This window comes from Arachis hypogaea, chromosome 8 (assembly GCF_003086295.3).
Source record: "Arachis hypogaea cultivar Tifrunner chromosome 8, arahy.Tifrunner.gnm2.J5K5, whole genome shotgun sequence".
Classification (NCBI taxonomy): Eukaryota; Viridiplantae; Streptophyta; class Magnoliopsida; order Fabales; family Fabaceae; genus Arachis; species Arachis hypogaea.
The window spans coordinates 7722885-7794973 of NC_092043.1; the positions used below are offsets into that span (position 1 = coordinate 7722885).

The following is a 72089-nucleotide window of genomic DNA, read 5'->3' on the forward strand; positions in this document are numbered from 1 at the left end:
ATATGAATAAAATTTATCTTAACTATATTCGACCACTAAATTTAATTTCTATAAATTCATGAGTTAACTAGTAGCACATATGACAATTAATATGACACGTTGCTGAAACACCAAGTTTGATATTTGACGGTGGGAGCACAGAATTCGACTTCAAGAAACAAAACATCAAATACACAGGACATGACAATGCACACACCAGTTCTTGAGGGAATAAACCATTAGCCTTATGATGCTTCCCGTTCGAAGCACGCGTTGCTGACTAAAAGGCTTCCAGCCCCTACCAAAATAGCACTCTCGGGGTCGACTGAGCTTAGAGCGAACATCGACCTTGTAACACACACCAGCATCATCGACAACGTCGACTTGATCAGGTTTTATCCCGAAAGCCCTTTGAACAAAACTGATTGGGAGGTTCTACAAAACAAATGAGAGAAAATGGTCTAAGAATGAATAGGATATTGTGACTACCTAGATGTAGACATGGAGGACGAAAATTGACGTAAACCAAACACAGAAACACAGAACAATTGATTAAATTCTTACCAGAATATACTCATCAGCTTGGTATTTTGTAATTTTTTTGTCGACAACAACAGCCTCACGGTTTGGTAGCAAGCTGTGCAGTGCTCTGGGGTACGCAAGTGAATAATGACCGAGCATTAAAGCAAAAGCGCGATAGTCAAGAGATTTGGCAACAAAAGAAGTAACAAAAGTCAAGTACATTTCTAGAAGCAACGACAGCATAGGCAAATTTTGTATGGTTGATGCGAACTGGATGGTGTATGTATCACCCTTGGGATATATTGCTGAAGCCAAATTAGAATGGATTGAATCTGGTAGCAACAAATCCTCATCATCACGCAAAGCGGGCACAAAATAAGCGGCGAAATTGCTATAAATATTCCCTAATAGTTCAGCTACAGCAAAAGGGTCGTCCGAGGATACTCTGGCATCTGTGAAACGTGCATTCACATCTAGCACATGGAAAATAACGAACTCAGCATTACCGACATAGGCCATAAAGAACCAGCATCTTCCCTTGATGGCAAAGCCATTAATTAATTGAGGCAACCCTCCCACTATTACGAGAAGGAGTCCTGTAGAGCAGCATGGTGAACTGACGGCCCGAGAAATCGACAAATCTAACCTCATCTGGCAGTTCAGACCAAAATTCACCATAAAAAATTCGGGGAAGAGCAACCGGCCTAAAAGTAAAATTCGTGGTTACTACAATAAATTGTCCATCAATCACATATCATAATCTCTGCATCATATGCTTATGTGACGGAAGAAAGAGACGCACTAAGCACGAGTCCACACAAAAAAAAATGCATATGCGTGCAACTCCTAAGAGACATAAGGTACACATGTTCCCTGAAAGATAAACGGACTGCAGCGGAAAGAGCAATGACTCCATTAGCTAGCAAAATAGTGCCAGTCACAAACAACAAAGAAAATGAACGAATGAATTGTGCCAAAGCAAAAATAGAAGTAACCAACATACCAGTATCAAGCAAGAAAGAACGAGCAACCCAGCAAGACTGAATCGATGTTTGTGGGAGGCTGGGTAACAAACTATACTGAAAGGACCACCAATCTCGTTGGAAAAAATTTGGAAAGGACCGAGAACAAAGTAAAATGAACTTGCTTGGCCGGAGATAACCACGAAAAGAGCTATAACATGCAAAAAAATGGTTAGCTAACTCACATTTTGTTAAATGATATCCAGCATGCGAGCAAATGAGTTAGAATAGCTAACAGATGAAGAAGCAATTTTGAACGGAGAAGGAATTGGACAATTTTCTTTTTTGGGTTAAAGGGAATGGGAGAGGAGAACGGCAAAGTCAGAGTAATAGATGCAATAATTGAATGGAAGCAGCTGTTAAGGTGGTGTAAGTAATAAAATTAATTTAAGTGTTGAATAGATCAAAATAGTGTATAGTGTATAGTGTTAAATTATATATATATATATATATATATATATATATATATATATATATATATATATATATATACTAAAAGTAATATAATAAAGTAATAGTAATAGTTATTTAGGAGTAAAGTATATAGTATGGTATATATATATGTATACGTATATGTATATGTATATGTATATGTAGTACATAGAAAATACAAAATAGTATATATAGAATAGTATATTATAAAAAAGTATACAATAATAATAGTAATAATAATAATAATAATAATAATAATAATAATAATAATAATAGTATAGAATATAGATATGTTGATTTTTTTATTTATTAGCCTGGTTGTAATCTAAGTTATAAACGATCAATTATCAAATATCAATCAATGTATCTTCAACCGACTTAAGCTGAATTAATAATGAAACCAGAAGCGTACATTATTTGCATGATAAAATATATTTCTACAATTATGTATATGAATATTATTATTTACGCATATAAATTTATGATAATCATCATCGCGATGGTCGAGGCAAAATTGGTGCATATGAAACTAATATAATACTAATTTATATAGTATATTGTATGATATAATATATAATATAATATATATTAGATACATAAGATATATATAAGAAATTATATAATACACGAGTGTCAAGATTAAATTTATGATTATTAAGTTGATATAGTTCATAATTCATATAATGAGTAATAATTAATATATTAAATTTAATTCATATAAGTTAGATTATATTACGTGTAATATGTAATTATATAATTATATAATATAATTAATATAATTATATCATACATTATATATTATATGATATAAAATATTATATTATATATTATATTATTATATTATTATTATTACTACTCGTAAGAATACACACTTTTAAGTGGAGGTCATACATAGAAAAGTTGACATGTAAAAATAATAATGCAATTAGATACAGGAATGGATATGATTGCTATGAAGAACACACAACATAGTTATCCATAAGCTTGACTGGAACTACAAAGTTTTAGAATGCACTGACCCACAAATCCGAGGATAAATTAACAAACTAAAAGAAACAAAACACGATTCATGACATGACAAAGCACAAATATAGAAACAGCAAAGAGTTGAACTGAAACATGATACTTTGATTAGGCAGGGGTAGGACCATAGGAGCATCCTTGGTCGCAAGGTAAGATTGAAAAAAACTCTAATGACGAATCCACTCGGAGAAGCTGTCAGCATCTGCAGCTATAAACATCATCAGAAACTTCTAATGCTTAGCTACCCATTGTACCGATTATTAAAAAAAACCAACATTTGTGGGACAGACAAAACCACAACACCATTCGTTAATATAAATAACTTTGGCCGTTACCTCATGCAACAGGCGGACTAAGCGATCGCCTCCGCGAACCGAGGTCAACTTGGCCCACCAAACTCGCTTGTGATGTAGTCAAGGCAAAATACACAGGACAACCCAGGCTGTTGGTTGAGTATTGTGGACTGTCGAAGGCGTTGCTACGAACAAGAGAGGTGGGAGGAGTGTATTCTATGGAAAATAGAGGTATAATGTCGCCCGTGTGGATCACATCACGAGAAAAAAGCCTATACGGTGAGGATTAATGCTACTGAGTGTTGGAGCAGTGAATTTGCTTCGAGAATGTAGCCTTGGATAAACAATGTAGGATCTATCAAGGTTCCTAATAGAGATGCATAGAGTGTCATCATCTTCGTAGTAGGCGCGTAACCAAGCCCCATGCCTGATGTTGTACGCAGCAACCATGGAACGAAATCCCTCGAAAAAAAAAGCATTGTTACCAACCTTGATTAACATGACGCGAAACTCATTCCCATGGTTGTCCTTAAACATCATGAAATCACCGAATTCATGACGAAAAGCGCGATAAAATGGACCAGGGACTGGAATTTGTCTCTGAAAAACATATATAGAGAGCAGAGAGAAACTTAAAAAAATGAACAAATATACGTACGTACATGAAGGCCACTTTGCTTTGTGGCAGTATCTCCATATATAAATATATAAATAAATATATGTTTCTATTATCCAAAACTTTTCAATTTATGTATATATACACAATATATATCATCTATATAATGTGTTATATACATAGATAAATTTGAATATAAATGTATGACATAGATTAAAAGAACCCGGGAAAATAACGCTTGTGGCCATTAAGCCAAAGGAAAAAAGGATGGAGTTGTGCATGCCATAAAAGATGAGGCTTTAGATGAGAATATATGAAATAGATAGAATATATGAATAAGTGATGGTTTTGAGGCAGAAAGAAACGTACGGCCACAAGATCCAATGCAAGGAAGAGAAGCCTATAAAAATCAGGGTTGGGATCACCATTCTTGCTTGAGTCAGCAGATGGCCAAAGGCACATACTTCACAAAAAGATCAACAATATAAGATGCTATGTATGGGTAAGAACCTCTCATATTAGGTTATTGTGTCAACAGAAAACGCTACAGGAACATATAGGCATATGTGTCTGAACATAAATAGAAAGCAAGATACATATTGGTCACTCACCCATGGTCCACCAAGGCGTAAATAAACTTTTGAAACATTCCAGCGACCGCATGACTAATAAAAAACCAAAGTCCGGGGAAATAACGGAATGGTGGGAAATAGTGGGGGAAAATGTGGAATGTGGTGCGTTGAGTTACTGATGTAGGGTAGACCGAGAATAAATTAGTATATGTGTGTGTGTGTGTGGTTATGAATGACCTATTCACATATTTATAATAAAGAGTAAGCGGTGCCTATAAAGATATTAATGTTATATTAATAATAATTGTTGTTGTAATTGTGCAAAGAGTGAGAGATAAAATAAAAAATTTAAAAACAATAATTGAATAATACAATAGTAATGACAATTATATTATCTAACCACTGAAGAAACCAATTGAGCAAATGGTCTCATAGTTATTGTTATTGTTATAACATACAGGGAACCGAGGCCGTGGTCAGGTATATTGTTTGGGCCACCCTGGCCCGGATACTAAAGAAGACACTGGATTAGATGGCCTAAAGGATTTACATGAATAAATATTGAATATGTAATAACAAAAATACTTCCTAAGTGACGCGGCTAATAAATATGTGAACACTCTGATTATTTTTATTATTAGTAATCCAGTAACTTAAATTAAAAACTTAAGTAATTGATAATATGACCTATTAACCGACTAAAATTACAAACCAAAGTTATTTAGAATTTGACCTAGTGACCGAACAAAAAAATTAAGCAGATGCTGTTCAACAAGGATCCAAGGAACCAAGCGGTTGTCATTAATAAAATTTGGGCCTCCTCAAGCAAAATACACAGAATATCAGTTGATGTGATGATCAGACGGCTTAATAGATAACCCAGTTCCAATAGTTAGCATGTAGTACAATAATTAATAATTATGATAATGACGATAATATATATATAAAATATAATATAATGATATAACATAATAAAAGAAATCAAATTTATAAGAAAAGTAAAACTAGAATTCATCTCGGTGGTTCAGAATTGATTACGGAGACTTTACGAAGCACTTTATACGAAGCTCTCGACTAAAGGGAAAAAATTGAACGAAAAAATGTTCTCGCCTCTTGAAGAAAGACCGATGAAAATGAATAATATACAGGTAGTCAATAAATGCAACTCATTGGATGAGATCAGTCAGCAAACAAGTAGGGTGAAGTCTAATAATAGCAGTGATAATTACTTAATTTAATTACTCCAGACAGTGGCAGAACTTGGAATAAAATTTTGGGGGGGCCACATAGAAGATAATTGTCAAAATGCTTTTTATATGGACTCCATTTAAGATAAGCTCGTCTAATCTCATTTCTCTGGTTTTGGTGATATTGCCAAATTTAAAGCTGTTTTTCAGGGTCTCGTTCCAAAAAATTAAGGTCAAACTTATCAGATGTAACTTTTTGAACTTTTAAAAGTTGTATCTCACTTTTTTCGCGATTCATTAAAGTAGAAAAACTATCTACATGTGTTGATATTGTAAAAATTATATGTTCTCCTTCTTAAATATTAGTCTTCCTCTTAAAAAATGCATCAATTCTTTAATTTTTCATTATTATTTTATAATAAAATTTAAATATATATCCTGTAGAATATGTAAAGAAGAAGTTAGAAGAACAAATATTAAAATTTATAATATTTATTGAATTTTTTTTATCAATTTATACAAATACAATAATATTAATACTTATTGAATATTCAATTATTTTTTATCATATAAAAAATTAAATTAAATAAATAGTAAAATATAAAATAATATTAAATTAAATAAATAAAAATATCTAATTTTTTATATTTAAACTTAAAGGTAGAAAGAGTGTTGCTTATTAAATTTTTTGGGTACTTTAAGTCATAGTAAAGTATTTAAACCAATTGAATTATTTTTTATTTTTTGAAAAAGTACTACTAATTTTTTTATAAAAAGTTTGGGGGGGCCGTAGCCCCCCTTGTCTGAACTAAGCTCCACCACTGACTCCAGAGATAAGTATGACTAGAACAAGATAGAGTACCATTAAATGAAATTGACAGTAAATGTTGAAGCAAGGATAGAAATTGAAGTTCAGTTACTCCAGGTAGGAAAATGTCTTGTCACCAAAGACTCAAAGGGGTTGAACACGACGAATGAGAACGAATGGAACACAGGTAAAGAAATTAATTGCATTGATTCACCAACATGAATGAAATGGAGGGTAAAAAAAGCTGAATCGGCAAGTCCAGAGGATGGACGGTACAGGGAGGGATACATGGAAACCAAACAAAAAAGAAACTGACACATTAGAGTAAAACATAAACACGACAAAAGATTTCAAAAGAGTATATGTGCAATATAAATGCTGGTCTAATAGATAGGCATGGCAGTAGATAACACAAGAATGAATTTGGCAGAGAAAAATTAAGGGCGCACGATAAAAGGCATTGGTTGATTGCATCTAATCGGTTGTTTACCAGTGTAAAGATGATTACTAAACTTTAATAGCAAAAGTTAGCTAGCCAAAGTTAGATTAGCGAGGGATAGTAGCAGATTAAAAAGCATGGCTTGATAAAATTTAATGGCTTGTTTACCAATGTAAAGATCATCAGTTATTCTTAATAGCTAAAGTTAGTTACCCAAATTCAGATTAGCAGGGAATAGCAACAGCATAAATTAAAATGTATTATGGATATAAAATACTATTAACAACGAAATAGATACCAAGAGTGACGATGACTTTTATTTGAAGGTATTATTACTATTACTATTATAACCAAAAAGAACAAATGACAAATTACCTGCGCAGGGAGGAGTCCAAAGTCAACCAAAACAGTGCCAACAAATCATATATCCTCGAAATTCCTGAAATGCACATTGCCGCACAAAAGCCGGAGCTGCAGAGGACCACAGGTGGATCAAAAGTCAATGGTGTGAACACTTCAGGTCAAAGAAATTGTTCAAATTCAACGAATGGGATCGACCTGGAAAAGTTGATATAAAACAATTTTACATGCATGAAGTTGGAGGACGCACTTTATGGTAGAACACAAAGCAATCATAGCATGATAACCATGTGGGGAGATTTTATTTGTGAAATCATTGTGATAAAAAACAAAAAGTAAATAACAAAAGAAGAGATGAATAAGGAATTACTGAGGTAATATGAAAAAGAAAGTGAGCTGGACGTGGTGAGGAGCAAGATCCAAAAGAACGGCTAAAAGAAGGACTGGCGGAATGATCACAGACACAACTTGCTGTACCCACCTGAGTGAAGGGAATGTCGGCCGGATCAAGGGTTTGAAGGGGAATGAAGCGTGAAAACACCAGGATAAGGTCACAACATCACAGTGGGCCAATGCTCACCCAATCCACAGTTACAAAGACAACAGATTGGGCCCATGTCAGGAGAAAAGGCCGGCAATGCTTGAAAATAAAATGATGCATCAATTAATATCTTTGTAATGAAATGCCCAGAACAAAACGCCAGCCCAAAGCAACATAACCCTGCTGTGAATAAAATTTGATAAGTTGCGAAGAGAGAAAAATGGTAACCGCAACACAAGATGCCTGACCAATCCAGGCATTTTCATTACCACGAAATCCATATCGGGCCTCACTAATATACACTATATAATACATTACATAGTAACCACAGAATATACAGCGGGATTTATAAAATATAAATAAAACATTAAACATTCATAGATTCATAAAACATGGAGTTGGAGATCCGAATCATAGCGAACGCATCAGCCCTCGGGAACACAATGCAATCAAATCGAGGGCCACAATTAAATATTACAAATGGCAAACCCCTAACTTGTTCAGCAACTTCATACAGAAGTCTTAACAAAGCAAAGTGCAAAACACAACGCGGAAAAAACAACACGTTATTCAGCAATATTCAGACATTTAGAGAAAACCCCATGGACCCCTTGATGGAAATAACTCCAGGCCATCTCACGCATCCAACGAACCTCACAACTCCGTCAGTCAGACCAACAGAGCGGAACTGGGCCTCCGATACGACCGTATCAAGCGACGACTCAAGACCGTCAAAATCACGGATAAAATTGCTGATCCTGAGAAGGTCGCGACCAAACTTAACACACGGTGTATCGGTCAGGTTAGGATCACTAATAAAGAGATGCCGACCCCACGCCATTGCACCTACAGGTCCAAGGTTGATGATCATCACATGTACTCCGAACCTTAAAGTGGACTGCTCATAGGTAACGAAATCCACATAATCATGGTGGCCAATCAACGTAGGATGATGCACACACGCGCTTGAGCCTATTTCTATCTCATCCTACACAAACTCCATTATTGCGTACCAAATCACAAAGACCGATTTCTTCCGAAATCTACCTTCACTATGACCCAAAAAACACAGTTGTTGGCTATGGCATACCCACTGCTCAGTTTATCAATCATTGGTGGGGTCCGCACAGCGGGACTCCACTGACCCGCACTCGAAAGATACATCTGCATGTCGTATCCAGCAGTTGCTAGGTGACGCTTTGTGGGACTGAGAATCTTATAATCATCACAACCTACCATGCAGAGAAAGGCATAAGCAGACCATTCATCACGGTGGTTGAAGTGGTAACCGTTAGACCCCGGATCAGGAATAACAGACTTCCAGGAACCGAAAGGATCCTTAGTAATCAATGAACTCGAACGACCATCTATTGAATATCTTGCACATAGCTTGCCGGTGTTTGTACCCACCATGGAAAACCACGTCCAGTCAAGAGGAGCAGCAATCGGAACATCGACACGAGTTTCAAAGATGAACATAGAATGTCGCCCACAGTCAGCCTCTTTCAGGGGGTTGTCCAAATGAAGAACCGCCCCCTTCTCCCCCTCCGATTTGAATTGAGTTACCATATTATCCACCTGGTTCAATCTATTGTACCATTCATGTGACATACACCTGCCTCTTTCTATGGTTTTTCCATCGAAAAGAAGAAATATCTTCAAAATTAGATCCCTTGGCAGGGATGAGATGCTCGAATTGATTTCATCCCAGCAATGTCCATCGCGGAAGACATGATCAATCTCTTTGACTGTTGGTCGGGACATTCCAAATCGGTGCTGAGGTTCCATGCTAGCCACGAAGGCAGAAAACTCAAAAAAAGTTAACGGCTAATGTAGATGAAAGAACGTTGGGAAATGCTTTGTAAATGGGAGAATGATTTCTTTAGTTGGTGTGATGTTCCTACACGGTGAGTGTGGCTCTTCTTAAATGCACAAACAAATGTATAAATAATAGATAAATAAAAAATCAATAGATACATAAATAAATAAATACATAGCTATACAGTATAGAAAGATAGATTAATACATTAAAAGATAATAGATAAAGATATAAAGATATGTAATAGATATTAATATAATATGTAATAGACATGTAATAATATATTATATATATTATGCAAATAGATAACAGATACACATATACATATACATATCCATATACATATACATATACTTTAATAGATTAATGGATATACATTAGTAGATTAATTTTATTGTGCTTCATAGTTTATTAGTTTGCTTATAAATTGTATAATTTCTTCGGCGCTTACTAATGGCTACCATGAGAGCGAAAACATCGACAAAAAAAGTAAGAAATGGAATAACGTTGGTAATAAAAGGTAGCAGCAAAAATAGTTGAATTGTCAACAGTCAAAAGGATGAATTGGTTGGATGGGTTAATATAAAATCAGACCGGTGAAACACAGGCGTTGAAAAAGAAAATTCACCTAGCTAACATGAGCGAGGGTTGTGACATGTGGACTGTTGAAATTGGAAATTAGGATATTAACTTAGGATAAGATTCTATTGGTATCATTAAATGGTTCAATAATAAAATATATATTTTTTAAATTTTTAAATAATTTTTATTTAATTTTAATTATAATTTAATTTTTTTATATTATTTAATTATAAAATTTATTTTTTATTTTATAATTATTATTTTATTATTCATAATTTATATTTATTAACAATTAAAAACAACAACGACATAGATCCTTCATTAATTATGACTTCCATAAATATTTTAGCAATATGAATCGACGAATTTTTTTTATTAAAAAACCCTTAATGATATTTGTCCCGTTTGAGATGAACTAGTCGATCTATGGGTGGTCTAAGCTTTAACGACGCGGAATTCCGTTGTGCAGCTGCTCAGGTTGAGTTATAGGTCGGCTAAGCTCCAAGCACTGTGGGTGGAACACCTACAAAAGAATCTCCGACACTCAAGTCAAGAAAGGATTCAATAATAACTATAAAATAGAAAGAGTTCACTCTTTAGTCTGTGTGTTCTCTTTCTTATTGGATCTGCCTTTTTGGTATTGTTCGTCTTGTTTAAATAAAAGGAGAGGCTGTTATGATGATAACCTGTTATCTCAGCCTCTTTCATTATTTTGGCTGTGTTGTTTTCGAAGTATTCTTTTAGTGGTGAAGTGATTTGTTACCTAACTTATAGCTCATGTGGTTGACTATATTTTCCTTCTAAGAACTCTGAAATTGAGAACAGAAGGAGTGAACAACATAAATTGAAAAAAGAGGTGAGCGACTTAAAAACGTAAAATGGTCTGCTGGAGGAGCATATATGGGAATTGGAGACTGAGGTATATAAGTCATTTACACAAGGATTTGAATGATTCGTGGCACAAGTCAGGGCTTTATCTCCTGATGTTGATGTAGAAAGTTTGGATGTGACTAAGGTTGTTATTAACGGGAAGTTGGTTGATCACGAAATGTTGGATGAAAAGAAAGTAGAAGACTCTAATATTGGAGAAAAAGATGATTGAATTGTAATGCTTTAGTATTTCAAATATTTGAAGTATTCGCTTTTTGTTCCGATTTGACATTATCAGTTTGTGTATTTTGACGATTGTTTACCGAGTATGAAGCTCGGTTTAATTTGACTGATTGCATAGATTTGTAGTTTTGGACTATAAAAGTATTATAGCAATTTGTATTCATCTGTTGTGGAAAAAACATACAAGTTTTGAATTGAGTGTCCGAGCTTGTTAAAAACTTCTTTGAGCAAAAACCAGTGTGGGAAAAAAGCTCATGAGTAGAAAAAAGAGTACAATCATATGCCTTTTTATGACTAAGTTGTGTACAACCTTAAGGATGAGACGTTCCCGTTCAGGGAACTGGGTCTCCCTTTAGTGTTTGCAGCATATAATCCCATTCTGAGTATCTTAACAATTCGGTAGGGTCCATCCTATGTAGCTGCCAACTTGCTATGTCCATGGTTTCGCTAAGCCTCTTTTATCTTTTGTAAAACGAGGTCCCCCTTCTGAAAGGTCCTAGGGATCACCTTCTTGTTATATCTTCTTTGTATCAATTGCTGTAGTGCCTTTTGTTTCAAAGATGCCTCGTCCCTGTATTCTTCTACCATGTCAAGTTCGGCTGTCCGTGCTTGGTCATTGGAAGTATTCGTATGGAGCTCGACTCTCAGTGTTGGATTGGCAATCTCTACTGGAATCATCTGCGTCGTATACCAATTCGAATGGGGTTTTTCCTGTGGCTGAGTGAATGGTGGTGTTGTAACCCCACAATACCTCTGGTACCAGGTCCACCCATTGTTCTTTTGCATCACCGAGCTTTTTTTTAAAGCTTGTAAGACAACTCGGTTGGCTACCTCCACCTTGCCGTTTGTTTAGGGATGCTCTACTGAACTAAAATGATATTTGATATGGAAGTTCTATAAAAAAGAAGCAAATTTGACATCAATGAATTGCCTTCCGTTATTAATAACGACCTCACCAGGAATGCCATATATGCAGATGATGTTTTTCCAAAAGAAAGATTGTACCTTATATGCTGTTATTTGTGCTAGTGGTTGTGCTTCTATCCATTTAGAAAAGTAATCTATTGATACTAAAAGAAATTTTACCTGTCCTGGCACTTTTGGAAATGGTCCTAATGGTCAATTTAGGATAGTCATTTTAGTAGGTATGCGGATGGTTATTTTAAATTTTATGTAGATGATTATTTTGACTGAATTGGATTTAGTTATATATAATTAAAATATATTAGATGTTCAATTCATTAAATAAGCATATGATTATTTTTATTCTTAAGTAGATGATTATTTTTACTAAAGGTGAGTGGCGTGTGGCAAGCCAAGTAGCGAAGGTGAAGTAGGATGACTATTGATGAAGGTGGGGGTGGCCGCCGGTTGAAAAAGAAGAGGATATTAGAGTGAAATGTTTTGGTAAATTAGAATTTTGGATGGTTATTTTTTTAAAATAATTAATTGGATTTTTTAAAATTTGAAATTTAAAATTGGAACATTTAAAATTTAAAATTTAAAATTTGATGTGAAATAATTGAATGAGAATTTTTGAATTTAAGATAATCTGTGGAGGAATTTTTATTATTTATTCTTATTGGGCTAAATAACTAGCCCATTGTACACACGGTCAAGATTTCTCATTGACTCCCTAACGGAATTTTTTTTAATTAGCTGAAAAATACAAATTCCGTATTGTACTATTGTATTCTTGTATTCTACAACAAGCATCTCATTTTTCTCTTTTCTAATTATAAATCAAACAAAAAAATATCGAGTTTTCACCGATAATTTTAAGTTTTGAATTAATTTACAGATAAGTATGATAAAGGGATTAAAACGTATTTATTCACTACAAAATTATTTTATTATTTTGTCTTATTAATTCTTATCTTAATAAGGGTTGAAAAATAAAACAAAAGTTTTTTTTTAGTTTGTATTATGCTACGTATACATCAAAATTAGTCACTAGTATAAAATATATGCTGCAATACAAATACACGTTAAAAATAAATTAAGTCACACTTGTATTTATACACAAATACATTAGTGACTGATTTTAGTGGCTGATTTTGATATACAAATAACATTTTTGTTTAGTTTTAAGTTGACCTAAATGGGAGAGAATGTAATTAAGGTTATATATTAAATAGTAATATAAGAGTTATAATATGTAATTATGTAAATTTAGTATGTATTTACCTTATTAATTAGGTACTCTTTTAAGTCACTAAAAACAATTAAGTACTCTTTAAGTACTCAAGTATTCTAGTGTATATAGATTGTTAGAGTATGTTTATTAGGACGAAAGTGTCTAGAGTTCTTGTATATATATACAGATGATTTTAATAACAAAAAACTCTAGTATGTTTATTAGGATTAAAATGTCTCATATGGTGCTTGCTCCATTGTTTCATCACTCAATTCTACATATTTAAATAGAATTTTTTCAGACAATACAGATTGTGAAGTGCAAAGAGAAAAGAAAGGCATGAGACTTTTTCATATTCTCTGAATTTTCGTTTGCTAGGCTCGCCTCAATCCCTCTCTGCTAATATATAGGCCAGCTTTTTAGTTACGGCAAAATAAGAGTAAGTATATGAGAGAGATGGGTAGTGGCGGCGACCAATCTAGCCAAGCTTAGAGCTAGAAGGGAGCCATTTCGAAGATCATGATCATCATTGATAGCTTCTTGTGACCTTCCTCCTCCCCATCTTCGTCTCTTTATTTGTTGTTGTTAACGATGTTGCTTTTGAATATCATCAGCTATGTAGTTCGAGGTGCTTCCTCTCGTCAATAAGTTCCAGCTCACCGAGGATCCTCACTTTCTGTAGGGGTGCCTTGGGTGCGTTATTATGGCTCATACAAAGACCTTGATATAAGCTTGTTTTGGCCTGGAAAAGATCCTGCTTTAGGTATGTACCCCACTTTACTATTCTTCTCAACACTAAGGCCTAATTGTAATGTAATACCCAATCTTAATTAGTTCATGATTCTCTGCTTTGCGGAAGATATGTCATATGTGTAATGTGTGTGGTAACTTGTCAAAAGTTAATCATATCTTCCTATGCTAAGTGCTAATCTGCTCCATACCTTCAACACTCTACTTCAGATCCATTTCTGTCCTAGCCATTTGAAAGGAACCGAATATTGTGGCAAGTTTGATTGCAATTTTTTTATTCATTAGTTATGTTCATTTCTTTTAGTGGTTGGCAGTGTAGGCACAATTTCCTCTGCTTTGGTAACATATGTTGCTATTTAAGCACTAGAGCTAGATTTGATCATAAATGCAGGCACTGCTAGTGTCTTCAAGGTAGGCACTGCCATTCTCCTTTTTACTTGCATCACCTTTATGGTTGCTGGTTTTTTGGTTTTTTACTCTAGAGTAATTTTTATATTATTTTATCTGATAATTGATGGTAGGCCTAATGTAGTAGTTTTCCTTCTTTATCTGATAATTGAATAACTATTTTTTAAGATATGAAAACATAATGCTTTATACAGTGAAACAAATAAGACAAGCAGTTATAAGATGATGAAGCATGTAGCTGAAAACATTTCATATTCTGATGAAGATATATAATCATTTGTATATGCATAATATATTTTTTGAAATCGTTTCATCCTGGTTGCTTTCAGGCAAAGGAGCTAATGTTGGTGATATTTTCATTATATCAGATTGTGCTTTCCATGACAAAAGAATACCCATACCTATAAGTATTATGTTATATCTTGTAGCTCTTGCTTGATTTGTCTTTTGCTCCCTTATCTATTTGAAATGTGATTGAATATATAAATTTTCTATTTCAGGCTATGATTATAGAATAACCTATTGTTGTATTGCATATATCTTGTGGAAGGCTGCTCTAGTTTTGGTTATTGTGTTCTATCTGTATTGAATACTTTATTCACTTTTTTTTATGTATCTCCTCTATCCACCTAAACTTCTAGTTATACTATTTATTTACTTTGGAGGGGAAAAAATGACAAGATACTAGGCGTGACATACCTCACTTAACAAGTTTGCATATAGGCAAGAAAATAACCCATTTCTCCTGTCTTCCACAGGATTTTTATCTGTATGGAGTTGGTTTGCGTAAAGTCTTTGAGACATCGAATCTTGTAAAGGAACTCAACCTCCAGGTATGTGCTAGTGCTGTACTGTACTCATGTAATCAAAGTTACCAAATATGCAAAAACTTATTTCTCTTGTATCTTCAAATATTCTTTCTTCATTATGTTTGCTAAAATGAATCTATTCTTGTTTAAATTGAATTGTGAACTGAAAAGGTCCCTTAGTATCCACATTTGTGGTCATAAAAATAGGTTTCAGTTTTTCAACAGATTAATTGGAGCGTGTGTGGTACACCGTACACAAAATTTATGTACCTCTGACCACATACAAATTCATATTGTCTAAGTTTGACCACGACCACTAGAAAATTCTCTTGGTTTCAAAATTGTTATTGTGACAATTTATGTATGCCGCATTTCATTAAGAACTAAGAAGTACTTCTATTACATTTCATTATAGCTGCTATTACTTCTACCTGCTCTTCTTTCACTCTTTCTTAAACCAAATCTTATTCTATTATATTTGTATTCTCAATATTAATCAAGTACTCAACAAAACTCATAATCCAAAAGCTTCACAGCATCCAAAGCAAGAGAATTAAGAAACAAAAAAATTAAACTAAATTTAGAATCACATCAGTAACAATTCCAACTCAAAATACAAAATTATTTCAGAAAATCAGCAACTCAGAATAAGAATCATCAATTCAGAATTTTAACAAATTAAGAAAAAAATAAACAAAAACAGAAAAAGCAGCACCTTAATCAGATTTTAGCAAGGGAAGGATTTATATATTTATTTTATTTTTTTAAATTGAAAACCGGAAAAAATTGTCCAGTTCAAGCAATTCATCGGTTAACTGATTTTTTGTGTGTTTTTTCCAAACGGTTTCTTACTTTAACCAAACTGGATCATCCGGTTCGGTTTTCAGAACACTAGTTTATAGCATGGTTCTAAAATTTGGACCGGACCAATCGATCGGACTGGTCAGACTCTGAGCCGACAGTAGAGCTGGCAATTCATACCCTACCCGCGGGTACCCAACCTGGTCCAACCCATTCGGGTAGGGTAGGTTACCCGACCCGCTGCGAGTAGGATAGGGTACGATCCGGGTATGTCTGTGGGTAGGGTAAGGTAAGGTAGGGTCCCGCACCTCATATATAACACATATTTTATAAAAATTAGATATATAATGAAGGAAGTGAGAGTTGAACCCACAACTTTTCTTATGTAATAATTTACAATAAGGGAACAACCACTAAACTAGTTAGTTAATTTAGTAATTTAGAGTATTAGTTTTTTTATGTTATTAATATGTATAAAATTCGAAATGATTGAATTTTATATTTACTTTGAAAAAATTTGATATTTCTGCGGATATGATAAGGTTTAGAATTTTAGAGTGCGGGTAGGGTTAGGGTTGAGAGATTCTTAACCTGCAGATAGGATATGATAAAATTTTAATGAAATTTTTAACTTGCAGATAGGGTTAGAGTAGGGTCCAAACCCTACCCATTGTCAGCCCTAACCAACAGGTGTCAGTAACACGACGCCGTTTCGTTAAAAAACAAGAGGGATGCCAACCCCAGCCTTGTGCCCCCCAAGCCCCTTCCTTCAGAATTCAGATTCCAGAGAGCAACAACAAGGAACAGCTGCCCGCAACCCTAGCCTCCACCGCCTTGTGCCTCTATAGCCGCCGCGCCGTCCGTCTCACCGACCCCTGTTCGCTCTCAGACTCACCAGTCGCAGGCACGCTGTTTCTTCCTCGAGCGTCCGTCGTCTTCGTCTTCTTACCGTCATGCTACCCGTCGTCTTCGTCTGCTGACTCTGCTCGCCGTCTGAGACCGAAGGTCAGTCCTCACGCTCACCTGTTCTTCATTTTTTTTAATGCTCTGTTCGGAAATCAAATCACAGGATGATTGATTATTGAACGTTTTGTGATTTTCTAACAAAAAAACCCTTCTCCATTCCAATCCCTTTGCCGTCTATCGGAGTGAGAGACTGCTGTTGCCGCCTCCGTTGCACTCAAGAACTTCCGTCTTCGTGCTATCGGCGTTCGCTACTTCGCTCCATTCCAATCTAGTGCTTGTTCTTCGTGTTTATTTTATTGTCTGTTCAGAAATCAAACCCTCTTCGTGTTTGTTCTTCGATGGTCAGTTATCGTCGTTTTTTAATGCTCACTGCTAGTGTTCTCACTGCTGGTGTTTTTGTGCTTTCATTGATTGATGATTATTGATTAAGTAATGTGTTGCTTTTTTTTTTTTTTTTACTTTGTGCTCGAGTTAATTGGATGCTCTGTCAGTGCTTAGCGCTTGTTCTTGGTTGATTGGCTTTGCTCACTACTCTGACTTGTTCCGGCCTGTTCTTGACTGATTAACCCTGTCACTGGCTTATTGATTGATGATAAATTGACACTAATAAATTGATTACTGGCTTGTTCTTGCTGGTTCTTACTTTTTTTTTTGTCTCTTAAATTTTGTTAAACTTTCTTGATTTTGTTGTTAATCATTGTGCTGAGCTTGTTAAAATTTGGTTGAAAACTTCGTTAATCTTTGTTACAGCATGTTAATTTTTGTGATAACCTTGTGAAAACTATGTTAAAAACTTGATGGTGCATCTTTTGGCATTTGATGTATAATAGGTTGATTTCAGACTCTCGGTGATTCTCATAATATTAGAGTTTTTGTGAGTAGTCTCTCATACTGGTAATGGAAGCTGCTTAGAAGAATTTCAAGCTTTGAGATTTTCTTCCAACGATGATGCTGACAACTGGGGTAACGTAACAATTGGACTATTCATTTCAGAGAGGAAAAAACATCTACATAATTTTCATATTTTATTGATGAGAATTTGAGCTGTTTATATTTGATGCTTGTAAAACAGATGGAATGCTTTCTATAAAAACCACGAGTAAGTTTAATGTTCTTCTCACGGTTAGTTTTGCTTCGATTTCGCTGAATACATGCATACACCTCAAGCTTTAATATGTTTTGAGCCATAGTATTAATATGTTTTGAATTATCTACTTGAAACTTTATTAGGGAGCAGCTCAAAGTTGGGAGTGGAGTAACTTCCAACATTGAAAACCATCAGCACAATGAACTGGTGATGGAGGCTATTTTAGGTTTTAGAAGCCAAAGGATCGATCCTCTTTTAGGTATCTTTCTAAAGATGGTTTACACAACTCAATTTATAAATTTTCACCATCATTTGAAAACACATTTGATTGGATGCTTGGAAAACATTTAATACTATCAATGTATTAACTATTAAACAAACAAATTTTGTAATTTTATAATATAGCAATAAACTTGTTCTATAATTTTTATTGTGTTGAATGATTTATTGATTGTTTTTATTGTGTTGATGAGAGTTGTTCTATAATTTATTTGTTATTTTATTCTAAAACGGTTTTTTCGGTTGGACTACGGTTGGACCAGTAAACCAGTGAACCAGTGACTAGAGCAGTTTGATAATTGGTCTGGTTCTCAGAACCTTGGTTTATAGTGTGGTGTACTGGTGTTTGTTGACTCCAACTCCATATTATTCTACTTTGACATGTCCAACTCCAACCTGATATTTGATTATGTAATTCAATTTTTGCGGAAATGTCGTCATCATAAACATGAAAGATTAGACATGAAGAAAGTGCATGGGTACCTGGTGAGGAGGGGCATCCTCTTTCGGTGCCACCGTCTTCACACAGGAATGATGGCCACATACGCCGCCACGTGCCCCCATTCTTTTGCTAATAAGAAGCTTCAAACACTGATGAACAAGTTCTTGAGATGCATCAGCATCAACTCCACCAACCCCATACACCTCAATGCCATCATCTCTGATTCTTCTCGCATGGGCCTGCCCTTTCTCGCTCTCACTACCTTCTCCTTCATGCACTCCAATGCCATTCCTCTGGATACCTACGCTTTCTGCAGCACCTTGAATGCTTCCTCTACACTCGCAGATGTTCACTTTCCCAAACAGATACATGCCCACCTGGCAAAATCGGGTTGGTCCTCTAGTGTTTTTGTGGCCAGTGCTCTCATTGATCTCTACTCTAAATTGTCCACTTTGAAAGATGCAGTCCTTGTGTTTGATGAAACTCCTCACAAGAACACTGTTTGTGCCAATGCACTTTTGTCCGGTTATGTCCATGCTGGTTTCTGGGTTGAACAGCTTGAACTAGTTAGGAAGATGCCAGTCTTGAAATTGAAGTACGATCACTTTACACTCTCGGCGGCTTTACGTGCATGCACCGGTTTATCTGCCATTGAATTGGGTAGACAACTGCATAGTTATTTGTTGCGTATGATATGGGACATAGAGAGTGATGTGTTTCTGCAGAGTGCGCTGATTGAGATGTATGGCAAGTGTGGGATGGTGAAGAAGGCATGGCAAGTGTTCGGGTTGGCAGGAACCGAGGTGAAAAAAGAAAGAAGCAGAGATGTTGTGCTGTGGACTTCAATGCTTGGTGTGTATGGCAGAAATGGACACTACAAAGAAGTCATTGCTTTATATAATGAAATGTTGGTGGAAGGAATCAGACCAGATGGGATAGCATTTCTTACGGTGATCTCGGCTTGTGGTCGAACCGGCCAAGTACAAGAGGGTGTCAAGTATTTTGAATCTATGGCTAATGAATTCAAGTTAGATCCTGGTCCAGAGCATTACAGCTGTTTGGTTGATTTGCTTTGCAGGGCTGGGGAGTTGCACAAGGCATGGGAAATACTAAATGAGAGAGTGGGAAAATGTAGCATCTCCATGTGGGGAGCTCTACTCAGTGCATGTGTGGATTGTGGGAACATAGAGTTGGGCGAATTGGCAGCTGAAAGAGCACTTCACTTAGATCCTCAGAATGTTGGGATCTGCGTTATGCTATCAAACCTATATGCCAAGTTTGGTATGTGGGATCGGATCAGGGAATTGAGAGCCCTGATTAATGCAAGTCGGTTAAGAAAAGATGTTGGGTGCAGTTGGGTTCAGGTAACAAGTTGAATGGCTTCTTGTCATGCCTTCAACAAAATATGACAAACAACACAGGAATAGATTTCGATCAAGTTTATGGCATGATGAGATCATTTAGTGAGGGAGATATAAAGGTATGTTACAGCAGAGGGTGATCTGTTCAAAGCCCTGGAACCTGTTTTTGAAGAGTCATTCATGAACCTGGATCCTGTGACAGCAGCCATCTCAATGATATCTTGTGGGGAAGATGTCTCCTCAGAGGGACTAAAATCTGCTGATATTGATGTTCTTCAAAAGGAACAGCTTCTGAGTGATGTGTTTTATGAGTGTGAAAAGGATCTCTTAGAAAAGGCAGCAATAGACTTGCCGTTCTCCGATATTCTGGAAATCAAAGTTCCTGTTCTTAACACAGGAGAACTCAATTGAAGAAAAGAAACAATTTCTAGACATGGCACCATTACCAAAGAGTGTCAGTTCAGGAAGTTTGAGCCCAATGGACTGGATGCATGGAGCTACAATGAAGCCTGCTTTCCTCGATGCCCCAGGAATAGATTTCGAGGAAGTTTATGGCATGAGGAGATCATTTAGTGAGGGAGATATAAAGGTATGAACTAGTTGATCCATGTGACTTTTACTTCTCAAGGTGTGACTTATACATATATTGTATCATATGCTTTAGATAATCACGATGATGTTATATAGTATCAGTTTTGGACAGGATATATATATATACACACACTGCAACATTGTTAGAAACTTTATATTTTGATTAGAATTTGATTCATTTGTATTTCTACTTCTCTCCCTATGTTTGGAGGAACATATTAACATTTGTCTCAAATGTTCCAAAATCTGATGAAACCAGAAATTATAAGCCAAAAAACAATGAATTCCCCGTGGTTATTTGTGTGATTGATTCATTTCTTGGTTAAAAGTTTGGACTTCGGTTTAATGGCAATGCTGATGATGCGGATTTTGAATCACCACAAATTAACCGACAAGTGCACCGGGTCGTATCAAGTTATACCTCAAGTAAATGAGGGTCGATTCTAATGGATCAAGCAACAATAATTGAATGATTAAACTAGTCAGACAAGCTAAAATGAGTGGTTTGAGATTCAAATTGCATGAAACAGTAAATCAAGAGTGCAATTAAACAGTTAAGGTTTCAGAAATATCCAAATTTACAACAAACTATAAGTGATTAAAATCTAATTCAATTAATCGCTAATTCTTTGGTTACTTAAATCTAATTCCTTAGTATTTTAATCTCTCCTAATCTAATTTCTAAGGGATTAAAATGCACTTTTTACATATCTATTATGTTTTCTTTCATTTAATTTGCTTGGGACATCACACAGAACAATTCAGATGTCATTGTTAATTTACTGAAAACTGATTCACATCTCAGAATTGTCTTGTATTAAAATTCTATAAACTAGTTGCATCCTCTAATCTTAATAAGAAATATTACTTGAACATAACATTTGTGGGACACCGAGTTAATATAGAATCCACCACTAGATGAGATGTGTGTGTGTGTGTTAGGGTTAATTAAAAGTAACAAATCATATGATGTAAATAGGTGGATCATTAACTCTACATGTTCATGCCATGTCCCTCTCCCGCCAATCCGGAAACATTGTGAGTTCTGACATGCTCACATGCTACATATTTGTAATCTTTTTTGTTTTATGAATTATTATGTTTGTACTATCCCTTTTGTACATCTTTGGTATACTTTTTTTGATGGGATAATTAGTCTTTTATTAATCACTTTTAATATAAGAAATAGTAATAAAAATAGAAAGTGTATAAAAGTGGTGTATTTAATATATTTTTTGTTATTATGTTAAATTCATAAGAAATGGTTCATGGATTTGAGTTTATTCCAAGACATACGTTTTTATTTAAATTAGGCCTTTTAGACAATCACAATTCTAATTTAAAGGGGAATGTAACTTGAGCATATGAAATTTGGAAGTTAAAGTTATAGAGTAATTATTGATAGAATTAGAAATACTAACCGAAAAAGTTAGTTAGAAATCAGTTAGTGTTATAAATTTGATTTCCTAAGTCTTCTTGGACCCTTCGCAACCCGGTCTGTCTATGACCACTCTAAATCCTAACAAACTCGCTATACTCTCGGGTACTCTTTCATCTCATGTCTATGATCACTCTACTCTAAATATCGGAATGCCTTTACAAGTATCAGCCCACCGCTCCAGTCTTACTATCCTACCGAACCGACAGATATCCGATCCACCTTCTTCGGAATAAGCTACTCTCTGAATCATCACGTAAAGTCTTGCACAGTTAGGTAGTAAGTTTCTGGTTTTGAACAAAAGTTAGGTAGTAAGTTAGTTGATAAAAAAAACTTGTTAGCGTCCCTGCATGCAAGTTGTATATAAATAACACGTGAAAATTTTTATAAGCGTTAAGCAATTCAACATTTCAATGCCAATATTCATTTTCTCCTCACTTACTTATCCAAACTCTACATACTCTACATTTTCTGCCTAACCATTCTCTATTCTTCATGAATGCATCTCTACCATTTTCAATCTTGTTTCCTTTCTTCTAACTTGATTCATTTTCTGCTCTACAAATATTCATTTTTCACGTCAAGTTTTTATTAACACAATTAACCGATTAGCTAATTTAGTTAAGTTAAAAATAAAAATACTACCTTAATTATCTTATAAAAAAAAATAAAAAACTAATTAAATTATTGGTTGGTAATTGATAGCTTTGATATGGTAATGACAAATCAGCTTTACGCATATTTATATGGTTCACAAAAAAAATAGAAACTCACGTGCAGTTAATTTCAATAGTTGAAAATCGTTGGATGATTTGACAGATTTGACTAAATTGTCATCTAACGACTCTCAACTATCAACTTCGTATGAAGACAATTGTATGTGAATTTTTACCGAAACCCCTCTTCCCTGCTATTTAAAACCACAAACCATGGCTTTTTGCTCCCATTGCATCATTCAACACATTCACAAGCTCCTTCTACACTGACATGACTCTCTAGTCTCTACACCTTATTTTAGAAAATAAATTCAACGTGGAACTTTTATTTTTCCACAAAAAGTTATTCAACAAAAATAATCACTGAATTATAGATCCAATTGCACATTAAACTTGCTGCACCAAGGTATTGAGACAAAGTAGACCTAATTACAGTTACCTAACATCGTTTATCTTTTAGATTTAATATATATTCTTATTAATTTAGAAAACAAAAGTTCCTCTACTTTACTTGTTTCCCAGAATTTAATATATTAACTTTGCTTAGTTATGGAAAAAAAAATGTTGAACCATTTTAGTCTTTTGGGGATAAATTAACAAATGATGTTATCATTTAGCAAGATAAACACACGTGATTATATTACCTTTCTAATAACAAGGAATGGTGAGAAGAATCTCTTCCATGGTCTTCACGGTGGTCGTGCAAAGAACGAAGCTTTCGTTCCCAAACGGCTAAACCCAAAGGGCGAAGAAAAAATAAAATAAAATAAAAAATTTAAAAGAATATATTATTTATCTTTTGTACATATTAAAAAACAAATAAAATTTTAGACCATTTTCTCGTCATCCATGATTGATACCCGATGTTCCAAGACTCATGATCAGAACCAGATTTTTTTTTCCTTATAAAAATTGAAAGATAACAACACCAACAGAAAAATTGAAAGATAAATTTAATTAAAAGAAGGAAAAAGGTAAAAGCCCACAGATTTGTATTGAATTTAGAAATAATTGGTGAGTGGACTCACCAGAACTCCGTTTACCGATTCATTCACTTCATCTACAGAAAAAAAAAAGAATAACGCACCACCTCATCTTAGATTCTTAGGCCAAAACATCGTTTAATTCCCCCATTAAATGAAATCAAATTATGTCATTGAAGTTACAAACTTTTTGGGGCTGGTTACTGTTGCACGTCGTCCTCTTGAAAAACCTTCACCCCCCACCGGAGGAATGAAGGACAAAAAAGAAAAAAACACTTTCCTTAAATATCTCAAAAAAATCCCATAACCAAAATATTCATTATTCAAATCCAAGGCATGAAGTGAACACAACAATAGTAGTAAAAAATCATAGGACAAAAACTCATGACAACAACAACGTTAACAAAAAGAGACGTGTCTCAAATATATAGACAAGTTATAAATGACGGCGCACACACATTATATAAACTCCAAATTTCTTGGAACAAATTTCAGCGGTGTCATTGTGTGTGTTTTGTTCACTCATATACAAACACGCCATATCCATTGCAAGTTTGAAGCTTTTTGCATTAAAGCTTTTAGAACTTGGTATAATGATGACACCCCTGAAACCCGGCCCAAGATGCCGAACCAGAATGCCATGACCAAGGAAGAAGAAATTGCGGTACCCACCACACGCAAAAAGCGCAAGTTAGCAACCACCTAGTTGCATTCTATAACAAACAAGATAACGCTCAAGAATTCTCTTTCTCTCTCTTAAGTCTTACTCTGTCACCTCTTCCTTTCTCTCTCTAAAAACAACTTCTTCCTTAGTATTACTTACAACACCTCCTTATCCAATCCCATGTTACAATCTCTTTTGTTCAGTCCCATAAAAATTACAAATTACATTGTAATCCGTCCGAGGATTCTTCCTTTCACAAAAATAATAAAACTTTTCCTGTTTCTCTCTCTTCTCTCTGTCTTCTTAGGCAGTTGGTGAGAGAGAAAGAGAGAGAGAGAGAGAGAGAGGTCTTACCGAAAACAAGATCCCTTTTGTCACAGTCTCTCTGCTCATTCGATCTTCCTCGATCAAATTCTTCAACGACGTTCTTAAACTCAAATTCCTTCCCTTTCTGACACCCTTTTATCTTCACTTTCCATTCCACTGCTCAGAATCTCGACTTGCGCAAGCTTCGTGCTCTTCCTTTCTTGCTCTGTTTTTTTTCCTTCGAATACCAATTCGGAGATTAGGGTTTACGTGCCGTCCTCATCGCAGTGCCTCAAGTCCGAAAATTCTCTTTCTGGGGTTATTTAAGTTCGATTTTTGAGGCCACCCGAGACTCCAATTGAATGCGGTGATCGTTCCCTCAGCGAGAAGAGAAGAGAACAAGAGAATGATCATAAAGCGGAACCTGAAATCCCAAATGCCGAGTCTGAAACGGTGCAGACTCAGTGACTCGGTTGGGAAGAACGACGAGTGCTCTGAAACTCGGAAGAAGAGGAAGAAGACCAACAGCAACGGATACTACCCTCTGAACCTCCTCGGTGACGTCGCCGCCGGCGTGATTCCGATGAGTTTACACGGCCTGCTGAGCGCCGCCGGTGTGTCGGAGAAGGGATTCTCCGCTTCGTGGTGCACTGAAGTCTCATGCTCCCCTAGCGGCGAGGTGGATTCGACAAACGAAGGAGGAGGTGGCGGAGTTGGAAACGGTGTCCTTCGTGTCAATAGGAACCGTGCCGGCGGTGAGGTTCAGCGGCCGGCACTGGTTCGAACCTCACGGGGGCGCGTGCAGGTGCTTCCTTCGAGGTTCAACGACTCTGTTATTGATAATTGGAGGAAGGAGAGTAAGAATAACCATGGCAGCTTACGTGATTGCGATTTCGATGATGAAGAATACGAATGCAAGCATGAGAGGTTAAGGTTCAAGGCACCAAAGAATGGGAGGAAATTGAGGAACGATGAAAAAACAGGTCACAAGCATCGAAAGTACCCGGCATTGTGTGATGTTGGAGAGTTAATGAGGGATTGCAAGGATTTTGGTTCGAAGCGGCGTGACAGCGTTTTGGTTGAGGATGAAAATGGGAGGTTTGTGGAGGTGGAAGGAGTTGAGCTAATGGGGAGTAAGAGTGAAGGGCAATATGGTCCAGAAGATTTTTATGCTGGTGATATAGTGTGGGCAAAAGCTGGGAAAAAGGAACCTTTTTGGCCAGCCATTGTGATTGATCCTATGACTCAGGCACCTGAGCTTGTGCTCCGGTCTTGTATAGCTGATGCAGCTTGTGTCATGTTCCTTGGTTATGCTGGGAACCAAAGCCAAAGGGTGTGTGTGAATTGTGAATTATGAACTATGAATCAATGAAGTACCTTATATGTAGATTTTTAGTTAATCTGGAAATTGTTGACTATTAATATTGTTGGTGTTTTTTGAGCAGGACTATGCATGGGTGAAGCATGGAATGATTTTTCCATTTATGGATTTTGTAGACAGGTACGGAGTTGTTGTCATTTTTTTTTTTGGGTTTTCCTGTTGTGGGAGAATCTTTGCTTACTAGGCATGATATGATGCTTGCTTGGTTCAGGTTTCAGGGGCAGTCTGAACTTAGTTCCTATGATTCTTCTGATTTCCAAACGGCAATAGAGGAGGCATTCTTAGCAGACCAGGGCTTCACAGAGAAGTTGATAGCTGATATAAATGCAGCAGCCAGTAATGCCGGATTTGATGATACTCTTCTCAGAGCCCTTCATAGGGTCACTGGTTCAAACCAGTATGCAGGGTATCACTTTCTGAATCAGGTGAGCAGAAACTAATAATATTAACTTAGTTTTCAACTAGAAATTGACATTCTTTAGTCTTTAATCCTTTTCTGGGCTGTAGACCGAAATTTGCTTCTTTTGCTTTGATTATGTAACCAACTAATCATTAGTCATAACCTTGTGCTCCATATTTCACTAAAGTGTAGGGGAGTGAGGAATGCTACTGAAGTTTGGTAAACTTTAAGTATTCATTGATTTGAATTGCCAATGCAGGATTTATTTGATAAGAAAGACACAAGACCCTGTGAAGCCTGTGGATTGCACCTTCCTTTGACAAAGAAATTGAAGGATTTGGCTCTGAATGGCAAATTCCTTTGTAAAACATGTGCTAGGGTTTGTATATTTTGTCATTTCTTCTTCTCACAATTGATGTTTAAATCTGCTATGAAACATGGAAATTGAAGTTCTGTATTTGTTTAAAAAATTGTATATTTTGTGGTCTTTGAAGTCCGTATTTATTTATTTATTGCAGTTAACAAAATCAAATCATTATTGTGGGATATGCAAGAAAGTTTGGAATCATTCAGATAGTGGAAGTTGGGTAAGCTAGTTGGATCCTGATCGGTCATTTTTTTCATCTCAAAAACTATTCGTTTGTAGTATTAATATTTTGTTTCCATTTATGGATTACCCACTAAATTAGGTTCGCTGTGATGGATGTAAAGTGTGGGTGCATGCGGAATGCGGCAAGATTTCTCGAAACCATTTCAAGGTTTGTCCGTTACTCGATATCTTAATATTGTCGTTTCTCAGCATGCAAAGCTCATAAAGTGACATATTGGAAGTTTGCTGATTGGGTATGTTCTGTTTTCCGAAGAATCTTGAGGGCACTGATTATTACTGTCCTACTTGCAAAGCCAAGTTTGATTTTGAGTTATCTGATCCTGAAAAACCACAGTCAAGAGTCAAGTAAGTCTACTATGATTCTGTTGTTGTTTTTTGTTGTTGTTGTTGTTGTTGTTGTTATTGTTATTATTATTATTATTATTATCTCCTTCATCCCTGATTTCTTGCAAGGTTCACATGAATTTATCTATGGGATTCAATCACATCTACCAATTTAGAAGTTCTTTATTTCTTCCCTAACCTGCTATTGGGGGGAAAAATGTCTCATTTTTACTTTGTATTTTTTCTAACCATAATAGAGGCTTTGGTTCAGATCGAACAAAAACAATGGGCAGCTAGGAGGGCTTCCAAATAAGGTCACCGTTCTCTGCAATGGCGTGGAAGGCATATATTTTTCAAGCCTTCACTTGTAAGCATCACTTGTTCATATGTATATGTCCTCTGTTATAATTTTTTTTAAATATCTGTTGCTAATTACTACGTATAACTTCTTATTTGTGAGGTGCGGCAAGTGATAATACATTCATGCCTTTTTCCTTTTCTTGATTGTCAATTAATATTTTGCACATATTTTCTAATAGCTAATGCAACTTATCTCTCAAGCTTCATTAATGGATTTCAAACTCATTGATGCTAATTTTGAATCTGCTGTTGCTATTACTTCTGTATGTAAAATGATTCATTTATTGCTTTTGGGTTAATATACATTTTCCTCTACTTCAGAGTTGTTTGCAAGTGCGGTTTTTGTGGGACTGAAAAACAGGCACTCAGTGACTGGGAACGACACACAGGTTCTAAATTAAGAAACTGGAAAACAAGTATTAGGGTCAAAGGCTCCATGTTACCACTTGAACAGTGGGTATGTATATAACTATTATTTTATTCCTTTTTGTTTGTATAACTACCTATTTTTTGTTACTTTGTTAAAATACTGTTTAAGTGTCTAACCATTCTCTTTTGAAACTAGTAACTGATGCTATGATATTTCACTTCTCAGATGCTGCAATTGGCTGAGGTCCATGCTAATGCTCAAGTTTCTGTCAAACCTAAAAAGCCTTCTCTAAAAGAGAGGAAGCAGAAGTTGCTTGCCTTCTTGCAAGGTACTCTTTTACTCACTTTTTCTGTGCAACTTAATGGTATATTGATAATGAGCTAGTTTCTGGTAATGATGATGGTGCTACATACTATTTTCTCTGGCAGAAAAGTATGAACCTGTTTATGCTAAATGGACGACAGAACGATGTGCTGTTTGCAGATGGGTCGAGGACTGGGACTACAACAAAATTATCATTTGCATCCGGTAATATATGTTTTTCAGTACATCAATTGTTACTTTATTATCAATGTTCAACCCTTAAAAGACATAGGGGTTGGAAGACACTGCTGGATTATGCTTTGGTTTTGACATTTCAGAATTATGCACCTTCCCTTGTTATGCTTCCTTGATCTATTGTCAGAAACTTATTTTTGTGATTGCTGTGTTATTGCTATATTGCATTGTCAGTAATATACAAATTCACTATATATTTTACAGATGCCAAATAGCTGTTCATCAAGAATGCTATGGAGCAAGAAATGTTCAAGACTTCACGTCTTGGGTCTGTAAAGCTTGTGAGACACCTAACATCAAGCGCGAGTGTTGTCTTTGTCCTGTCAAAGGTATGTCTTCCACAAAAATCAAAACAATGATATTTATAAATTTATCACATTTTATTTGTTTGAGTATGCTGTAGAACCACTTCCTGAATCCTTTTAGTCTTTTACCTTGGATTCTAGCATATGTGCATATGCATATAATTGAGTTTGATTCCTTTGACATTATAGTTGCCTGTGATTCAATGTGCTTTCTTATTTTTGGACCCCAGGCGGTGCGTTGAAGCCAACCGATATTGACTCATTATGGGTGCATGTCACCTGTGCTTGGTTTCGACCTGAAGTCTCTTTTCCCAGTGATGAGAAGATGGAGCCTGCTTTGGGTATTCTGAGTATTCCATCAAATTCTTTTGTGAAGGTGAGGTATCTGCTGCATTTACAAAATGTTATGCCTATCTGCAAATCAACATATATAGGGGACCAAAGAAAAAATCACTTTATGGCATTGGTCTTTAACAATTGAGGCTTGAAAAAAAAAATCTTAATATGTTATAATATTTATGTCTCTTGGTCCAGTCTAATAAGATTGTTACTTCAACTTCAGATTTGTGTTATTTGCAAGCAAATTCATGGTTCATGTACACAATGTTGCAAGTGTTCCACTTATTTCCATGCCATGTGTGCATCAAGGGCTGGTTACCGAATGGAGGTAAGGATTCACTAAGATTGAATTGGTTTGTTTAATAGCATATTGTAGCACTAACCATATATTTTGATGACTGATTAAAGATTTACTCAACAGTTATATGCATATATAACGTGCATCAATTGTTCTTGACGTTGCAATATTTTATTGAATATCTTCTCCTTCATTGCAGTTGCATATTTCTGAGAAAAATGGTAAGCAGACAACAAGAATGGTCTCTTATTGTGCTTACCACAGGTAAACCATCCTCCACACAACTTAATCTGAATATTATTTTCAGGTTTTGATCTTAATGATGACAAATTTTTTCTTGCAGGGCCCCCAATCCTGATACTGTTTTAATCATGCAAACCCCTCTTGGGGTCATTTCAACCAAGAACCTTCTCCAAACTAAGAGAAAAACCGGATCAAGGTTAATTGCTTCAAACAGAGTAAAGCAAGAACATCCTCCCATTGATAACATCGAGAACGAGCCGTTATCTGCCGCTAGGTGTCGTATCTTTCAAAGGACAAATCCAACAATAAAGGTAGCTTGGAGAATCATTGTTAATGGTGAAAAAAGTTCATAAGAAAACCAACTATTACAATAACATGATTAACATGCTTCTTGCTTTAATTACTTTGCTTCTATGTTCATAGTGTAGGTTATGTTATCAACTATTGCCTTTATTCTTTTCATTTATTTTGCATTTATTCTTTTCATTTATTTTGCATCTTTAAAATTTTCACATTTTTCTTAGAGAGCGGCAGAGGAAACCGTTCCGCATAGGGTTGGAGGACATCGCTGTCACGCTTTAGATGCGATACAGAAACTAAATACATACAGAGTAAGGCTTCTATCTTGAAAATTAGATGGGATATCTCTTTCTTTCTTTTCAGTTTTCACACCCTTTTCCCTCACAGGCAGTAGAGGAACCTCCAACATTTTCTTCCTTTAGAGAACGCCTTCGCCACTTACAGGTAATTAACTGTTCTCTTTCTTCTTGTGGATTATTTATTTCCTCTCTGATCCATGTTCTAACTTCTTATTTTCGGACACCAATATGATTCCAGAAAACGGAAAACGAACGAGTTTGCTTTGGTAGATCAGGCATTCATGGATGGGGCCTCTTTGCACGCAGAAATATTCAAGAAGGAGAAATGGTATAATCATAAGTGATATATTTTTTGTATTATTTATTTTTATATAATTTTGAACAACCATGAAGTTTTGGGAACCCTCCTAGAAGACCAACTTTGTGACCTTTCCCCATTTCCATAAATGTTTCTCTTGATGCCACTCCTACTAGTTGAGATACATTGAACAATATCTTAAACAAATCTTTGGCTTGTCTAATTGGTTTCACGTTGTTAAAAAAAAGAGTAAGAAAAATTGCAAGTTTGACAAATTTTAATTGCCATATTCCATCCTCTCTTTCCTTGAACAATTTGCAACAACAACAAACTCATGCTTTCATGTTCACATGTAGGTTCTTGAATATCGTGGAGAACAAGTGCGAGGCAGCATTGCAGATTTGAGGGAGGCGCGCTATCGGTCCGAAGGGAAAGATTGCTATGTGAGTGAATTCTTCCTCTTTCATTTGCCTACGAAATTTTTTTTTATCAACAATTCATTATTCATATTTGTTCTTAATTGTCTTGATCTCTTATTTTATGCAGCTGTTTAAGATAAGTGAAGAAGTGGTGGTAGATGCCACTGATAAAGGGAATATAGCCCGGCTAATCAATCATTCTGTGAGTAAACCTAAGCTTGAATCAATTTTTATACAACATTAATCTCCCTCATTAATGGATATTCATCTTACTATTCTTTGGTTTCGTTCAGTGTATGCCAAATTGCTACGCAAGGATCATGAGCGTTGGTGACGATGAGAGCCGGATCGTACTCATTGCTAAGACAAACGTATCTACCGGCGACGAGTTAACGTATATATCGATCCGTTCCATTTTTATCTCTGTAATTCATACATATAATTATTAGGCTAGATTGCATACTTTACACCCTTTTCTACACTATGCGTTATCTATACCAAACTGCCTTTTTATTCATCCATATATCCCATTTTGTTTTAAGTTGATGTTTGGTTGATTGTTTTGTGCAGATATGACTACTTATTTGATCCTGACGAGCCTGATGAATTTAAGGTCCCATGTCTATGTAAAGCTCCAAATTGTCGAAAATTCATGAATTAGAAAAAAGGATTATACAAATGAAGACATGAAGAAGATGACATGACAGAAAGCATTGTTTCTTCTCCGCAAGGAGCACTAACCAATCCCTCTTACACCGGGGAACTCACAATTACTCAACACCAAAAGCTGTAATTTTTTATTTTATTAAATCAAAGACATAAGGAAAGAAAAATGATAGTGAGAAAAAAAGTAGTTGTTTTTCTCTTTTCCCCTCTCTTAGTAGTTAGTAGTGTTTTTTTTTCCTAATGTCCTAATAATAAAAGCCACAGATTTTTTCCTAGCACCTGCCATCTTGTAAATATGACTAGATATTACTTATTATCTTCTTAAATTTAATTTAATGTTAACCAATTTCTTCTCGGTGTATATTACAAGATGGTTTCCTATTAATCCAAATAGAAAATTTTATATATTAGTAAGGATATGAGATTGAATCATCAGTATTCTTAAATAGAAAGATAAATTAAAAAAAAAGGATTTTGCAAATTTTATTAGAAGTTTATGGCATTTATAAAAGATTTTATAAGTTTTAAAATACTTATGTATCATATTGTTAAAAAGAAACATGGAATGACAAAAACTGACCACGTTGGGGTAGAAGCTACGGAAGTTATAATCTAAGCTGAGCAACCCTTCCCTAAGAATTTCAATGGAAGAATTACCTTGTAAAACACTTCGGAGTTTTGAATCTCAGATTTACTAATCATTATTTATTTTGGTGGTGATAATTGGCAGAGTTTAAAACACTATAATTTTATTTCACAATTCGAAGCAATCTCGCAACATAATAATCGTTTCAATCACCACATAGTTAATTTTTTGAATTAGGTGATTATGATAATGGAGGAAATCTTTTGTTGTTCAATAAAATTGCAAGATAAAATAAAGTCTTAAAAAATCTATAAGGGTACCATGGATTTAAAGAGAAACATGAAAATCTATTAGGGTTAGGTTTAGCATAGTAACAAGAAACATGAATTTAAAGAGATGTACCTGTTGCTGGTTGAATTAGAATTGGAACTTGTTAACCACCACCAACACACTCTTTCAGTCTTTCGCCCTTCTCCAACATGAAATAAAACGTGATGTTATTATTGGACACACAAAAAAGGGGTTTCAACTTTCAACTTCTCAGTTCTCACATGTTTTTCAATCTAACCATTTCTCTTGTTTGTCAGAATAATACGAGGGTTCAATTTATGGAAAAGGCCATTATTTAAAACTTGATGACTGGTCTTAATATTAATAGTTAGGATATTTTGATTAAAAAATAGCTTCAAAATAATATTATTTATTAATACCTGGGAAACATTTCTGTAGCGGCCATATTATATTATGGAAAAGATTATTATATGAGTAAAAAAGGTTTACATTTACCAAATATATAATATGTTAATGCTTTTTATTCTGGGTGAAACTTATCACATGTACAGTTTCGGTGACCGGTTTTGTTTCAAAAAGACAAAACACTTCAAATGATGAAAGTAGACATGGTAAAGTTTTCTATGATTGGCCTTTCTTTTTTTTGTTTCAGTAATATGAACTTTTTGTTTTTATCAGTAATACGAGTATCATTTTAGTAATTAACTCTGTTATATAACAAAACAAGCAAATCCATCAAGTACTTTTAACATTATTGAATGACAATTCCTCTTTTTTTCCTTATCTATGTTGGTTTGGTTGCTAGGGACTCTGAATGTAGTAAACTAGTAATTGATTCTTCAATTATTTCATATTTATCATCATCAAGTACTTTTTAAGTTTTAACAATTCCTTATCTAAAAGGCTAAACTGTGATAATAAATAATAGCTAACTTGACTAAAATTATTCTACATGTAAAGACCAATCATATAGAGGAAACAATTATATATGGACAATACGTTTCAGAAGATCACAATGGACTATTCTATAAACTGAAAAGAAGCTATATACATAAATCATAATGATGAATCTGCTGCTATATTAACATCTAATGAGAATTATTCTTATCTACAAAAGACCTTGAAAATAGGAGTGCTGATCCATTAACCCCACGAAGCACAAGCATCCTGGAGTCCACATAAGTTCCACAGACAACCTTAGACAAATCAAACATTTCTGGTGGGATTTGTGTTCTTAGTTCTTGAAGCACATTTCGTGCCATATCAATGTCTCTATTTAATGGATCGTCAAGATTCATAGTCACATCAACGTCACTTGAAGTAAGCTTTGCTGCAGGAAGACTTGATGGAAACTCCTTGAATGGTGTTATTTTTTGCCATTTTTTGCCGGTGAATTTCTGAGCTAAAGCCTCCTCACTACCAAAAGGGCCAAAAAAGAACTTCTTCTCTGTTGTCTGGTCTTGCTTCAGATATAACCGTCTCCCAGCTCTTAGCATAAATGAAGAATTCACCTGTAATCTCCCGGTTTTGCCAGCTTTGTCGTGCGGCCAGTCCTGGCCAATCATGACGGAGAAACTAATGTCAGAGACAAAAGAAAGATTGGCCTTCATCTTTGATTCTCTTGTCACCGTTAAATGCACATCTCCGATGAGTACACGGGCAGGAGGTTGGCGAAGGGTCAGTCCTACATGCCTCCCAGTGCAGTACAATAGACGCCATTTGCCTGGAAGCAGCTCCAGCCAGTTCTACTCAAATGAATAGTTAGCCTTTAGCATAATATATATATATACAAAATCCATGACAAGTTTTAGGTTCTCCTGATTTCAACCCTCCAATTAATTGGATCATTCGGCAATGCCAAATGGTGGAGGCTACTTACTTGGATCATTTGCTTTTGGGGTTGGGGGGTAAATTAAAATGCAGGAAAGAACGCTGAAGAGTAGAAATATACAAAAAAAAAGGTTATTAACCACAGAATTTACCTTCGGCTTTGGATGAGGATTCAACATCTCCATTAAGTCAATGAAGTGGGCAAGTCTACTACGCTAAAAATAAAAACATTGAAACACATGTAAGTTGACTCCGTAGACATAACACCAATAACAATAAAAACTCTTTTATAGTTGTACAAGGATCCAAATATTCACTATTCGGGTAAAAAGGAGAAAAAGTTGCATGTCTCATTGCATGAATACCTGAGGCTGACGATAAATGTATTCCTCACTGATACGCATTGCAGTAGAACCTAGGCCCCATCGGATAATGTCCATTGACGGAACTACACGCCATCTTGGACCACAAAGAAATGGGTGTCTTAGAGCATGCAAACAACTGTACCACAGTTAACATTATCCACATTAGAAGTAGTTTTAAACCAAGTTAAAATCAAACTACTAGCTCTATGAAAATGAAATTTATGTCTTCATGGCCCTACACTTTTCTATTATGAGGGTCTTACATGTATGTCTCTGGTTCATGTCATACAGATTCAATAAAGATTTTAAATTGTCCAACATGGCAGAATTGTTGATTAAATTATTACCTAATCCTTTGTGAAGGCTTGTTTGCAAGCAATAAAGACAAAAGGTGCCAACCAGCACCCCAGTTCCTATCAAGTATCTGTATCAAAACAATATTAGGAAGTCATCAGAAAACACAAAAAACAAGATTAAAACTTTAAACTAACATCACTAAAGAAGCATAAATTTACTTGTAAGCCAGCATTTCCATTTGGGGAACTTCTGCCAAGGATTTCTAACATAAGTTCTCGCAAACATGAAGGATCATATCCCTAAAATTCAAAAGATACATATCACGAACTGTTAAATTGAGAGGTACACCAGTACTAGTTTTCTTATTGATTTTTTATTAACCTTCCAACCACCACTAAGTTTAACTAATGCACTATCTCCAAATTTCTAGTACAAAGGGCAAAAAGAAAAAGAAAAAGTTCTGTACATGTTAGTTTGAGGTAAGGTCGTTAGTTTTTTTTTTTTTAAATTATTACTTCAAAAGAAAAGAAAAGGTTGAGCAATTTAGAATTGGTCAAGAACTTAAGATGATAAAATCAAATAAAAAGTTTAGCTTCCAATACCTTTGTGAGGAATAATTTGAACTTTGCAAAGATCGAAGGATCCATAAGCTCCCTCATCACCATTTTAGCCATTATGAAACCCATGCATCTATGCAACACAGATAATACAAATATTATATAGCTGAACACCATCCTTCACTAGCCCGTGAAAATCCCCCAAGGCCTACCTCATGTCAAATGCAATCATCATCTGCCGCCGGTCCATGTTGTCCATCGAATCATTATTTGAACCATCCTCATAAAAGTCGGCAGCATTTCCCAGTATACCTACCTGGTAAACAAACACTAAAGATAAATCAAACACATGAGGAAAGGTTAAAACAGATTCTACAGCATTTCCAATTTATTATAGCACAGGTGGTTAACCAAAATTGTTATAATATGATTATTTCCTGTGATTTGCAGTACAATAATTTACAAACTAGCTGCTAAAACAAAAATCTAGGACTATATGATGTATATAACATTCTTATTAGCAAACAGCAGAGCTAATTCACAAAACTACAGAAATGAATGAAGAAAGGATTCGTAACAATAATAATTCTTACTTTGATATGTCTGTCCACTGGGCTTATATGCACATTTTCTAGCCTCAACTCTGTATGGGCAAGACCATGACTATGCAGGTAATTTACCTAAAATATATTAACAATAGAGGAAAATATCATTCCTGCTATGACTATGTAGAATATACAAAAAGTACTGTTTAGTAAAGATGCGTCCCATTCAAGAGAGTATAAAAATTGTACCCCAATTAGAAGATCCCTCATCAAGATCCGTATAAGTCGCAATTGCCTAGAAACAGCAGGACCTCCGGTTGTGTCTTCTCCCACCTTCCTAACAGACTCTTCATCCAGTGCAAGAGTGGCCTCTAAAGTTGGGAGCCAATCAGACTGCTGGAGCCAGTGCCTCAAGGAAAAACTACCATGATACTGCAACGAAAATTTATTAAAAATACTGAACGTTCAGTCTGCATTCTTGGGACAAGTGAAGAAATACTCAAACTAGTAAATAAATCTTAAAGACAAGGACCTACCCCATGGACTAGGATAAATGAACTACTACCACCATTTGCAGGCAAAGAGATGTACCCATGAACATGCATGGAGTAAGAATGATACAGAAGTTTTCGGCGAACCAGCTTCTTCAATACCTGGTAGACGCCACAAAAGAAAACTTAAGTACATAAGACATGCACGGATATATGATGAAACATAACCGTAATAAACTACCTCTATTGCTCGTTTGCCTCTACGCTGAGCTTGGGCACTGGAAAGCTGTCTAAGTACAACTCTTGTGTTATACAGAGGGCTGCAAAGGAAAATTAATGGATATAGATATCATCAAAACTAATCATATTCCCTTTCAGTGAAAGAAATAAAGAACAAACTTACCTACCGCTATCTTTCACCTTGGCTTCGAAAACCACCTCATCTGCCTACAACAGAATTCACAACAATCAGACCAGCTTGTGGGGGAAAAAGAGGGCATTCTGGTCAGGAAATAAGATAAAGGCATTTTCATATTTCATACCCGCCCACCAAGGCCGATGCTAACACGATCCAAAATCTTAAAGTCTGACATTTTGAATCGTATAACATGATCCAGCTCCTCCTCCTCCAAGCAAACTGATAATGCACTTTCTTCCTGTGACTCCATAGCAGATGCAGATGCAGCTTTCTTCAGTGATGAGCAGCATATTCCCTTGTGCCTCCTTCTCCTGACCAAATAAGAGCTCTGTCCAGTAAAACGCAGGGGTATATGTCCAATAAGTCTTGTCGACAAATTTCGAGCCGAATTACTCTCCAGAATTGGGTTAAACCCAGTTCCACAACAAAGTGCCATTGATCAAACCTATAACTGGATAGCAACAAAAAAACATGAGGGTATCCATCTACAAAACTTCAAATTAAATGTAACTAACATAAAAAGAACTAACTTTACAATTTACATCGTGTTTAACAGTCAAAAGATATAAACAAAGTTTACATTTCCCCGATTTGATAGAATAGTGACATAGAAAGAGACCAAATACTGCTCCATTTTGTACGAACATCAAAATTAGTTTCAACTTTCGATCTATTTCCAACATTTCAGGAGCTAAACTAAGATCTATTTCTTTTTGTTTGTTTCCGTCTCCAATGATGAAAGGTAGTTACGTGTACGTGTACAATTACAAGCAGTTAGCTACATCAAAGCAAGGAGTTGGTGAATTTTAACTACTTCAGATTGAAATTCAAGTTGTTGAACATTAAGATCATAAGTTCGTAACAGGAAAAGAAAAAGAGAAAAGGAGGAAGGAGAAAATCAGGAAGTTAGTTTACCAGAAAGAAGAACGAATTGAAGCCCAAGAAGAAGAAGACGGTAAATGAATTCATAGATATAGAGAGGGAGGCGCGTGGGGATTGCGTGCGACGGAACGCTGAAAACGTTTTGCCACGAGTTTATCGCATGTCAACGTCTGCCTCCCCAAATATCTCTCCATCCATTTTATCGAGCTAACGATGTATAATAAAATGGTTATTAAAATTTATTAGGATAGAATGTAAATATAAGTCATTAATTTTAGTATAAAAATAATATTTTTATTTTATTATTATTATTATTATTGATATTTATTTAAATTAAAATTTTAATTTTAAGTGAACGAGTAATAACATAAAATAGGAATAGAATTTAGATTTCATCTTAATTTTATTTAAAAGTTTAAATTTTTCTAAAATTTAATTCTACCTATTTTGTCTCAAATTGAGAATTGTTTAATCTTAACTCCATCTGTATTTCTACATCCAACTATATTAGCATTTTTTTAATTAAACATAATATTTATAAACATACTAATAAAATAAAAAATATAAAATTAAGTACATATTAAATTAAAAACAATAAATTATAATAAACTTTATTTTTAAATTACAAAAAAAGAATGTGAGTTTAATTTTCATTAATTTTATTTATATATATAATAATTTTTAATTACATATTATAATATATTTAAAATGTAAATTGATGGAATTAGATTAAGGGTTCGTTTGAAAAGTTTTAAAAGTAATTTTTTTGAATTTTTAATTTATAAAAAATAGTAGTATTAAAGTCTGATAGAATTGTCAAGATCAAATTGTAACTTTTTAAAAAATTATTTATAAATTTATAAAGAATTTAAAAAATAATTTTTTTATAATATTATTATTTTTTATCACATTTTTATAAAATAAATATTTTTAAAATTAAAAATTTAAACACAAAATAATTTATTTATAAACTATTTTTAATATAATTATTTATGATTTAAAATATATTATTAAAAAATTTAATTAAACTATTTATCCAAATTAAATCTAAGTATAAATCTGTCTCCGATCATTATTCGTAGCTTAATTTGCTCTCCTTTTAACTATCAAATTGTTAATTGTTAATCTTATCGGAACAAATTGAATCGAATTACATACCCAAAATATAATTAATCTTGCCCGCTCTGGTAATTACATGACCGAACAGGGGACGATGACAAAAAATGAATCTACCACGTTTGTGGATCAAATTCATTTGATATACATATATGGGTGTGTGTGGTTCAAAGATTAAATTTTATTACTAGGAATGTTATTCCTAGGAATATAATACCTAGGAATAAGATTACTTGGAATAGAAGATACCTATGTTTGTTTATAAAATTTAATGTCTTGGAATATTATGTAATAATCTTAGGAATGAATAAATTTTTGTTTGGTTGAGTTTAAATTTCTTGGTCATATTATGTAATATGTCAAAATTACCCTTACTCATTCAAATTAAATTATTAATGACTAAAAATTAAATATAAAGCTAATTAAATATTATTTTTTACATTATTTTTTTAATTTACAAAATATCTCTAATAATAAATTTACTAAAATACCCCCTAATAATAAATATGTTTAGTTAAAATTATTATTGATTCTAATTTTTTTTAGAATTTACTAAAATACCCCTAATATCAAATACCTTTAGCTAAATTGTTTATTGATTCTAATTTTTTTAAATTTATTAAAATACCCTTAATATTAAATATGTTCAAATAAAATTATTATTGATTCTATTTTTTAAAATTTACTTAAATACCCCCAATATCAAATATATTTAACTAAAATTATTATTGATTCTATTTTTTTTAAATTTATCAAAATACCCCTAATATCAAATATCTTTACTTAAATTATTATTGATTCTAAATTTCACTTAATAATATATTTAATTAAAATTATTACTTTTTTAACATTTTGAATTTACAAAAATACTTCTAATAAAAAATTTACTAAAATACCCTTAATAAAAATATGTTTAATTAAAATTATTATCGATTCTAATCTTTTTAAATTTACTAAAATACCCCTAATAACAAATATATTTAATTAAAATTAACATTATCACAATTAAATTCACTAAAAAAATATTACTATTATCCAAATGAAAGTTATAAAGAAGTCTCAAAAGTAAAAAATTACTTGCACTAATAAACATACATGCACAACTCTTATACAAGAACACAAACACATAAACAAAATGAAATCAATGTTACGACAGACAACTTCACACATAGAAAAATTATTACAATTATCGAGCATGATGTCTTTTCCTCCATTGGTTTCACATTTCTTGTGCAAGTTGATCTCTCCATCTACCCCAAGCATCACTCGTTTCAATATGGTGGATCGTCTCACTATCTACTCCAAGTATATTTTGATCTTCTATCTCATCAATAGGATCCACAACCATCACTCTTCTAATATGATTATGTAAAAGGCAACAAGCAGTTATAATTCTTCCTTGAGTCTTAATAGGATAAAATGATCTTCCCCTTAAAATTCCCCATCTTGCTTTCAATACTCCAAATGCCCTTTCAATGACATTCCTAGCTTGTGAGTGTTTCATATTAAAAAACTCTTGAGCTGTACTGGGTTGATTATGTGGATTAAACTCACTCAAATGATATTTTTGTCCTCTATAAGGTGCCAAAAATCCTTCACAATTCATATATCCAGCATCACATAAGTAATAATGACCTAGTGTGACATACACAATTGAACAAAATTAATGAAAGATCAAATGGTTACTTTGATAACATATTAAAGTCTCAATAAAATACCTTGGGGAACACTAAACCCATTGCGAAATAGTGCATCTCGCAATACCCTAGAATCCGCAGCTGAACCCTCCCAACCCGCCAGTACGTAGATAAATTGCATATCGGGAGCAACCACTCCAAGCACATTGGTTGTTATGTCACCTTTTTTGTTTCGATATCTAGGCTTGTCAGCCTCAAGGACATTGACTTTGATATGAGTACCATCTAAGGCTCCTAGGCAATCCTAAAATCCAAAACAAAGATCAATTAACTCAATCCTAAAGATCACCAACCATATGAGATTTAATAACATTAGCAAAATAAATTACCTTAAACCATTTCCATCGTTCATCCATTCTATCCTGGCTAAATGGTTGAGGTTTCTTCAGTAAGAGATTATGACATCTCAAAATAGCAAGCAATACATCATTAAACCGCCTACTAATTGTTTCTTCAGATCTCACAAATTGTCTCTTTATTACTCTAATATTGACGTCATGTGCTATAATATGTAAAAACATGGCAACCATTTCTTCCACACCCATATTCCTACTTGGTTCTAACCTTCCAACCCTTTTAAGCATGTTACACAATGCATGAAAAGCACATCTATCCATTCTTGTGTTTTCTATACATGCTAGATCACTAAAATAAATAATTCTATCAACACTAACATCTCTTATTACTTGCCTACTATAACTATCATTCCATTTTCTTTTCTTTTTTTTCAATTGCAATATAATCAAAATATAGCAAATCATCAACAACTTAACCATAAGGTCATTCATTAATTCGAAATGTAAAATCAAGCAGGCAATAACTTTCATCTTCTGTTTGGGATCCATTCTGCAAAAAAATAAAATAAAATAAAATAAAATATTTAGCTAGAAGACTTAACTATTTATTTATTCTATGTAAACACTATGAACCTGCGGAAAGAGGGAGGAGAGGAAGTCTATGAAAACACTTGATTTATAGACTAGCCTTACCAATGTAAACAATATAATACATGAGCATTGATCGGCAAAACTCACTCAGAAATCTCATGTCATTCTAACATAAATTGGTGCTGATAACAAAATGAATAACCTGGGAAATACTGTCAATTTATTTAATTCTTACCCCCAAAGATAAGAACATATGAAAAAGACATTTCCGTGTTGCTCCAAATATAAGTAAAGTCCCAACAATAAACAAGTTACAACTTGACAAAACAGAATCATAAAACATGGAATGTATGAAAAAGAAGTTTTTATGTTGCTGCAAATGTAAGCTTCAACATAAAACAAATCACATTTTGACAAATCAAATCATGAAATATGGAGCATGCACAGAACATCATGTACATGAACAGAGAACATCCATTCAAGTAGAAAACTGGAAAAAAATATTTTTTGGAATAATGAACAGAAGAAAAACAAAATTGGTGATCGAGCATTAAATTGTCCCAGCACCTACATTTGTGATGTTTTATATACATTTTTGAATAAGGGTCTGTCTGTAGTATCATAAAAAATTAAGGTATTTATATGAATAAGGAGCCTGATATTCCCTTACTTAGAATCATGAATACATGTAAGAATGTGGCCATCACATTGGTAAAATATTTAAACTCCACAAAGTACAACCTCAGAAATATATCGCATGTTAAATAATCCAAATCTTAAAATATTAAAATATTTAGTTAGAAGACTTTACTATTTATTTATTCTATATAATGATTACTATAGCAGGCTAAAATGTGGAAAGAATAAAGGTAAGAATTACCACTTTATATTTTCCAAAATCCAAATACAATGGAATTCTTCCAAAGCTGCTTTGATTTAAAGCTCGGTAATTTAAAGCTGCTTTGATTTCTTCCAAATGTTACAGAGCATCTTCACATATATGTATGCAGTTCTCAGTTGTCACACCCCACAGGAAACATATGATTAGAAGAAATAAATTGAAGTAAGAAAAAAATAATTAATCTTTAATTAAATATGCTTTACCCTGCTTAACCAGCATTCATGTCCATTACCATTTTAATCCAACAAACATTTCATCCAAAATTATAACATAACTATGAACCAAAATCCAGACCAAAAAAAAAATCCAAACTAAACAATGAGATCAAACCATAGATATATATATCACTTAACTTTCCTTTAATTTGATTTCAAAATTTCAATTTCATGAAGGGATAAGGACACACATACACATATATACAATCTAGTGATGCGCCATTTAAATTGTAGCCATTCATTAATATACAGGGAGGATATTTCATGCCCCATTCATTCTAGAATTAACAGCCAAGCGCCCAAGACATTCACACTATCATAATTAGCTGTAAGAAAGGATGAAGACCAAGTATATTGATGGACAAGTGCTAATGTGTCTCAAACTAAATCGTCTTAAAAAAAGTGCATCATGCATGTCTTACCAATTAATTATTCAGCAAAGAAAGAAATAAAGCAATTGGCAATAACATGAAATACCTAGTTAGATGTTCAGAAACAATCTCATCCTTCAGAAGATCTTCATTAACTGCCTTATCATTCTTCTTTCCAGCAATAGTGCAAGTCTCAAGACCTGCATGAGGCACAAAGTCCAGATGGAGAGCATGTTAAGATTATGATAATTAAACTAGGATTTAGGCAGAAACTTGTCAGGTATCAAAAGTTGTTTATCAGTGATAACATATTTATGGTTAATATATCTATTTTGATGGCACTGCAAAAGGTAAGGATAGAATGTGATTGCGTCTTGTATAACAAGTAGTTAAAACCCTGTCCGTTCAATCCTCCAATCACCTCAGGAACTAACTCTTAATAGGAATAGCCAAATATAGCACACTGTATAACTAAATTACTTCTTCTTTTATAGCTTTTGTAAACAACATTACATGCATTCACTTCACATGTTTAGTTCAAAGCCACTTACCATTTAACTCAGTAGCATTCTTATTATACTGCCGCACCACTTTTCTGAAAACAAAAAAAAATATACATTCAGATTTCAGCAGCGTTCAAATAATGTTCAAGCTGGGAGGGGCTAGAAACTGAAGATACACACCTAGTAAAACAAGGAAGCTACAATCTCTTGATAAATAATACAATAGTTGTGGTTTTTAGCCAACCTGAAAATTGACAAGCTCCTATGGCTCAGACTTAACAAGCTCTTCGACAGAATTTCAGTAATTAGCAATCAAGTCTCTGTAACAAGAAGAAAAATAAATACGTGTTTAGCATCAAAATTTAAAGCTGCTTTGATTTCTTCCAAATGTTACAGAGCATCTTCACAGATATGTATGCAGTTCTCAGTTGTCACACCCCACAAGAAACATATGATTAGTAAAACCAGGTTAGAGTTATCTTTTTTTTAGCTCTCAGTGACATAATTGCAAATATCTGGCAGAGTAAAAGAATTGCAAGCAATTTTGGTTCTTGAAAAACAATAAAAAACAGCAAACACATGACTAGGTGATGTGCTCCAAAACTCAATCACCAATTTACCATCTAACCTTCATTTTCTCCCCTTAAATTTCAAACACCAAAACTCAAAAGCACTCACTGTGGAAAACAACTTTTCAATTTGTGACCTTATGCAAACTTAACAACGATGTTAACTACCTCAGATCAGTGTCATCATCAAATCATCAGAAATTTGGTGTCAAAAACATCGTAATCATCAACTTACATACCTTATTCGGAGGGTAGCCCCTATTTCCAGCATCAATAGCAACCAATTTGCTCTTATTTAGTATCCCCTGCAACCAACAGAAGAAAGTGAAAGAGGGCAAGAGAGAGAGAGAGAGAAAGAGAGAGAGAGAGAGAGAGAGAGAGAGAGATCGAAAGTGAAAGAGAGACAGAGGGATAGAGAAAGAACCGTATGCGAAGCACTAGAGAACCGGTGACAAAGCTTCCTCGTCGACGGCGAACTCGACGCCAAGCAAGAGAGTGATGGAGGAGAGAGACCAAACGCGAACACGCGACGCAGAGGATCCGGCTAGAGGCGCGGCAGCAACGACGATAAGCATACAGTCGCGGTGAACTGATGTGAGCTGCGATGATGGAACACGAACATAAACGAACGATTGAAGTGAATTTCCTTCTAGAATAAGGTGACGGGTGGTTGTGCAAACTCAAATCGGCGGCGAGACGGTGCTGACGCTGGTGGAGCTTCCATGAATTTGGGGAAGAAGCTTGGCTAGGTTTTAGTTTCGATGGGGGAAGGGCTCTGCTAGGGTTTTGGTTTCTAATCAAATGAGGAGTAAAAATCTGAAAAGAAGGGTTGGAGTGAAATTAACAAGGGTATTTTGGTCTTTTCACTTTATTATACACGTTCCATTCCCATTGAAATTAAAGATAACCAGGGAAGAGATGGGAATGAAATGGGTTGGATTTTGATTCCAGTGAATAAAACATAATCAGAAATAATTTTTTAAATCTTGAACCAAACATGGGAATAAGATATTCCCATCTCAAAATTTCTGGAAATATACTTGTATTCTCTCCAACCACACACACCCATAACGACATATTTGAGGTCCATTTGGCGAAATGATCAAGGCACAGTTTCCTATGGTAATCCATACTTTTTTTTTCTACGGTATTTCTAATTCAATAAATCGAGGATGAATTTAATTATATTTAAAAGTTTGTTAGTAATCAATAAATTTTTGTATGTATAAAATAAAATTTAAATTTTTAATATTTGTTTAAATAGACGAATAAATTGACTATTCGACTAACTTAAATTAGTTAATAACCCATACTTTGTAATTGTATCTCATTACTTATACATCCCATTATAAAATATATTTTTTAAAATTTTTTAATAACTGCTAAATAGTGTTTAGGTGAATTCTATGACGTAGAAAAAAAGATTCTTCTACATATATCTGTTTGCGTTGTTAAAAGGATAGTGTGACAAGTGTTTAGAAAGAAAATAATTGAAAAAACAACATTTGACATGTTGTAAGTAAAATGTAGTGTATTTTGTCTTATGTAACATAAAAGTGATGTATTAATTTTTTTTTTGTGACTAAATGATGTATTAATTAAATAGGCTAATATATTTATGTTAATTAATTATTAAAGATAATATTAGACTTTGTATGAATTTTTTTTTATTTTTAGATTTTTTGAATGTACGCTCTCTCTCTCCAAAAATATTAACTTTACACAAAAAAATTTATTAATATTTATTTATTTTAATATATACTTTTTTTCTTTTTTGATGACTTAGATATATTTAGTTTCACAAAAATAATTAATTGATTTTTTTTTATTAATTTTTTATCTAAGTTAATAATTTTTCTTCCAACTCATGTTAGTTGAAAATGAGAATTCAATTAATTATTTTTATTTATATAATAAATATCATCTGAAAAATTAATTTTTACACACACAAATTTATTAATATTTATTTTAAATTAAATTAATGAACGTATAATATATATTAAAAAAATTATCATCTTTCTTCAACACACTTATATGCCTTCAAAGAGAAACTAATTATATAATTTTGTTAAATCTGTTCAGATATACATTTTTTGTTTGATAAAATAATAAATATTAAATATTCACTCAATAACATAGTTTATTTATTAAAAAAATTAATAATTTAATTATAAATAATAGGTTGCATCTAAAATATTCCAATAATAACTTGAAATATTTAATTTTTTTAGATATTTTTTTAAATATTAATTATTAAAAGATTTTTCTTTTTTTAGTATTTGAAATTTTCTTTTAATTATTTTTTATAAACAACTGTAAATAGATATTTTAATACAAACAAAATAACTATGTTTTCTTATATTTTTCTTGATGTCTACCATATTTTTCTATATGTCTGGTGTTATACAAATTTTGAGTGCATATATTTTTAGTGAGCTTAATTTTGATGTATTAACCGTGTAAAATATGTTTTATACAGTCGTGTAATTAATTAATTATATTTGGTCTTTTGGATGACAATTCACGCCGTCTATAAAAAGTAATTATTTTTTTTAATGTAGTGTTACATCATTAGATGTAAATATAAAATTATTTTATACTAACGCTACATTAAAATTAAATTTATTTTTAATTTCTCTTTATAACAAAAAGTAAAATTTCTTATTACAATTTTTATTTTTAAAAAAAATTAATTCTCTCAAAATATATATTCTCTCTTTCTGCACCATAAAAATGGCAATATTACAAATGCTATTTTGCTATCAATATTTTTTAAACAATTAAATATAAATTTTTTTATTAATTAAAAAATTTAAATATAAAAATAATTAATAACAAACTATTTTTATAAGATGTCAAGAATATGTGGGGTTTGAATAATATTTTTTTATAAATATCTATATGTACCTAGAATAATATTGACAGATATATTGATATAATATTTAAATTAAATATATATAAATATTACCGTTAATTTAAATGTATGTAAATACATAAAGTTATATGTTTTTTGTTGGTTAAAATATGTAAATACATTTTTATATTTGTGAAACTGAATATGTCTAAGTCATCGAAAAAAAAGAATATATTAAAATAAATAAATATTAATAAATTTTTTGTGTGTAAAGTTAATATTTTTGGAAAGAGAAGTACATTTAAAAAGTCCAAAAATAAAAAAAATCATATAAGGTCCAATATTATCTTTAATAATTAATTAACATAAATATAATTAACCTATTTAATTAATACATTATTTACATGTTACATAAGACAAAATACACTATGTTTTACTTGTAACATGTCAAATCTAGTCTCTTCAATTACTCTCTTTCTAAACACTTGTCACACTATCTTTTTGACAACACAAACATACAGATGTAGAAGAATCTTTCTTTTTACATCATAGAATTCACCTAGTGTTTATCTAATTTTAGTTACAAATTAATTTTTTATATATTATTTAATTATAAAACTTATTTTTTATTTTATAAATTATTATTTTATCATTCATCTATTATGTTTATTAATAATAAAAAACAAAAACAATAACGAATTAGATCTTTCCTTAATCATAATAATCTTTTTGGCCACCCTAATCGATTAAAATTTTATCTTTGATCCGTTACATCCATATAGGGTTGTGAAATCGTGTTTCTTAGAAAATCAATCGATTTGAATTCAAGTTTTCACAAAACAATGGATTGAATATTGGAAAATAGTATGATTTTTTCAAATACCAATCGATTGTAACTTTTACACAATTGATTGAACGATGCTTAGAATACGGGTTTTTTTCTAATTCAATTGTTGTTCATGTTACCCAATCAATTGAAGGCTTCAAAGCAATATGAGGTCTCACAATTCAATTGATTGGTTGTGTTACTCAAGTGATTTAAGTATTCAAAATAATATAGATTTTCACAATTCAATCAATTGGTTGTGTTATCCAATGGATTGAATTGTGCATTACGTTATATGTTACGACATTCTCAATTTTTCTGCTCGTGTTTATAAATTATTATTTGATTATTCATCTATCTTATCTTTAAAATTCTATCTTCAATTTTTAAGTTTTTATTTTGATTTAGATACTCTAATTTTATCTTTTCTTTAATATTAAGATTATAAATTGGTGAATAATCTATCATTAATTACTCAATCCTATAATTGGAATCGTTTATCAGTCTCCTTGATTATCAAAAATTTCATTGTTTTTGTTCTAGTTATCCATCTACTTAATATCTAATTTTTTTCATTTTTTATCCATCTCTTTAATATCTAATATTTGTTCATCATTAATTGATAATCACAGTTGCAGTAATCAGCAAAGATCCAATCAATTTTTTATTGTACTGTTTAGAAAACAATCCACTTGTTTTGATTACAAAATCAAGATCAATGAATAGAATCTCTAATTTTGTTATTCTTCGTTTCGATTCTTTATTCGTGAAATTGATTGTGTAATGAAAAAATATTTTTTTATCTTTTAGAATTTACAGATATCGAGAAATACTAAAAATAAATAAATTTTATTATTTTTTATTATTAATTAACTAGTAATATTTAAAAATATGGACTTAAAATGTATTATTGGATTATTATAATAAAAAAATTTATATAACTTATATTTTTGTTTTGTCATTGTGAGTCCCACTATAATGAAGCTTATATTCTATGGTAAATCGAATTAGATGAATTCAATTTATGGAATAGGTTGAGCGTCATAGCAAATCGAATCAATTAGCATTTTATCAAATATCTAAATCGAAGCAACTAGCTACAAATTATATCACGGGTACTCACCTTTGAGCAAAAAAAATATTAAATATTTAACTACTAAGTTTAGCAATTCAAACACTTCCATTAAATATGTTTACTTGTGCTTTTTAGAAAAAAAATTAAAAAATAGCAGTAATTTTTTAATGTTTTTCTATTTTTTAATTTTCTTTTAGAATAAAAAAATGTACTAGTATGTAGATTGTTATTAAATGATTGTTTTGTGCTCTCTCTCAATTTTTGTAGATTGTGGAACTTAATAGTTAAATCTTAATTAGTGTTACCAAATGCAGTAAGATGGTTATGTAGTGTAGATTAGTGTCAATGATGAGAACAAATAAAAAAAATACTAATTATACAAAATTTTATTTAGTATTTGGAAGTGGTTTTGCGAGTTCATTAAGAATAATATTTTTTTATGTCTAACCATTTAATTTATAATATTTATTTTAATTTTTTTATTATTTATTGGTGAAGAGGATTGCTCAACTTGAAGAAGCTGAGGATGAAGTTACAAAAATGCAGAAGAGGAGATCGGTGGAGTTCTTAAATGGAAATGAAAGAAATACAAATTTTGTTATATTAAATAAAATATTTCTCATTTTTTTCTCGTTCAATTTTATAATTTTTCTTCTATTTTTATTTCTGATTTTTATTATAACGGGTAATCAAAATATCAATACGTACTAATAATGTTAGGATTTGAGGAGAAAAGTTGTTTGAATGTGATGATTAAATCTAATTGTCTTAGTAAACCTGTAATCTGCAACTACTTTTGATGTTTGAATATTTAACATAAACCACCATAATAAATACCAAATTTTAATTTATTAGATTGCATTTGACAATTTCAATCACATTTGCAGCAAAAATATTATAACTATGGTAAATAAATTTCGTTTAATCCTTATTAGTTGAAATCTCTTCTGATTTTGGACCTCAATAAATTTAAAATACGCCTTACAAATATAAATAAGAGAATTTAAGAAAAAAAATTATTACTCGAAAGATCCTTTATCAAATTAGTTCAAATCTTGAATATATGGAAACATATAAATAAAATGCAAATAAACAAAAAAATGAAAAAATTATTTTTTTAAAACATTAATTGTATAAAATAAAATATAATTCACAAGACATAATAATTGTATCACATTGTTGTTGAAATAATAAATGAAAATAATATTACTTCATCATAAAAATATGAGTTCTTTTAAACTAAGATATTTATATAGTGCATAGAATTAGAGAAAAATTGTAAAGCCACAAAGCAAAAAATATCTATTTAAGAAGTCATTGAAAAATAACTAAAGAAGTACATACATCAAACCTAACAAATAAATACTCAATAACTAAAGTATTATAATTTATCTAGATTACTAATATTATCTTTACATCTCATGGTTTGTGTGTATATTCCAAAATTCATCGGCCGACGCTATAATTCATGACTTCTTCTAGTTGATTCGACTCTTGAGTAAATGCACAGTGGTTATCATGCGAATATCATGATCCTCAAGTTGCAATTTAATTATTACAAATTAGTACCACAAAATAGAGTATAAATATTAGAGATTTATTTTCGTTGCTCACCTTATTATTACCTTTTGGTTTAAACTCAAAAGTCATATCTATCTCGCATTATTGGCGAAGGAGGCGGTGGTGAGTGGGATTCTTGGGATTGTGCTTGCACTTCAGGGTTTTGTGATTGTCCTTGTACCCGAGGTTCTTCAGTATCCAGATCTCTTCTGCTGTCATCAATCTTAGCTACTTTACTCAAGGCGATGCTTTTTTCTTCACTCAAGTTAATTCCAAGCCATTTGAAAATCTCGGTCCATTGGCAAGCATATCCTAAACCAACACTTGATTTTTCTCTCTTCATTTCAAACATATAATGAACCATAAAATAATGTCAGTTTATCTCCTTTCCGGTTACCATAGCCCAAAGCACTAGAATATGTTCGTTAAACAAGATTCCATGATTATGTTCTCTTGGAATCAACACGTATAAAAATAAATACATCAATATACGCTGCTTATTACCCAAACCACTGCAACTTATATTACCTCTAGCATCCATGTGTGGATCCTCATACTGTAGACTCTGCAAACCAATCAATCTTTCATATTCACCTCATTCCTCATCTGCGCAATACCTCCAGTAAATTTTGCCCTATGATAAACTAAATTTCATTATTCAGCTAATTGTTCCAAAGTAACTCTATAATGCCATGACATTATTTCCTCATCCTCTTCATCACTTTCAGGAACAACATTATTTAAAGTACTATAAACAGTCCTAACTAAGTGAGGATAATATTCATCCTTAGTTTGTACAAAATCAGTCAAGTGTTGTGTTTGCAAAGTATTTTAGACCAAATTATAATGTCTACCATGAATGAAATTGGCTGTTATGTACCTGAGAGGAACAATCGCCCTTGACTTGAACTTCTCCACATAGTTGTTCAATGCCTCCGGAGATGACAGCCACCTTGCCATGTAATGGGATGAAGCAACCAGTCTGGCGGATGTAGAACTTTCACCCTCAACCTTAACTCTCTTTGCGTTTTTAGTTTTGGCCATTTTGGGGATATTGGTTCGGTGGGTTTTGTAGAAATTTGAATGAGGATTAATAAGATGTATGTAGTTTGGAGTGGGTGTTGATGCGATTGGAAAAGATGAAGAGAGAAGTTTTCTGGATTTAAAGAGAGAAGAGAGGTTATGCAGAAATGGAGTTATTATATTAAAAAAAAGAGGGATACCAATCGATTGAATGCAGAAAAAAACCTTATTTACGATACATTTCAATCGATTGAATTCGAAAAAACCATTAATCACGTAAAAACTTTAATCGATTATATTATCATACCAATCGATTAAATTTTGATATATCATTCTAATAGCGTAAGTTAATTGGTTAGGTAACACAACAATTGATTGAATTGTGAGACCTCATATTGCTTTGAAGACTTCAATCGATTGGGTAACACGAACAATCAATTGAATAAGAAAAAGCTCACATGTCTTGCAAAATTCAATCGATTGAATTATGGAAACCTGAAATTCAATCGATTGTTTTGTGAATCTAATCGATTATTTTCTAAGAAAAACCATTTCACAACCCTATACGGATGTAACGGATCAAAGATAAAATTTTAATCGATTAGAATCGCCAAAAAGATTATTACGATTAATAGAAGATCTAATTCGTTATTGTTTTTGTTTATTATTATTAGTGAACATGATAAATGAATGATAAAATAATAATTTATAAAATAAAAAATAATTTTTATAATTAAATAATATATAAGAGATTAATTTATAATTAAATAATTAATGGTCCAAACGTTCTGTAACTGTTAAATCCTTTGTCAGTTTAGTTATTGTTGTTGGACTCGTTAGTTGCTAATTTCATAATTTCTCAGTGCTACTAAACCTTGAGGCCGTATTTTGCAGGGTCTTTACTACTGTAACAAAATAAATTGATTTAAAAAATTTGTTCTTAATTTTTCAAATAATCTTACTTATATATAATATATTAAGGGTGAGCACGGGTGGGATTAATTCGGGTTTAGGGTGAAAATGAAATCAAACCAATTGAATTGTAATTGATTTGATTTGGTTCGAATTTACGTTTTTTTTGTATATGTACTCAAACCAAACTAAACCGATTAAAAATAGATTGGTTCGGTTCAGATAATTGGGTACCCGATAAAATAGAAATTTATAAAAAAATATTTCTCTTAAAAATTCTGTAAGTACAATAAACATATAAAATCAATAGAAATAATCCAAACATATTAGACATTAAAATCCAAATACATTAAACACCAAACATATTAAAATCTAAACATGTTAAATACCAAACACATTAAAAGGTAAATACAAAAGTGCAATAGAAATAATCCTTCGAAGGAATAATCTTTCAAAGTCTTCACTTCATAATGTTTTATTAAAAGGCACACACACACACACATATATATAAATTTTGTTATTTGGTTAATACATGGTCGAGTTTAGGGTTGGTTCGGATTCTGCAGCCCTAAAACCGTTACCCGAACCAATTACTAGAGAGAGTCATTGGTTTGGTTTGAGTTGAACCCGATTACCCGTTGATTTCAGAACCAATTTAATTAATTTGGTTCGGGTTCGGACGAATAATCGCGTACCCGCTACTCGTGCTCACCCTTATAATATACTATAAATTTTGTTCTCTTTTTATAATGGTAACATAGGGTTTTTTATTTTAATAAATAAAATACATGTAATATTTACCAAAATAAATAATTTTATGAATATTTATCGATTTAAATTCCCTTGCCATATCTCGTTTACACTGTGAAGGAGATGATTTTTCACGTATCTCATTTACAGTGTAAACGAGATATGGAACGTTAGCGTGACACGTGTATATATCGTTTACACTGTAAACGAGATATACACATCTCGTTTACACTGTAAACAAACTATGTGTCAACGTCATTTTATTTACACATCTCGTTTACACTGTAAACGAGATAATAAAAGACAAATATTAAGCATTTATAAAAGGATGTGTAACCCTTGGTATTTTCCACACACATTTCATATCCTTTCTCTATCTTGTTTTTCTCACAAAAACAAAGCTGAATGGCCAGTAACAATCCATTCATAGTTGTGCTTGTTTATCCTAAGTGTTGTATGAGAAATGACGACAACGGGGTGACATTTGAGCGTCAGGATCAGATATTGTTTCGCACTCAGCGTGTGGAGATGTTATCGAATTTGAAGAGTTTGATATTGAGTAAGCTCGATGGTACACAAGCGAGGGAGATAGGTAGGGTGGGGTATAGATTGCTGGCACCCATGGAAAATGGAGTCTTCCGGTTTTGACTATTCCGACTTAATGGGGACGAGCATGTGCGACTGATATCCGAAATTCATGGGAGGATCATGTGTGAACAGGTGATGGAGCTGTTCACCAAGGTGGGTCACGGTGGTAGTGTGGATTCCGTACACGAAATCTATGTGCAGGACTACCGACCTCTCGCACCACCGCCCATTCATGTCGCGATTCTGGAGCATAAGGCAGAAGAAGGTGAGGAGGAGTCAGACAAGAATTACGTGGCAGACAGTGTGGACAGTGAGTCTTCTGATGGTGGCGATGAGGATGAGTTTGTGCCGGAGACACCTGTCGGGGCTGTGGAACGCCATGTGCTGCCTCCACCTCACCCGATTCGGCGCTATCGGCTGTGCCAAGTCACTATCACAGTCTAGATCTGGGTGGCATGCTTGAGAGGACCACGGTTTCTGACACCTGTGAAGTGGATTACAACCTAGACGGCGGTGTAGAGTTTTGAGTCGGACACAGGTTCAGAAGCCGAGAGGCGGTGCTTCAAGGTGTGAAGAACCACAGTATTCGCAGCAGTACTGAGTACCGGGTGATCGAGTTCGACCATTTAAAGTACCATGTGCAGTGCTGTCAAACCGACAGTGGGTGTCAATGGAGCCTCCGTGTGGCCCTTTGTCAGAATCTCAGTTACTGGTAAGTTCAAATTTAATTGTGAATTTGAGTACTTTTGTATGATATGTGATGTAGGTTAGAGATATAGTGTAAGCATATTTTTTTGTTGTGATTAGGGAGGTTCGGAGGTTTGGTGGACCACACAGCTGTCTAGCACCCACCATGTCTCAAGACCATCATCAGTTAGATAGCAGTCTTATCTATAGGGTCATATTGCCCTTGATTCAGTCCAACCTCTCTGTCAGTATCGCGGTCTTACAAGGTGCGGTCCAGGCAAGCTATCACTTCAGACCCTCATATAGAAAGGTGTGGATGGTAAAGCAGAAGGTAATTACACGGATCTACGATTATTGGGAAGAGTTGTACAACAAGGTGCCAAAACTGCTTCAAGCACTGCAGAGCTGTTTCCCCGGCACCATATATGACCTACGCGTCAAACTGTACTATGATGGACACCTCATGGTGCGCGACTGCAACATGTTTGACAAAGTATTTTGGAATTTCCCGTCATGTGTCGAGGCCTTCAAGCATTGCAAGCCGTTTGTATCCGTAGACGGCGTGCATCTGTATGGCGGCAAGTACGGTGGAGTGTTGCTTATTGCGGTGGTGCAAGACGGGAACAGTAACATACTGCCAATTGCTTTTGCCATTGCTGAGTTTGAGAGCACCGAGTCATGGTCGTTTTTCCTTACTAATTTGAGGCGCCACGTCATACCACAAGATGACTTGCTGGTTATATCCGACAGATCTCAGGCCATCAAGGCCGCCTTAAGCTCCGATGATAGTGGTTGGCATCCCCCTAGGGCGTTCTAGGCTTACTGTATTAGACACATGGCTGTGAATTTCATGAGCCGGTTAAAGTCAACCGACACATCGCAGGAGAGCATATATGGTTCGTTAAGTAACATACCAAAATATTTAACTTAAATACATAAATAGACATTTCTCACCTCGCAGCCAGAGGATAATGGTAGACCCCTCTATCTGCTGGACACCACTGAGAAAATATCTAATAGATTCAGGACATCAACAGCAGAGTGCAGCCAGCGATATCTATGATGCCCCGCTGTGCCGCCGAACAAAGTCACTGATACGTCCAGGCTAGCACAGCCGAGCCCCAGAAAAACGTCCTACACTCCTCAAACTCCCGGAGCAACGGTAGCCAACAAAGGTGCACCAGATTGTTGGACTTGTCGGTCATCAGATACCCTTCGATCAGTAACATGATATAATACCTGGCGTACTGTCGGAAGGTCTCGGGATCGTCTGTCAGGGGCATCTGGCAGACACAATTCCGCAGCCACACAAGCTTTAGCGTGAAGGAGTCCTTCCTCTGCTCCGCCTGCTGTGCTGTCACGAGAGGCTTGGCACCAAGTAGCTGCTCCACCAACGCCCACGTCTCCGTATGGTACCACCTACCAAAGTCATGGAGGCACCCCCCGATGGGGTTACCGTGTGCACGTAGGCCTAGGTGGTACGCCACGTTCTATAGGGTGATAGTGACCTCACCCCACAATTAGCCTTAAGAATACAATATTTCAACTTTCTAGCCTACACATATCTCTAAAATACATATTCGATAATAGGCAAATCCTAACTACAGCGTTATAAATACTAACAACATAGCACAAGAATAATAGAGTTCTAAACTAATAATTATGTCATACCAACCTAGCACAAGCGAATAGAGTTCTAAATTTCTCCTACAGACCTAACTCCTAATTCATATAACTACGTTCCAGTTTTTCATGACTACCCTAACAACAGCCACATTCTTAAATTAAACAAACATAAAAAAATTAACCTCGAAGTCGGTTGCCCCGGCGTAATGTATCGTCTCGTTCAGCCTGTTGATGTCTCCATCACTCTCCGCTTGGCGCGCCATTACCGATTTAGTCAAAGATATTGTCAGAAAGGATTAGAAAGGGAAGAAAAAGGTTGACAGAGTCAAACTGAGGCCCGAAACTAAACTGTGAACGACTTCTATATATAGGCGCGGACAGGCCATATCTCGTTTATACTATAAACAAGATACGTAAAAAATCATCTCGTTCACAGTATAAACAAAATATGATAAGAAAATCTAAATCGATAAATATTCGTAAAATTATTTATTTTGATAAATATTATATTTATTTTATTTATTAAAATAAAAAATCCTGGTAACATATCATTCTCTTATCTACCAGAAGCACATTATTTACTTATATTAAGTAATGTATTTGTTCTCTGTTTATTTATTTATTCTCTTATATTTAATAATATAATAATATTATTTGTATCTATCGTGTATATTTCTTATGTTCTTTCTTCGAATAAATTAATTTATTTTTTTATCCTTAAATTGTAAAGAATACAATTATTTTTGTCTCATATTCTTTTCTTTTATATATTCTTTCAATTATTTATATTCTCTTGTTAAATCAATTTTTATTTTCTATTATATTTTCTTTTCAACGTTAATTAGTTGGAAAATAACCTATATTGTTTTAACATACCACAAAATGACTACAAAATCATTAAATAATATTTCGGACTTAGTATTCTATGAAACAATGTATGATAACTAATAACTTCAATCGAACACTTGTTTTCTTTTCTTAAAAAAATAAAATAATTTCATTCAATGAAATGGATAGTAAAAAAAACGAACATTACAGCAAGAATAAAGATAGAATGATCCAACTTAAGTCATAATACCATAATTTAATAGAAAGAAAAAAAACCAAACGGTAAAGTAATTAAAAAGTAAAGGGGATTTTCAGGAAAAGGGAGGTCAAGGGTGGTGTCGGTCTTCTTCCATGGCGTAGCGAGCAGCATCAACAATTTGAAGAGGATGGTGTCTCTGATTTTCGAACAGAGTCTCGTTCTGAGTCTTCCAAATCTGTCATACTACGTTTATTGCAAGTTCCTTTTTCTTCGTCGAGTTGCTGCTAAACTTCAGATTTTTGTCAAGCTTACTCCACCAAATCTATGATTCTTCAATTAAAGCTGGAATAGGTAGATTAGTGATTCGCCAAGCCTCAGCAGCGTCTGTGCACATCCAGAGGCAATAAGCAATAGTTTTAGGGGACCAGTTGCATCGATGACATAATGGACTCACTGATGGAAGTCTTTCATTTAGCCGTTGTTGGACAGGTAGGCCTTTGTGCATAATTTTCCAGTAATTTTTTTTTATCTTGGGTTGGCACTTGATGCTCCAAATATCATACCATAGTTGCTTATTTCAACACTATTCTGGCAGGAACTCTACTAGGGGGTGAAAGAATTAGAACGCTAGCTGGTATCCAGACGCAACTGAATATAATCCATTTTTCTCCTTCAGCTAGGTAACCTCATTATCACCTTGTTGGATTTCAGTGTTTATGATAGCCTGAGTAATTTCTGGTCTGAATAGTTCTTGTATTAGTATCTAGTTCCATGTTCTGTTTAGTAAAATTAGGTCTGAAACCCTTGTAGGATTATGCTCTGAATTAGTCTCTGTATTAGGAGTAATAGACAGATAATCACGAACCCATGGATCTTCTCTTATTCTGATATCTGAACCGTTGTCCACCCTCCGTAGGATACCTTTTTCCAAAACTTTTCTGCCCTCTACTACACTCCTCCATCCCCAAAAAGGGTTGTTTCCAACTCCTGCGCTAAGAAAATTAGAGTTTTTGAAATATTTACTTTGGTACACCTTAAAAATTAGAGAGTTTGTTCTTGTAAGTAGTCTCCAACCTTGCTTGGCTAGCATTGCAAGGTTGAAAGCTTTAATATCTTTGAAAATGAGACCCTCTTGACTCTTGGGCCTACAAGTTCACTATCCAATCCATTGCATCCTCCTTTCCGATCCTTTTTGGACCCACCAAAACTGTAAGATGGCTCTTTGTATATCTTCTATTAGTGTTTCTGGGAGTTTAAAGCAACTGAGAGTGTAAATAGGCACTGCTGTTGCTACAGCCTTAATAAGGACCTTTCTTCCACTCGATGATAGTAGAGTCTCTTTCTAATGTTGCAGTTTCTGTAGCACTTTATCCTTGATGTAATTAAAGGTGGATTTTTTTATCTCTGCACTATAACCAACAAGCTAAGTATCTATTCTGGTTACCCACGTGTGGAATGTCTAGTAATTCAGATAACATATCTCGGGTTTGGGTCGGCGTGTTCCTGCTAAAAAAGATTGAAGACTAATCTAAGTTAACTGTTTCTCAACTGATCTCTTCATAGTTACGTAAGACCCTGAGTAAACTTTGGCAATCATGAACCGTAGCTTTACTGAACAAAATTGAGTCATTTGCAAAAAATAAGTGGCTGACTTTAGGACATCTGCAATTAAGTCTCAACCCAGAAAATTCTAGGCTCTGTTCTCCTCTATGGAGCATATGGGATAGACCCTTTACACAGAATAAAAAGTGATAGGGGAAAGAGGAACGCCTTGTCGCAATCCTCTACATGATCTAAAATAACCATGAGGTGCACCATCCACAGTAACAAAGTAGGAAACTGTGGTAACCAGTTCTTTAATCCAATCCATCCACTTTTTATAAAATCCAAGTTTTTCCATCATGGCTCTGACAAAATTCCATTCAACCCTGTCATACGCTTTGTCATATCAAGTTTCAAAGCAAATTCATACTCGCTATATCTTTTGTTCTTCAGCGAGTGCATAAATTCATAGACTATCAAAACATTGTCATTAATGAGTCTTCCTTTTATAAAAGCACTTTGTGAGTGGTACACGAAATCGTGATTCACACTTTTCACAACTCCGTGCAGCTGACCAGCAAGTGCACCGGGTCATCCAAGTAATACCTTACGTGAGTAAGGGTCGATCCCACGGAGATTGTCGGCTTGAAGCAAGCTATTGTCATCTTGTAAATCTCAGTCAGGCGAATTCAAATGGTTATGAAGCTTTGATAATTAAAAGATAAATAAATATAAAATAAAGATAGAGATACTTATGTAATTCATTGGTGGGAATTTCAGATAAGCATATGGAGATGTGTTATTCCTTCTGAATCTCTGCTTTCCTACTATCTTCATTCAATCATTCATACTCCTTTCCATGGCAAGCTGTATGTTAGGGATTACCGTTGTCAATGGCTACCTCCCGTCCTCTCAGTGAAAATTGTCCTCTACAGTTTCTCTATGGCTAATCAACTGTCGGATTTCTCGTCTCGGATGAAAAATACTAGGCACAGCTACCGTATGGCTAATCAGCTGTCGGTTCTCAGTCGTGTCGGAATAAGATCCAATGATCCTTTTGCACACTGTCACTACGCCCCACAGCCGCGAGTTTGAAGCTCGTCACAGTCATCCCTTCCCAGATCTTACTCGGAATACCACAAATAAGGTTTAAACTTTCCGGATATCAGGAATGCTGCCAATTGATTCTAGCCTATACCGCGAAGATTCTAATCTCGGATTCAGATGCTCTGTTGTCAGGAGACACGATGTGAATCGTTGAAGAGAGATCCAAAAGATATGCATTCAAGCTTGTTTCCATGTAGAACAGAAGTGTTTGTCAGCACGTGTTCATAAGTGAGAATGGTGATGAGTGTCACTTGATCATCACATTCATCATGTTCTTGTGTGCAAATGAATATCTTAGAATAAGAATAAGCTTGAATTGAATAAAAAAACAATAGTACTTTGCATTAATACTCGAGGAACAGCATAGCTCCACACCTTAATCTATGGTGTGTAGAAACTCTACCGTTGAAAATATATAAGTGATAATGATGTTCATTGGTTTTGGCCCCCAGAGGGGGAACCAGAATAACCAAGACCATCTAATACAATGAGAAAAAATAATATTTATACTAAAACTAGTAGCTAAGGTTTACAGAGATAAGTAAATGATGCAAAAATCCACTTCCAGGCCCACTTGGTGTGTGCTTGGGCTGAGCATTTGAAGTTTTCATGTGTAGAGACTTTTCTTGGAGTTAAATGCCAGTTTTGGTGCCAGTTTGGGCGTTTAACTCCAGCTTGTAACTCAGTTCTAGCGTTTAACACCAGAATTGGGCAGGAAGTTGGCGTTTAAATGTCAGTTTGCGTCGTCAAAACTCGGGAAAAGTATGGACTATTATATATTGCTGGAAAGCCCAGGATGTCTACTTTCCAACGCAATTGAGAGCGCGCCAATTGGGTTTCTGTAGCTCCAGAAAATTTATTTCGAGTGCAGGGAGGTCAGAATCCAACAGCATCTGCAGTTCTTTTTCAGCCTTTGAATCAGATTTTTACTTAGGTCCCTCAATTTCAGCCAGAAAATACTTGAAATCATAGAAAAACACACAAACTCATAGTAAAGTCCAGAAATGTGAATTTTGCTTAAAAAATAATAAAAATATACTAAAAAGTAACTAAATCATATTAAAAACTACTTAAAAACAATGCCAAAAAGCGTATAAATTATCCGCTCATCACAACACCAAACTTAAATTGTTTCTTGTCCCTAAGCAACTAAAAAAAAATAGAATAAAAGAAGAGAATATACAATAAATCTCACAATATCAGTGAAACTTAGTCCCAATTAGATGAGCGAGACTAGTAGCTTTTTGTTTCTGAATAGTTTTGCCATCTCACTTTATCCTTTGAAATTCAGAATGATTGGCATCTATAGGAATTCAGAATTTAGATAGTGTTATTGATTCTCCTAGTTCAGTATGTTGATTCTTGAACACAGCTACTTTATGAGTCTTGGCCGTGACCCTAAGCACTTTATTTTCCAATATTACCACCGAATACATAAATGCCACAGACACATCACTGGGTGAACCTTTTCAGATTGTGACTCAGCTTTGCTAAAGTCTCCAGTTAGAGGTGTCCAGAGTTCTTAAGCACACTCTTTTGCTTTGGATCACGACTTTAACCACTCAGTCTCAAGCTTTTCACTTGGACTTTCATGACACAAGCACATGGTTAGGGATAGCTTGATTTAGCCGCTTAGGCCAGGATTTTGCTCCTTTAGGCCTTCCTATCCATTAATGCTCAACGCCTTAGATCCTTTTTACCCTTGCCTTTTGGTTTAAAGGGCTATTGGCTTTTTCTGCTTGCTTTTTCTTTTTCTTTCTTTTTCTTTTTTGCCATTTTTTTCTCTTTTTTTTCTCAAGCTTGTGTTTTTCACTGCTTTTTCTTGCTTCAAGAATAAATTTTATGATTTTTCAGATTATCAATAACATTTCTCTTTATTCATCATTCTTTTAAGAGCCAACAATTTTAACATTCATAAACTTCATTATAAAAAATATGCACTGTTCAAGCATTCATTCAGAAAACAAAAAGTATTGCCACCACATCAAATTACTTAAACTAATTTCAAGATAAAATTTGAAATCCAAGTACTTCTTGTTCTTTTGTAATTAGGCAAAATTTTCATTTAAGAAAGGTAAATGACTTATAGAATTATTCATAGCTTTAAGGCATAGACACTAGACACTAATGATCATGTAGTGAAGATACAAACATGGATAACACATAAAGCATAAAGTCAAAAAACAGAAAAAATAAGAACAAGGAAATTAAAGAACGGGTCCACCTTAGTGATGGCAGCTAGTTCTTCCTCTTGAAGATCCAATGGAACGCCTGAGCTCCTCAATGTCTCTTCCTTGCCTTTGTTGCTCTTCCCTCATAGCTCTTTGATCTTCTCTAATCTCATGGAGAATGATGGAGTGCTCTTGGTGCTCCACCCTTAGTTGGTCCATGTTGTAACTCAAGCCTTCCAAAGAGGTGTTGAGTTGCTCCCAATAGTTGTGTGGAGGAAAATGTATCCCTTGAGGCATCTCAGGGATTTCTTGATGAGGGACTTCCTCATGCTCTTGTTGAGGTCCATGAGTGGGCTCTCTTGTTTGCTCCATCCTCTTTTTAGTGATGGGCTTGTCCTCTTCAATGAGGATGTCATCCTCTATGACAATTCCAGCTAAATTGCATAGGTGACTGGTGGACGAAATTGTGATCACTACAACTTCGCACAACTAACCAGCAAGTGTACTGGGTCGTCCAAGTAATAAACCTTACGCGAGTAAGGGTCGATCCCACAGAGATTGTTGGTATGAAGCAAGCTATGGTCACCTTATAAATCTTAGTCAGGCAAACTCAAATGGATATGGGTGATATACGAATAAAACATAAAGATAAAGATAGAGATACTTATGTAATTCATTGGTGGGAATTTCAGATAAGCGTATGGAGATGCTTGGTCCCTTCCGTATCTCTGCTTTCCTACTGTCTTCATCCAATCCTTCTTACTCTTTTCCATGGCAAGCTGTATGCAAGGGTTTCACCGTTGTCAGTGGCTACCTCCCATCCTCTCAGTGGAAATGTTCAACGCACCCTGTCACGGCACGGCTATCCATCTGTCGGTTCTCAATCAGGCCGGAATAGAATCCAGTGATTCTTTTGCGTCTGTCACTAACGCCCCGCCCTCAGGAGTTTGAAGCTCGTCACAGTCATTCAGTCATTGAATCCTACTCAGAATACCACAGACAAGGTTTAGACCTTCCGGATTCTCTTGAATGCCGCCATCAGTTCTAGCTTATACCACGAAGATTCCGGTTAAAGAATCCAAGAGATATCCACCCAATCTAAGGTAGAACGGAGGTGGTTGTCAGGCACACGTTCATAGGTGAGAATGATGATGAGTGTCACGGATCATCACATTCATCAAGTTGAAGAACAAGTGATATCTTGGAACAAGAACAAGCGGAATTGAATAGAAGAACAATAGTAATTGCATTAATACTCGAGGTACAGCAGAGCTCCACACCTTAATCTATGGTGTGTAGAAACTCCACCGTTGAAAATACATAAGAACAAGGTCTAGGCATGGCCGTGAGGCCAGCCTCCCAATGATCTAAGAACTAGATGTCCAAAGATGAAAAATACAATAGTAAAAGGTCCTATATATGGAAAACTAGTAGCCTAGGGTATACAGAGATGAGTAAATGACATAAAAATCCACTTCCGGGCCCACTTGGTGTGTGCTTGGGTTGAGCATTGAAGCATTTTCGTGTAGAGACTCTTCTTGGAGTTAAACGCCAGCTTTTATGCCAGTTTGGGCGTTTAACTCCCATCCTTGTGCCAGTTCCGGCGTTTAACGCTGGGAATTCTGAGGGTGACTTTGAACGCCGGTTTGGGCCATCAAATCTTGGGCAAAGTATGGACTATCATATATTGCTGGAAAGCCCAGGATGTCTACTTTCCAACGCCGTTGAGAACGCGCCAATTGGGCTTCTGTAGCTCCAGAAAATCTACTTCGAGTGCAGGGAGGTCAGAATCCAACAGCATCTGCAGTCCTTTTTAGTCTCTGAATCAGATTTTTGCTCAGGTCCCTCAATTTCAGCCAGAAAATACCTGAAATCACAGAAAAATATACAAACTCATAGTAAAGTCCAGAAAAGTGAATTTTAACTAAAAACTAATAAAAATATACTAAAAACTAACTAGATCATACTAAAAACATACTAAAAACAATGCCAAAAAGCGTACAAATTATCCGCTCATCAGTGACAGATGAGATTAGGGAAGGCTAACCTTGCTAAAGTGGAAGGTTTGTCAGCAACCTTGTATAGTTCTAGAAGTTTAATCTCATGAACTTCCACTTCCTTTCCAATCATGATGCTATGGATCATGATGGCCCGATCCACAGTTACTTCAGATCGGTTGCTAGTAGGAATGATGGAGCGTTGGATAAACTCCAACCATCCTCTAGCCACAGGCTTAAGGTCCGGTCTTCTCAATTGAACCGGCTTGCCTCTTGAGTCTCTTTTCCATTGAGCTCTTTCCACACATATGTCCATGAGAACTTGGTCCAACCTTTGATTAAAGTTGACCCTTCTAGTGTAGGGGCGTGCATTTTCTTGCATCATTGGCAAGTTGAACGCCAACCTTACATTTTCTGGACTGAAATCTAACTATTTCCCCCCGAATCATTGTAAGCCAATTCTTTGGATTCGGGTTCATACTTTGATCATGGTTCCTAGTGATCCATGCATTGGCATAGAACTCTTGAACTATTAAGATTCTGACTTGTTGAATGGGGTTGGTGAGAACTTCCCAACCTCTTCTTTAGATCTCATGTCAGATCTCCGGATACGCATTCTTCTTGAGCATGAAAGGAACCTCAGGGATCACTTTCTTCTTTGCCACAACTTCATAGAAGTGGTCTTGATGGACCTTTGAGATGAATCTCTCCATCTCCCATGACTCGGAGGTGGAAGCTTTTGCCTTCCCTTTCCTCTTTCTAGAGGTTTCTCCGGCCTTAGGTGCCATAAATGGTTATGAAAAAATAAAAAACAGTGCTTTTACCACACCAAACTTAAAAGGTTTGCTCGTCCTCGAGCAGAAGAAGAAATAAAGAAGGGGAAGAAGAAGAGAATGGAGGAGATGGAGGGTGGTATATGGTTCGGCCAAGGGGTAGAAGTAGTGTAGGTAATGTGTGAAAATAAAGGAGTGTGGAGGGGTTTATATAGGAGTGGGGGGAAGAGGTAGGTTCGTGTTTTTGGGGTTGGGTTTGGGAGGGAAAATATTTTTGAATTTAGAGTTAGGTGGGATTTTTGGGGAAGAGATATGGATGTGATTGGTGAGGGGTATTTGGGATAGAGAGATGGAGGTGATTGGGAAAGGGTATTTGGGGAAGAGTGTTATGAAAAGGTGTGTGTGTGTGTGTGAGAGAGAGAGAGAGAGAGAGAGAGAGAGAGAGAGAGAGAGAGAGAGAGAGAGAATAAGTTGAGGTTGGTGGGGATCCTGTGGAGTCCGCAGATCCTGAGGGGTCAAGGACTTCTCATCCTTACTCCATTTAGGCATGCAAAACGCCCTTAGAGTGCAATTCTGGCGTTAAACGTCAGGTTGCTACCTGTTTCTGGCGTTTAACGCCAGCTTTTCTTCCTTTTCTGGTGTTTAATACCATCATAGAATATATCCAAGATGGTCCATTCTGAGAGCATGTCAGATGGACACTTTTTGGTCAGTTGCTTGTATCTTTCCCAAGCTTCATAGAGGGATTCACCTTCTTTCTATCTGAAGGTTTGAACATCCACTCTAAGCTTGCTCAGCTTTTGAGGAGGAAAGAATTTGGCTAAGAAAGCCGTGACTAGCTTATCCCAAGAGTTCAGGCTATCTCTATGTTGAGAGTCCAACCATATTCTAGCTCTGTCTCTTATAGCAAAAGGGAAAAGCATAAGCTTGTAGACCTCGGGATCAACTCCATTGGTCTTAACAATATTACAGATCTGCAAAAATTCAGTTAAAAACTGAAAAGGATCTTCTGATGGAAGTCCATAAAACTTGCAATTCTGTTGCATCAGAGAAACTAATTGAGGCTTAAGCTCAAAATTGTTTGCTCCAATAGCAGGGATTGAGATGCTTCTTCCATGTAAGTTGGAAGTTGGTGTTGTAAAATCACCAAACACCTTTCTTGCATTATTATTATTGTTGGGTTCGGCCATTACTTCTTTTTTGAGATTCTCTGTAAGGTTTTCTCTGGATTGTTGTTCTTTAGCTTCTCTTAGTTTCTTTTTCAGAGTCCTTTCAGGTTCAGGATCAGCTTCAACAAGAATATTCTTGTCCTTGCTCCTACTCATATAAAAAAAAAGAGAACAGAAAAGAAAAGGAATCCTCTATGTCACAGTATAAAGATTTCTTAAGGTGTCAGAGGAAAGTAAGAATAGAAGGGTGAGGTAGATAGAGGCGAATTTGAATATATAAGGAATGAGAGAGTCCGAATTGCTAGTAGAGGAGAAGTATTAGTGATTAAATAGAAAGAGATGAGAATGGGGTAATTTTCAAAAAATTGAATCAAAATTTAAAACAATTAGTTAATTAAAAAGAATTTTGAAAATGGTTAATGGTTTTCGAAAATCAAAGGTGAGAGAGTGGTTAGGTGGTTTTGGAAAAGATAAGAATTAATAAATTTGAAAAGATAAGAAGTTAGAAAGAGATTTTGAAATTAGAATTTAAAAGGATATGATTTGAAAAAGATATGGTTTAAAAAGATATGATTGAAAAACAAATTTTTGAAAACGATTTGGTTTTAAAATTTGATGACTTGACTAACAAGAAATCAAAAGATATGATTCTAAAATTCAAATATTGAACCTTTCTTAACAAGAAAGTAACAAATTTGAAATTTTTGAATCACAATATTAATTTTGTTAGCAAGAATTTTTGAAAATAAAAAAATGAAAAGATTTGATTTTGAAAAAGATATGATTGATATGAGAAGATATGAAAAAGATAAGATTTTGAAAATCAGCTTTAAAACTTGAAAAATTGAAAAAGATATGATTTGAAAAGATGTGATTTTGAAAGATATGATTTCAAAAATAAGAATTAAAACATGAAAATTTGAAAAAGATTTGAATTGAAAACAAAATCTCCTCTCATGTGCGATCCTGGCGTTAAACGCCCAAAATACTACCCTTCTGGGCATTTAACGCCCAGCCAGGTACCTTGGCTGGCGTTGAACACCAGAAATGCTTCCTTACTGGGCGTTTTTCTGAATGTCCAGCTTTTTCTCTGTGATTCCTCTGCTGAATGTTCTGAATCTTCAATTCTCTGTATTATTGACTTGAAAAGACATAATTTTAAAATTTTTTTGAATTTTTAATAAGGAGAAAGAAAAACAACAAAATGAAACTAATCATGAAAAATTATAATCAAACAGATAATGCATGCAAGAACACTTTGAATGTCAAGATGAACACCAAGAACACTTTGAGGATCATGATGAACATCAAGAACATATTTTTGAAAATTTTTAAGAAAAGAAAGATATGTCAGACACCAAACTTAGAAATTTTCATACTAGAGACACTAACAAGTCGAGAATGCACATGAAAAATAACAAAATACACAAAACAAGAGAATTTAAAGATCAGACAAAGAAAATCATCAAGAACAACTTGAAGATAAAAAAAGAACACATGCATGAGTTTTCGAAAAATGTTAGAAAAATAAAAACATGCAATTGACACCAAACTTAAAATTTGACACTAGACTCAAACAAGAAACACAAAATATATTTTTTTATTTTATAGATTTTTTGTATTTTTTCAAAAATTATTTTGAAAAAAAAAATAAGAAACTCAAAATTTTTGATAAGAATTCCAGGAATCATGCAATGTTAGTCTAAAGCTTCAGTCTAAAAAGATTAGACATGGCTAGCCAAGCTTCAGCAAGACATTACATACAACAGCCAAATTGATGGGAATCAACTAGCTCCTGTGATGATAAACGCATCATCTGAAACTCTAGAATTCATTCTTAAAAATTCTGAAGAACAAAATAAAAAGAAAAATACCTAATCTAAGCAACAAGATGAACCGTCAGTTGTCCAAACTCGAACAATCCCCGGCAACGGCGCCAAAAACTTGGTACACAAAATCGTGATTCACACTTTTCACAACTCCGTGCAGCTGACCAGCAAGTGTACTGGGTCGTCCAAGTAATACTTTACGTGAGTAAGGGTCGATCCCACAGAGATTGTCGGCTTGAAGCAAGCTATGGTCATCTTGAAAATCTCAGTCAGGCAGATTCAAATGGTTATGAAGCTTTGATAATTAAAAGATAAATAAACATAAAATAAAGATAGAGATACTTATGTAATTCATTGGTGGAAATTTCAGATAAGCGTATGGAGATGCGTTATTCCTTTTGAATCCCTGCTTTTCTACTGTCTTCATTCAATCATTCATACTCCTTTTCATGGCAAGCTGTATGTTGGGGATCACCGTTGTCAATGGCTACCTCCTGTCCTCTCAGTGAAAATGGTCCTCTACGGTTTCTGTACGGCTAATCTACTGTCAAATTTCTCGTCTCGGATGAAAAATACCAGGCACAGCTACCGCATGGCTAATCATCTGTCGGTTCTCGATCGTGTCAAAATAAGATCCAATGATCCTTTTGCGCACTGTCACTGCGCCCTACAGTTGCGAGTTTGAAGCTCGTCATAGTCATCCCTTCCCAGATCCTACTCGGAATACCACAGACAAGGTTTAGACTTTCCGGATCTCAGGAATGCTGCCAATTGATTCTAGCCTATACCACGAAGATTCTAATCTCGGATTCAGATGCTCTATTGTCAGGAGAGACGATGTGAATCGTTGAAGAGAGATCCAAGAGATATAGATTCAAGCTTGTTTTCATGTAGAACGGAAGTGTTTGTCAGGCACGCGTTCATAAGTGAGAATGGTGATGAGTGTCACTTGATCATCACATTCATCATGTTCTTGTGTGCGAATGAATATCTTAGAATAAGAATAAGCTTGAATTGAATAGAAGAACAATAGTACTTTGCATTAATACTCGAGGAACAGCAGAGCTCCACACCTTAATCTATGGTGTGTAGAAACTCCACCGTTGAAAATACATAAGTGATAATGGTGTTCATTGGTTTCGGCCCCCAGAGGGGGAACTAGAATAACCAAGTCCGTCTAATACAATGAGAAAAAATAATATTTATACTAAAACTAGTAGCTAAGGTTTACAGAGATAAGTAAATGATGCAGAAATCCACTTCCGGGCCCACTTGGTGTGTGCTTGGGCTGAGCATTTGAAGTTTCATGTGTAGAGACTTTTCTTGGAGTTAAACACCAGTTTTGATACCAGTTTGGGCGTTTAACTCCAGCTTGTAACTCAGTTCTGGTGTTTAACGCCAGAATAGGGCAGGAAGTTGGCGTTTAAATGCCAGTTTGCGTCATCAAAACTCGGGCAAAGTATGAACTATTATATATTTCTGGAAAGCCCAGGATGTCTACTTTCCAAAGCAATTGAGAGAGCGCCAATTGGGTTTCTGTAGCTCCAGAAAATCCATTTCGAGTGCAGGGAGATCAGAATCCAATAGCATCTGCAGTCCTTTTTCAGCCTCTGAATCAGATTTTTGCTCAGGTCCCTCAATTTTAGCCAGAAAATACCTGAAATCACAAAAAAATACACAAACTCATAGTAAAGTCTAGAAATGTGAATTTTGCTTAAAAACTAATAAAAATATACTAAAAAGTAACTAAATCATACTAAAAACTACCTAAAAACAATGCCAAAAAGCGTATAAATTATCCGCTCATCAGTGAGTTCCTAATAACTGGTTGCAATTTGTGGACAATTATCTTTGAAATAATTTTATAAACTACAGTGCTAAGACTTATAGGTCTAATCTGTTTCAAAGAATTAGTATCATGCACCGTAGGAATTAGACACATATTAGTATGATTGAAAGCTTTTAGTACTTTACCTCCACCGAAAAAACTCTTAACTGCACAGAACACATCTCCTTTGATAGTCTCCCAAAAGTATTGAAAGAATTTAGCCATGAAACCATCTTCAATGGGGGCTGAAAAAGGGTTAATTGAAAACACAGCTGATTTAACTTCTTTTTCTGAAATAGGTCTCACCAGAGTTCAGTTTATTGCTGCTGTTATTTTCCTAGGCATTCCTTGTAACTCTTTAGTAGGATATTTAGGAAAGATGGTTGAGAAAAGTTTTTCAAAATACCTTTGAGCAATTTCATCAATACCCATCACATCCGATGCCGTCCCCCCATCCTCATCTCTAAGCTCTTTAATTTTGTTCCTTCTGTTCCTAGCTTGAAACTTGGAGTGGAAGTACTTCATATTTTTATCCCCCACCCCATATCCGAATTATAGAAAAAATTCTATCAATTTTTGTAAAAAAGTAAAGAGAGATAAAACAAAACACAAGTCTCTCATATCACTCCTCATACCTTAATGAATGCGTGAAATGGGTTTAACAGGAATTGTTATAAAGAAACAGATTAATGAGGGTTTAATTCAATATTGCTGAATCAATTAGGTTATATATTTACTTATGCAGCGTTCTTGATTGCCTCTACATCGGGCAAATTTGGTTAATGTAATTTTTTCATTTCAGCCATTGTACTCGGAATTTTTCTCTCCAGTATCTTTCTTCTTGCTCAAAAGCTTCCTCAAGTTCAGCTTCCCAAATACGAATGTTGCTCTATTTGCAAGCTGCCCCTTGTTTGTTTCATCTAATATCTTCTCCTTAAGGCTCATGATTTGTTAATTTGAATTGGAATTAGAGGTTTTTTACCACTCCACTAGCTTGTGCCTGCAAAATTTTAACTTTTCGACCAATTTAAACATCGCTGACCCCACTACCTCATGCCTCCAAACTTGCTTGATTAAATTGACAACCTCTTCGTTCTCACACCATCACTCTTCAAATAGAAATCTTCTTTTATATCTCCTTTCCTCGTATGAGCATAATGGCAATGCCTTATGGTCTGAGCCGAAGTCATCTAGGTGTTTGACAAAGGCATCAGAAAATTCAAACCTCCATGCCATTGAAACAAGAGCTCTGTCCAACCTTTCTTGTATAAAATTACCTCCGAACTGTCTATTGTTCCAAGTAAACTTTTCTCCTTCAAATTCTATGTCAATCAATCCTCCTGCATTAATGAAATCATTGAACTTCTGGATGGAGGCATCAGATTTAGCTATACCACCCTCTTTTTCGTGGTGCGCTCTGATAGCGTTGAAATCCCCCATGCGCCATAATCTGCAGCAGCTTTGTGTATTGCTCATCTCTTCCAGACTCGTTAGTGTGTAAGTAAACACCAATAACTTCCCATTTCCTACCCTCCTATTGGCTTTCCATGATAAAGTGAATGAAGAACGTATCATAGTTCAAAGTTTGCACATTAACTCCCTCCTTCCATGTTACAACCAAACCTCTTGCATTCCAATAGGGTTCACTGCAAAGTAAGACTAAAAATCTATCCTCCGCAGCACTCCTTCCACAGTTGAGATTTTATTTTTTGTTTTGGATAAAAATAATACCTTGGGGGAATGGGATTTATTAATCCCTTTGATGTTGTGAACTATCAAGGATTTCCCCAAACCTCAACAATTCCACATCACTATCTTTATACCTCCTTGGGTGCCAATTGTTGGGTTGCACCCACTCCCTATTCTGATTCAGTCATTTTCTCCGAACACTGTTTCTTATAGCTAGCTATACCGCTGCTCCCTTCTATCCTCCTTTTACTCCCTGAGATTGCACTATACGAATTTTTCCTTCTAGCTATCTGTTTCGTTTTCAATTTCTTCAGATTTT

General features: G+C 34.5%; 4 protein-coding genes, 2 long non-coding RNA genes and 1 pseudogene across 19 annotated transcripts; 3 read left to right on the forward strand and 4 right to left on the reverse strand.

Moving 5' to 3' along the window:
• Nucleotides 1-2855: 2855 nt before the first annotated feature.
• On the reverse strand, nucleotides 2856-4017 carry LOC140174572 (uncharacterized). The gene is made up of 2 exons (XR_011864306.1): nucleotides 3314-4017; nucleotides 2856-3180 (listed from the first exon to the last, which is right to left on the reverse strand). It is a non-coding gene; the product is annotated as an uncharacterized lncRNA (long non-coding RNA).
• A 12834-nt stretch (nucleotides 4018-16851) lies between these two features.
• On the forward strand, nucleotides 16852-21123 carry LOC112705916 (putative pentatricopeptide repeat-containing protein At1g03510). Of its 9 annotated transcripts, none has more exons than XM_025756935.2 (5): nucleotides 16962-17218; nucleotides 18010-18142; nucleotides 18252-18301; nucleotides 18410-18525; nucleotides 18809-21123. In XM_025756935.2, the coding sequence occupies exon 5, from the start codon at nucleotides 18927-18929 to the stop codon at nucleotides 20361-20363; it is 1437 nt and encodes a 478-aa protein (XP_025612720.1). In that variant the 5' UTR covers nucleotides 16962-17218; nucleotides 18010-18142; nucleotides 18252-18301; nucleotides 18410-18525; nucleotides 18809-18926; the 3' UTR covers nucleotides 20364-21123. The 9 variants fall into 9 exon arrangements, 8 of the variants coding, with proteins under 8 accessions (XP_029144111.1, XP_072056626.1, XP_072056628.1 ...); XM_025756934.2 differs by having other exon boundaries at nucleotides 18252-18278; XM_072200526.1 differs by having other exon boundaries at nucleotides 18252-18278; nucleotides 19001-21123.
• On the forward strand, nucleotides 20466-21123 carry LOC112704945 (uncharacterized; annotated as a pseudogene).
• A 3446-nt stretch (nucleotides 21124-24569) lies between these two features.
• Nucleotides 24570-32562, forward strand: LOC112705917 (histone-lysine N-methyltransferase ATX4). Its single transcript, XM_025756939.3, has 23 exons — nucleotides 24570-26379; nucleotides 26492-26547; nucleotides 26639-26852; nucleotides 27087-27206; nucleotides 27346-27414; nucleotides 27517-27585; nucleotides 27691-27782; nucleotides 28033-28128; nucleotides 28443-28578; nucleotides 28717-28819; nucleotides 28920-29019; nucleotides 29254-29378; nucleotides 29585-29730; nucleotides 29917-30021; nucleotides 30191-30255; nucleotides 30335-30545; nucleotides 30759-30845; nucleotides 30922-30978; nucleotides 31072-31161; nucleotides 31488-31574; nucleotides 31678-31752; nucleotides 31844-31944; nucleotides 32121-32562. The coding sequence occupies exons 1-23, from the start codon at nucleotides 25453-25455 to the stop codon at nucleotides 32209-32211; spliced, it is 3222 nt and encodes a 1073-aa protein (XP_025612724.1). The 5' UTR covers nucleotides 24570-25452; the 3' UTR covers nucleotides 32212-32562.
• On the reverse strand, nucleotides 29168-33422 carry LOC140174792 (uncharacterized). Its single transcript, XR_011864510.1, has 2 exons — nucleotides 33205-33422; nucleotides 29168-29768 (listed from the first exon to the last, which is right to left on the reverse strand). It is a non-coding gene; the product is annotated as an uncharacterized lncRNA (long non-coding RNA).
• A 641-nt stretch (nucleotides 33423-34063) lies between these two features.
• On the reverse strand, nucleotides 34064-38727 carry LOC112705918 (probable plastid-lipid-associated protein 14, chloroplastic). The gene is made up of 14 exons (XM_025756941.2): nucleotides 38512-38727; nucleotides 37721-38047; nucleotides 37582-37625; nucleotides 37420-37498; nucleotides 37224-37340; nucleotides 36937-37119; nucleotides 36736-36822; nucleotides 36355-36458; nucleotides 36188-36275; nucleotides 35804-35884; nucleotides 35636-35712; nucleotides 35289-35424; nucleotides 35076-35138; nucleotides 34064-34838 (listed from the first exon to the last, which is right to left on the reverse strand). The coding sequence occupies exons 2-14, from the start codon at nucleotides 38030-38032 to the stop codon at nucleotides 34182-34184; spliced, it is 2028 nt and encodes a 675-aa protein (XP_025612726.1). The 5' UTR covers nucleotides 38033-38047; nucleotides 38512-38727; the 3' UTR covers nucleotides 34064-34181.
• Nucleotides 38728-40604: 1877 nt separating this feature from the next.
• LOC112705919 (protein ALP1-like) lies at nucleotides 40605-45897 on the reverse strand. Of its 6 annotated transcripts, none has more exons than XM_025756943.3 (8): nucleotides 45162-45897; nucleotides 44977-45042; nucleotides 44413-44488; nucleotides 44217-44260; nucleotides 43772-43865; nucleotides 41621-42137; nucleotides 41313-41535; nucleotides 40605-41229 (listed from the first exon to the last, which is right to left on the reverse strand). In XM_025756943.3, the coding sequence occupies exons 6-8, from the start codon at nucleotides 42134-42136 to the stop codon at nucleotides 40814-40816; spliced, it is 1155 nt and encodes a 384-aa protein (XP_025612728.1). In that variant the 5' UTR covers nucleotide 42137; nucleotides 43772-43865; nucleotides 44217-44260; nucleotides 44413-44488; nucleotides 44977-45042; nucleotides 45162-45897; the 3' UTR covers nucleotides 40605-40813. The 6 variants fall into 6 exon arrangements, with proteins under 6 accessions (XP_025612728.1, XP_025612730.1, XP_072056632.1 ...); XM_025756945.3 differs by having other exon boundaries at nucleotides 44349-44488; nucleotides 45162-45787; XM_072200531.1 differs by lacking the exon at nucleotides 44413-44488 and adding an exon at nucleotides 44349-44412 and having other exon boundaries at nucleotides 45162-45648.
• Nucleotides 45898-72089: the final 26192 nt, after the last annotated feature.

Excerpts from the sequence above, each read along its gene's own strand:
- LOC112705918 (XM_025756941.2), bottom strand. The coding sequence starts at position 38,032 with ATGGCACTTTGTTGTGGAACTGGGTTTAACCCAATTCTGGAGAGTAAT. Across the intron at positions 37,626-37,720 it reads GCATCGGCCTTGGTGGGCGG|GCAGATGAGGTGGTTTTCGA; the intron begins GTATGAAATATG and ends ATTCTGTTGTAG. Across the intron at positions 37,499-37,581 it reads AAGGTGAAAGATAGCGGTAG|CCCTCTGTATAACACAAGAG; the intron begins GTAAGTTTGTTC and ends TTTCCTTTGCAG.
- LOC112705917 (XM_025756939.3), top strand. The coding sequence starts at position 25,453 with ATGATCATAAAGCGGAACCTGAAATCCCAAATGCCGAGTCTGAAACGG. Across the intron at positions 27,207-27,345 it reads TTTGTAAAACATGTGCTAGG|TTAACAAAATCAAATCATTA; the intron begins GTTTGTATATTT and ends TATTTATTGCAG. Across the intron at positions 28,579-28,716 it reads TGTTACCACTTGAACAGTGG|ATGCTGCAATTGGCTGAGGT; the intron begins GTATGTATATAA and ends TTCACTTCTCAG.
- LOC112705919 (XM_025756943.3), bottom strand. The coding sequence starts at position 42,136 with ATGGATCCCAAACAGAAGATGAAAGTTATTGCCTGCTTGATTTTACAT. Across the intron at positions 41,536-41,620 it reads AACGATGGAAATGGTTTAAG|GATTGCCTAGGAGCCTTAGA; the intron begins GTAATTTATTTT and ends TTTGGATTTTAG. Across the intron at positions 41,230-41,312 it reads TGGGTTTAGTGTTCCCCAAG|GTCATTATTACTTATGTGAT; the intron begins GTATTTTATTGA and ends ATGTCACACTAG.
- LOC112705916 (XM_029288278.2), top strand. The coding sequence starts at position 18,927 with ATGTCCAACTCCAACCTGATATTTGATTATGTAATTCAATTTTTGCGG.